The sequence below is a fragment of the Tetrao urogallus genome (genome assembly GCF_951394365.1).
Source record: "Tetrao urogallus genome assembly, chromosome: 6".
NCBI classification, from domain to species: Eukaryota; Metazoa; Chordata; class Aves; order Galliformes; family Phasianidae; genus Tetrao; species Tetrao urogallus.
Window position 1 is genome coordinate 1,859,200 of NC_136819.1, and position 72,089 is coordinate 1,931,288.

General features: G+C 39.3%; 2 protein-coding genes across 2 annotated transcripts; one reads left to right on the forward strand and one right to left on the reverse strand.

The window, feature by feature from the left end:
- Positions 1-16,112: 16,112 nt before the first annotated feature.
- On the forward strand, positions 16,113-45,112 carry DNAJC24 (DnaJ heat shock protein family (Hsp40) member C24; the record flags this gene model as incomplete). Its single annotated transcript, XM_079536956.1, has 4 exons — positions 16,113-16,220; positions 36,799-36,937; positions 43,924-43,992; positions 44,988-45,112. The coding sequence occupies 4 exons, from the start codon at positions 16,113-16,115 to the stop codon at positions 45,110-45,112; spliced, it is 441 nt and encodes a 146-aa protein (XP_079393082.1).
- Positions 45,113-46,620: 1,508 nt separating this feature from the next.
- IMMP1L (inner mitochondrial membrane peptidase subunit 1) lies at positions 46,621-65,253 on the reverse strand (the record flags this gene model as incomplete). The annotated part of the gene is made up of 5 exons (XM_079537097.1): positions 46,621-46,689; positions 51,131-51,241; positions 63,165-63,291; positions 64,389-64,477; positions 65,149-65,253. 5 exons carry the CDS (start codon positions 65,251-65,253, stop codon positions 46,621-46,623), a joined length of 501 nt encoding a protein of 166 aa, XP_079393223.1.
- Positions 65,254-72,089: the final 6,836 nt, after the last annotated feature.

Below are 72,089 nucleotides of genomic sequence, written 5' to 3' on the forward strand. Positions count from 1 at the left end.
ATTATAAAGAACTTGTATATAAAATATACACTCACTAATTGAATTACTGCTCTTTTGATTTTCTTCTTTGCAATTCCTGACATTTTCAAAAACATATTTACCTTCACTCTTACAAGACTATACAAACTGAACACTTCCATTTAGCTTTCGACAATTTTTCTTGTTTGCATTTCTCACTGCAACTAGACCTATAGGTACTCTACACTGATAAATGTTTTGCTTCTAATAATACATTAACTTCTATTAATTAACGGTTCTTTAGCACAAATGCCAGTTGAATTAATCATCTAATATTATAACACGGATGATATCTTCAATCTGATCCCAAACTCTATTTAATTTTATAAAACAGCACCCCAAATTTTTTGCAGAACTCTCAGAAGGGACTTCATGATATTAAAACACAACAAAGATTTATTTGTGTTTAAAATGTAAATGATTCAGAAACAGCTTTTCCCTTATTAAAAACAAAAACAAACAAAAAAAAACCCAACAGGATTAGCAGACTGAAGGGAATGAGGAGAAAAGAATATTGTTAATAACACTTACTGAAAAATGTAAAATTAATACATGATAAAGCATATAAAGCAGATATTCCATGCTGCCAGAATAAATGTTCAAAAAATTATAAACAACAACATTAATAAATCCAATCTTATGTTCTGGATTATTTTTACTAGTGGAATAAGCTTAATTAATTTTGTCTGTTTGATGTCACTGAAACTAAACAGTAAATTCAATAATCTCTTTTAATTTTCACCATTTAACCTCCTGCAGGCTCCCTAATGTCTATTCAGATCTATATTAAATTAAGTACCAATGCTAATGAAGGGCAATAAACGTGGCTGTCAGTAGATTTTTCTTTCATTAAGCACATTATCCTCTTACTGAGCTGTAAATGAGTAAACATTAGTTTTGTTAAACCATGCAAAAAGACAGAATGAAAATAATTTTTAATTGCAACCCTTAAGCCATTTGCTGGGGATTCTTCATGTTGTTTTTGTTTGGGTTGTTTTTTTTTTTTTTTTTTTACCTTTTTTTTTTTTTAAATGGACCTGAAAAAGTCTCTTCAGTTGAAATATAAGCGTCGCCATCATGGGGTATGTCTTTAGGTTCTAGTGCTCACAGCTGCCTGCCAAGAACTCTCATTGTGCAGCCATGTTCAGAACCAGCTTTTTAGTGCACTCCTCCAGCAGCCAAATGGATACAGGAGGTAAGGAATACTGATTACAAACATACTGATTTTATGATCCTTTTTAGTCAGAAAAAAAACCCTGGAAATCAGAAATCCATTCTCAACTAATTTACCAATCTGCACTATGAGTCATTTAGTATTTAAGCGATTATCACTGGAAGCCATAAGATAACAAGATGAGGAAAATACATACCCACAAAAGGGTTTTAAAAGGATTGCCTTTAATGACAAGTAGTATTTTCTATTATTCCTTTCTGTATTTCCATAGCTTTGTTTCACTTACTCTTTATAAGCATTGTTAACAAGTCATATTTTAGGAATAGTGCACAAAGAAAGAAGAATTTCATGTGACTTTAAAGGAAAAAGAGATTTGCATTGGAATTTAAAGCAAAAGCTACAAATGAAGTTAATGCACGTAAGAAAACTTTTATTACATGCTACTGGATTAAAGACAGAGAAACTTTAGCAAAGACCTTCCTTTTGCCATTCATGTAAGCTATGACTTTGATTACATTTGGCTGCTGCTTAATAACTTCAGATACTTCAAATGCCTTCTGGACAAGCCAGAGTTTTGAAACAGAAACAGAAAGCGCTTCTAATTCTGCTGAAAAAAAAATCCAGTTTAGGATTTAAAAAAAAGAATCTAAGATTGTTGCCTTTTTAAATAATATACAATTATTAAGAATGTTTATAATTGTGCAAAAAGGCAATCTGGATTTATAGTCATTAAAATTCTTCAGAGAGTAAGAATTTAGTTCTCAGCACGAGTTACAAAATAGAAACTACAGATAAGTCAGGTTGTGTTAAACAAAATAGCTTCAGTCTACCCCAAAGTGAGTTTACTCTGAACTTCCTAGAATACCCGAAATACAGTTCTATCAGCCCACCATGAAGTTCTTCTATGAAATATTAATATTTCTTAAAACCTATCAGCACAAATAAAAATTGAAAAATTTTAGTTGATTTAATTACAAAATGCTCTCAGTGGACATTGTAGATTATTGGTTCTAGTTTAAAAAGTAAGCACCAACAATAGAATCTCTTAGGCAAAATTTCAATCAAATTGACAGCAATTATGCCTGTACTGCGACTGCAAAGAGGAGCTAATTGTTAATTGTTTCTGTTTCCCTGATAGCACAATGTGTGTATTGCAGCTAACAGAATAAAGTTAAATAACTAACAGTTAGTTAAAAAACAAACAAACAAACAGTATTTTTGAACGCTTATGTCAAAGATAACTTCTGTATAATACTACAGCAAGGCTATTTTCAGAAGAAAAATAAAGTGGGGGGGGGGGGGGGAGGGGTTGGGTGGAGATTTGTAATGAAATCTCATACTTCAGAACAAACATTTGTGACATACGGTCTCCGTCCTAGTCTGCAACAAGAGGTTCCCATGCAAAACTCAGTGTTGGTTTGAGGCCTAAGATTTTAATCTCTCTCCCATGAAAATCCTTGGCAATATTCCCATTCATTTCAGGTTGTGCTGAACTGATGCTTCTCTTAAAACATAGTACGTGGGCAATCTTAACAATTTTATAATTGCCACATTTCCTAAATGCCAAAATGACCACATAAAAATCCAAGCCTTTTTGTCTTCTTTAAGCATTCCTAAAGTACCTCATGCCATCAAATTAGAGCAGCTACTTCTGTACTGAGTGCTCAATCATATTAATAGAAAATCCAGAACCCACTCCCTTTTAAAAAGTAAATACAAATTATCCCTTTGAGTTTTAGAGCTTAAGACTTTCATACACGTGGGGACAAAGATATGAAAATATGTCTCATGATACAAAATGAGCAGTGACATATAACTCGGTGCCTGTCAGCAGTGTAAGAAAACACTTCAAGACAAATGTAAGGCCATTTGTTCTCTATCCGAGGTCACGTCAGCACACAGTTGAAGGGCTAACTGTCATCTCCTGCATTTGCCTACAATTTTCCAACTCAAAATAGAGCACACTAACAAGAAAAAGCTTTTCACTTTAATCATCTTCATGGTACATTCCAAAATTCAACTGTTTTCTTGGCATTTTCCAGACAGGATCCACTCATTCTTGGATTCATTATGGACAATCACGTTCACCTTTAAAGAAAATCAACCTGATGAATATTAACCACCTATTACTATGCACGCTAAAAATTTTCAAGGCTAACTGAAATGCCTGTTTTATTATAATTTTATTCTTCTTTGGAAATATTTGATTAAAGTCAATACATTTTTTTAAAAGATGTATTCTGAGAACCAGTTAGGTCAAGAAACCTTAGTAAAAGTTATCGAGGTCTGTTTAAGAATATCAACTGAATCATCATTACAAGGTGACCGAACTGCATCAAACATTAGATTAAAAGCAACAGAGAAAAGCTTTGATTACCTTAGTCGACCTGTGGGAACACTTTGAGGTCTGTTTCTCTTGGATGATACTATAAGACAGAAATTGCCTGTACAGCTTCATTTGTAGCTGTCTGTATATACGACAGACCATCACAGCTCTGAACTGATTTTGTTTGATGTGTGAAGTGCTGACCTTCTTGATACAGTTGCTCACTGCAGACACGTTTTGGGCAAATATAAGTTATCTAGAGCTTTGGTTCCCTTTAGTCTTTTCAAGAGCTGTTTTTGCATAGGAACAAAGACAGTTCCTAAAAGAGGAATGTGATAAATACAGTCAAAACTCTACGCTCTATTTTTTCATTAGTTTGCATTATTAATGACTGATTATAAGGAGTTCCAAAAACTTAATCACTGAAAAGCACACAACAACTTAATTGAAGTTGGAGAATACCTTATAAAAACGTGTTAGGAGTTTCACCCTGATTCTTGCTTCTGCAAATCCAAATCAATTCACTTGCTTCAGAATTCAGCTGAATTATTAATATCTTTGCATGAGCCAGAACCATAACACAAATTGTATACTGCGTTGTAAGACAGGATAATGGTGAAGTCCAGTAGGTATTTCAGCAATGCTACACTGCACTAGCACTGCCTTACAAGCCTTCTTTCATATAAAATGAATATAAAATCCCATCATAGAAATACGTAATTTTTAAGGAGCATTTAAAATAATGAGAAAAAGAGCCCTCAAACTTTAAATTTGAGGCAATTATCAACGGCAAAAAAAAAATTACTATAGACTGCTGCAGTTCAAAGACCTGGATGGAATATTGACCCATATGAAGATCATACAATCTCACTTTATCCTATCTTTAGAAGAGCCGAAACACCGCTAGCGTAACTGTGCCAACAGCAGTATCAAAGATAAAGACAGAAAGGAATAGGATGAGATCAAGACCTCCATCTCCTTTCGTATTCAAGTAATTCTTAACTGTCAGAATATTCTCTTTTTAAGACATATAAAAGATGTCAAAGCAGCATGAACTTCCAAATTTGTCTGCATGCATTGCACAGAAATCCTTATACTAAATAAAATACTGTGATCACTGGAATACCAAACATTTGAGTTCAATCAAAAGAATCATTTTAGTATTATAACTGAACATATTATGCTATGTTTCAAATTCTGACTAGTGACAGCAGGAGGGACTTTTTTCTTTTTTTTTGTAAAATCCATTTTTCTTAAAAGACTGTTTTGTTACACATTTAAACAGAAAAAAAGAAAAACAAACAAACAAAAAACAACTACAAAACCAAAGGAAAATTTGTTTGTACAATGAAATCTATTAGTTGCCTTTTTCTCATTCAGTAGATAAGTTCCTTCTTTTTAACCTTAACTATTAGACCAACTACACTGACAGAATTTTAACATTACAGCTGGCATGAACTACAGATTATGTTATTTATATGTGCCAAGTAAACCTTTACATAACTGGTCTAGTGCAGCCAAGGGCTATGACTTTAACACTACGTAAAGCTCCTGTTACTAAATGAGAGTAAATGCAAAGAAAATATCTACAGGATTACTGTAGATGTTAATATGCTGTTCTTCTTATAGCTCTTCAGTCCTCGTTCAGCTTTTTCTTAACAATTACTACCATCATTACTATTATTTAAACACACAGAGTATGTAAATCTCAATGCACCCAAGAATAACTCCAACACCCTAACTGAGGTGATTTCAAAAAGAAAACAGAAGCATGCAATTATCAAGAGTAATTTTATTCTTGTAGAGCTGAACTGTTTTACACCTTGAGAAAACCCAAATTTAGACATAACACTGGTGCCCAGCCTTCTGAAGATTAAACATAATAAAGTGAAGGACTTAATATGCGGAAATCTCATAAAAAACTTGTCATGAAATGGTGCTTAATAGCCAGGAAAAATGGCTTGGTGCTCCTTAATTAAGCAAAATTTCTATCCAGCTGAAGTGAATTTAAACTAACACGTGGGACCTTATTTTTATGGCTCAAGAAAAAATGCCCAGAGATACAAGGAGAAAAGGTTAACAGAAATTTAAGCAGGTATTAAATGAAAAAGCAACAAATAACTAACTAAACAAAAAAAAAAAGCTAAAAAAAGCTAAAAACCTGAAGAGCTTTAACAACTTTTTGTCGCTTTTACAAGCAATTAAACTGCTGTTTATTCATGGACAAATCCGTGAATACATTTATGGACAAATCCGTGAATACATTTTGTGATGACTACAACAGAAAATTTTACTGCCTACCTGTTTTGTGTTTTTTTTTTTTTTTTTTTAAGTTCTATAAGAGATCAAAATTTTTATTTTTGGAATTTTACAATTATTCATTATTGCCAAACTAAAGCACATTTTGTCTTATTTGTTCTTTAAATAGAAAACAACGGTGTACTAAAGAAAAGTCCATGTAGTTTTCCTTAGAAATTGATTGGCTCATGGCTAACATTTTTTTCCATAACTGCAAAATATACTTGAACAGATATTGGTTCAGCATCAGCTACACAAGTCAAAGTTATCACACAGTTTTGGATGCGAATTCAACAGCAGGATGACAGTTGCCAAGGATTTGTACTTGCTGCCGCTTAGTACTGGTGTTGCCTGTCAAATTCTCTCCTATACAGAAGCCACGGAATTTTTTATGGATAGCAATTACTTACAACATACAATGAAGTACATCAGACATAACAACCATCCTTTAGACGTTCATTATCTGGTTGCCTCTTTGTTATATCTATCCGTAATCTAACTTATTTATACTGCATACTTAACAAGCACATATTTTTTTCTTTATAATTTTCCAGTAGTTGTTCAAAATATTTATTTTAATATTCTATTTAAATTTACATATTTAAGTTTATGTTATTCTTTTTACTTCTATAATTGCACATTCTGTGCGATTTCTCAAGAAAAGCATTCATTGCTTTTCCCATAAGCATTTTATTTATGTATCAAAGATCCGAAAAATGAAAATAAAAGCAATATCAGTTAATTATAATGGAGGGGTTAAGGAAATCTTGCATTTATTCATTAATTGTTTGCACTCTTAAAGCAGTTCTCTCCAGACACATTTCAAACTTATTTGCACTTGCATTATTGTTGCATTACATGCATGCATGCTCCAGAAAACCATATTAATATAGCTTTAAACTGACAGACGAGAATGGGCCGTTCCACGTACCACATTCCTGAACCACAGTCTGGTGCACGCCTGTATATGAATCGCCATGAAAGCTGAAAATTCTAAACATGATTTTATCATACCTGCTGTGTACATCGCTTACACGATGCAAAGTAATGTCTGATAGCTTTATAAATCTAATGTATGTACGAAAAATGTTTCATAATCATTCACCCAGTGATAGCATTGTGTACGAAGGCAGCTCGGAAACTAATGCCTCCTATTGTATTACACTGGCCTAACAAGATGCTGGTGATATGACGATAGAATTCAAATCTTCCACCAATATTCTGTTATGTGTTGCTGCCATGCAAACACGGCAGTAGAGGGGCAGCCCAACAAAACAGTGTCTGACATGGAAGTGCATTACAAAGCAAAGGTGTGCCACTGAATTCCTCCATGCAGAAAAAAATGGAACCCATTGACATTCATCATCAATTGCTGAACATGTAGGGAGACCAAAAAGTACATGAGAACACAGTGAGGTGGTGGATGGTGCATTTCTGCAGCGATGACAGTGATACGAAAGATAAGCCATGTTCCAAACAGACTGACACAGCTGTCATATCACAAAATGATGTGCATCTCGATCAGTTCATCCCCACGAACTGGCCAATGTTGTGAATATGCTGAAAAATAGTGTTTTGTAGTTGAGAATTTGCTCTATCAAAGAGCATTATTGTGCTCTTCGTATCTGTTGTTGTTTCCATGAAAATAAATAGGAGATATTACTTCCTGGGTAACCTATAAACATAGTCCGTATCACTTTGGGAAGGACTTTTGTCAAAAAATAATGCTGCAAACCTTACATCTGGCTAACTAGCATCAAGTAAATTGTTCTCAACTCATAAAAGTGCTGGAAATACAAAGTGATGATCATTTTCCTTTTATTAGGAAAGCCAAACCTTCTCCTTCTCTTGCAATGCCATTTCTAACTATAGTTTATTAGAAAACTACTATTTTTTCCTCAAAAAGTACATCCTGAGTAATAACAGAATAAGTACACGCTGTGTATGAAACTCATATCCTACTAAATTGTTGGGAACCTTGCCAAAGGCTTGAGTGAAAATTTTATCCCACATCACTGAATTGCTGAGTACAAAGAAACTGCTGCTTCTCTCTCTTTCACCTCCCCCACCAAAATCCTGTCATTCCAGACCATGAAAACCATGAAAGATTTTTCTCCAGTACTCCCATGAGAAGAAAGAAAACTACATTGCCGAGTTAGGCAACCAGGCCTAATGTAGCAAAAAAAGCTGAAATAATGCTTTTTGGATAATACAAGAATCTGGCAGCATTCTACATCTAAACCAGACAGTATCCAATATTCTTAGTGTCTGTCGCATCCCAAACACCAGAGAAATGGGACATTTTCATACCTGGAGCAGCAAAACATACTCTAAGTCTGAGGAATTAAGTTTGCATGCCAAGGAAAATGAATCAGTGTGAAAAATGAGAGCGTACATTTCCTTGACCAAAGTAAGAGTTCCCAAGGAAATTGATAATTGAGTTGTTGTAGCAGTTTTACTAGCTAGGTGACCATAAGGGAGATTAAAAGCTGTAAAAGATGAAAAGTTAGGCATCACTTATACTTGCAGACCTTCAAGTGGCTACCATCTGCTAATACACTTTCCTAGGAAGCGGAGAAAAAAGGGTAGCAGCACCTCGAGAATCTTAAATGACTGCATGGTGCCTAATCGCATCCCCCTTCCAGGGCTTTGCCTGGGCTTGGGGCCAGCTTCATGCCTGGCGCAGCTGAACTGCTCCTCCTTTCTCAGTGACCCTGGGGAGCCGCCAGACAGCTCTGCAGGGTGTCCCCAGCCCAGGCCGACATCTCTTCCTGCAGGAGCTGCACTTCAGCTGAAGCTTTTACATTCAGCTTGGCCTGAGTCGCAGCCCCACCTGCACAGCAGCCGTGCCTGGCAGCGGGCCCCAGCCCACAGGATGTCTTCTGGTCAGGCCTGGAAATGATTGGCTGGCTGCACTGAACCCTGTCACCAGACCCAAGGCTCATCCTGATTGGCGACCCATGTTGCTGCTCTTCCTCATCCCTGTCTTCTCACCCCAAGCCTGCTGATGAACAAAGCAGGGCGCTCACTGACCCAGCTGCTTGACTTGGCTGGGCCTGCTATCATGCTTGTCCCCAGCTCTCCTCCCGCAGCCAACTTTGCTGTGCCCTGACCATGGCCTTCACACAACAGGATTTCTTCCCTCCAGCAAAGATGTGCACTGTCTTGAACTTTGTAAACATGCTTTCATTTTTATTGGTACAAAAACAGTTAACCCCCCTGACTGGAGTCAGTTAATTAGCACTGTGACTTGACGTTACAGTTTGCCATGGGACTGAAGAGGAAGAACTGTTATCTAAATAGCTGAAGAAACTTGAGAAGATGAAATTATTTAAAATATTCCAGTATCTCTAAGTCATCTGCAGATGGATCCAGAATGGAAGATTCACAAACACTGAAAAAACAAAAATCTTAAGGGAAGAGATAAACTAAAAATCTGTAGGATTTCGAGAAATTTCCCCCTTATTTGACCGAAACTGAGAGTATGTTATACTGAAAATGTATAAAAACACTTTAAAGATGAAGGCACGAAGAAAACATTTAGACTGAGAATGATGCTACTAAAATATTTACTTAATTATATTTTTTTACAAATTACCACATGGTAGCAAATTAAACATCTTACTTTGACAAATGACACGAGTGAAAAGTTGCAAGGGCTTTACTCACACATCTTTTGCCAATATAAGTTGTGCATCCATGTGGCGCATGCCAGATGGGGTTTTTCCTGAGCACTTACTAGATTTTTGTCGTTTGCTGTTTCCTGTTTAAAAGTACAATAGATCGTGATCTTCATTTCCTTCTTATTCTTAGAAATGCCTTCCACATGGACTTGCTCAACAATCTCTGCAGGCAGTGAGATACAGCCTATTCCCTCGGTCCTCTCTGTTGCGTTTGGCTTTTTGTTTGTTTGTTTTTAAGACAGATGTAACAATTACCTCTTTTAAATAGCAGGGGATCTCCCCTAACCACCACGCAGAGCATTGGCCAGCTCCCTCAGCTTCCTCTGATGTATTCCACCCAGTCCCTCAATACGTGTGTTTCCCATGTCTATCTCCAAAAAGGCAGGCCAAAAACCATACTCGAAAAGGCTTCTTTAAACTATTCTTAGTGACTGAATGATAATCTATGCAATTCTGCTGAAATTAATCTAAGGATGTATGTAGAAAGGTAGTTGCCAATGCACCGATCTTTCCAAAGGAATTATTTAATGCCTATAACTAACTTAGCATAGTATATCCTGATTGGATTTATCTCAAACAATCTAGCTACGACCAAGCTGACCTTTCTATCACAAACCCATTCAAAGCACAGTTGATGAAATTATCCTTTTGACTAGCACTAGATAACAATCTTTACTCTCTTCAAGATTCTTCCTTATCACAAGGAAAGGTGAAGGGACAAAAAAGGATTCCACTCTGTGTCAGAAGCAAAAAATATATATTCCCATCTGTCCAACACCAGAGCAGGGAATAAAGCCAAGAAAAGGCTCTAGATTGATACTACAGTTTCATAAGAGAGGAGGAAGGGGAGAAATGTACCATGATCCTTTGCCAGGAAGAAGACTTTTGGTTGATAAGATACCCTCGTGTCACTAACAATCAAGCATAATTTGCTCTAAACAACAACTAGATTTGGTTTCTAATTTTTTAGTAATAAATTCTAGCCTCACATATGTAAATATGTAAAAATGGTATTACGCCAATGATTTTCCCAACAATGCTACACTCAGCAGCAATCAAATGATGCTTGATATTTTCTCTCCAATTCCCTCCACATCGGATACCATCCTCAAATAACTTCATACAGCTTTAAATAATATTTCCATTTGTAGAAATCCGATGCATGATAGTATTTTTGTACTAGCCCCAAATTATAATAGTTAGGCAAATGATAAGCTGGGATTGCTTTTACTGATCTGCTGTTCCCTTGTTTCCATTCACTGAAAACAGCTACAAAACCTCTTAGACAAACTGAACCCTTTGACTAGTTATGCAACATGGATTGCTATTCTGTTGCCCTCCCACTTTCAGTGGCAACTATAGAACAGCACAACTGGACCTTCAGACTACATCTTCCAGTTGAAACGGAAAAGACAGCATACATCCTAGCTTAAGCCAAGACTAAAACCTCAATGTAATACAGAAATATATAAGGAGATGGCATTTGAAGTACAGCAACTATGTTCTTCACTGCACCACTAAAAGCGATTCTATAACTTGTCACCATACCTGGAATGCAGTTGAGTCTTAAAAAGAAAACAAAACACCTACATAAGGGAAAAATGTTTATCGGAAGTATCATTAACTATGAAGCGGACCTCTAAGGAAAGTAATCAGAAAGCCCATGAGCACTCTGGCCTTCAACAACTAAGTGGAAACATTTCCAATTATCAGGAAAAAGCCAATTAAAATAAAACAATCTAAAATATCAATATTTGATCTGAGAATTATATTTCCCAGAAACTATTGTTATTATTAAACTGTTGACCTGACATGCTTGCAGGCGTTATAGATGCCACAGTTGTTGCTCCACTGCCTTTAGATGTACGGCAATTTGCACTAGCTAGTAACCAACATGACATTAGACAAGCTTGCTATTGGTAAGGGTCTTGAAACTTTTGCTTTAACTATAACCAGAAACAAGATCAAGATATATCAACAAAAGAAGCCTTATTCAGTCTGTCCATTACAGGAATTTAAAGAGACTGGGGTCCCTAGACAAAAAACAGCACAAACAGGTGGCAAATTCAAATGAACATTACCAAGTGAGTGATAAAAGATGAAAATAGCAGGTTCTTCTCGGTTCAGCCAAGCATCCCATCTTAAAACCATTTGAAACCTCAAACATTAAGTAAATATTTATAGCAAAGGTTACGCAGGCACAGACATAAGTTCAGAGTAAATGTGGCGGGTTTGAAGACTGATAATTTGTCAGAGGATGCAGGAGCAAATACTGTGCTGACCTACATCAGCAAAGTATCCTTGTCTTTCCCTCAGTTCATCTGACTGATTTAGGTTGATTGATACCACACTTGAAAGACAAAAAGTAAAATCTAGGTTATAAAATCTTTCAAGTTACCAATTTTGTCTGAATTTTCATCCGCTGAGTTACTTCACTCGCAGCACACTAGACAAGGTAATAATTTATGATAATTATATGAAAATACACAATTAATATTCATCACCTCTCATTTCTCATCACTTTAGATGATCAGTAATGCAGAGGAGAAATGCTGTCAGATTTCTAATTGCTTTGTAATGGGCCTGAAATAGGGAAATCGTTCAAGACAAACAATCTGTCACTTGTCTGTTACCTTAACTATCTATCACTTAAAAAACCCTCATTAAATACATTGCTAATGAACGACAAAAGACTGTACTCAGTGTGCCCAGATGTACCTTTTTAAACAATATTGTAAATTGCTTAAATAATTCCCAAGACGTTTTCAATCATTTTTGAGGAAATTTAATGGAAAACATATATTTTCAATGCACGTTACATCTCATTTGTTCACATCATTATGACATTTAGTCTATCATATCCCCATCTCCCAGGAGACAAAACTTTGTTTTTCTCTCTACTGCAGACAAATCTGACCCAATCAAGGCAAATTCAAGCATAACTTACTGTTCAACTCCCTGCAACCTTTCTCATAACAAATTAACAAAAATACATTCATGCGCTGGGTTTTTTTTTTTTTTATGTCTACTTTACAAAGATTTTTCTTAATCACTGGATTAAAAAAGAAGTCTAACACTGTCCAAAGTTGGACAAATTATCTCTCACAGACAAAACAATTCTTCCCAAGAGACAGAATTCAGAATCCTCACTTAGCCCTTTCTTTAGAGTCAGCTATCTACTACAGTTCTGACAGAAAAATTCACTTGAGGAAAAAAATTAAAATCTTCTGGATGTATTCAGTGGATCAAAATGAAAAAAGCAGGTCATGGGTGAGACCCCACCAGGAAATACTGTAATATTAACTGCCACATTAACTAATAACCCCTACTAATTGCAACATAAAAAAATACTTAAAATATCTACCTGTGCAAGACTTAAACATGCTCAATTTAGCATATTTATGAAATAAAACAAAGATAATTAGTGCTTGTTTGTGTAGGTATGTTTACAACACTGCTGTAAAGGGCAAAAGGCACATATGAACTGGAAGCCAGGCGCATTGAAATTTAGGATTAAGAACAATTTTTAACAGAGGATGATTAGCTGTTGCAACAGACTTTTGCAAGTGAGGAAATGTAATCTCTTAATATCAATAATCAGGCAGAATACACTGGACTCGGAACAGCCCTGCAATAAATAGAGAACAGTAAGGGACTGAGTGCTTTCTTTGGTGTTATTCACATGAATCCTATTTCTTCTTGGTGATAAAATAAAGAGGAAAGCAGAGAAAAATATGCTTTAAGAAAAAAAACACCAACATGAACAAAATGAGTACAGAGTAGAGCTAACAAATTTTTTCCAGAATAGTGCTTAGTATGAAGAACATCAGAACAGTGTGTACTGAAGATAACACACACTTAGCATATTGCACACTTAGTTTTGTTTTGCCAGCAGAAGGGAGGAAAGCAGCAAAGCCTATGGCTGGGTTTAGCTCCATAGCAACTTAGAGGCCAGGAGTTACCAAAAGGAACCAGTCAGAATTTTGCCCTGCTCTTCCTCTCTCACACCCCATTTTGATTCCAGCAGATCTTGAAGTAACTTGATTTTGATCTCTCTAGTAATGGAAGATGATCAGATTGGAGACTGATCAGCAGCTGCAAAAGGCACTGAGACCAGAGAGATTAACAGTACCTCAAAACTTAACATTGTAGTTTCAGAAACAGGGAGAGAGTAAAACTTGGAGAAACCAAGACACAATGATTGTAGAATCATAGAATCACAAGGTTGGAAACAATCTGCAAGATCATCTAGCCCAGCCATCCTCCCATCACCACTGCTACCACAAGCACTAAACCAGATCTCGCAGCTCCTCATCCAGACCTCTTGAGCACTGCCAGGGACAGCGACTCCACCACCTCCCTGTGCAGCCATTCCAGTGCCTGACCACTCTGAGAGAAAAAGTTCTTCCTTATGTCCAACCTAAATCTCCTCTGGTACAACTTGCAGCCATTGCCTCGGGTCCTATTTGTTGCTTGGGAGGCCAAACTTCATAAAGTTACAGAGTGCAACGAGGTCTCCCCTGAGCCTCCTCTTCTCCAGACTAAACAATCCCTCAGCCACTCGTCATAAGACTTGTGCCCCAGACCCCTTACCAGTTATTACTGTAATATTTCACTGTACTTTCACTGTACTATCAGGCAAGGCTAAATAATGCTGCAGTGGTTTCTTTTCTTAGTTTGTACATTTGAAAGTTCATGAACAGCAAATTTTTACATTAAAACAGAAAAGAAAGACTGCTTTCCCTCCAAAGTTTTTCCACTAGCCTCAGTAACCATCCCTTAACATCTATAATTAATTGCATGTCAAACAACTAACTACAGCCAACCACAGTGTCAGATAAAAACGCTTCTAATTTCTCAAATAACTCCGAGTTTAAACTACATTGCCATCTGGATACCAGCATCAATCCCAAAATGAATTCACATGGTAAAATTGTGACAAAATTAAGTGATATTTCTCTCATCCACCCAGAAAACCTCTCGCTGTCCTGCAGCCCAGGTTGGAGCCCTGTCTCCACACACTGCTAAGGGACGCAGGGAAGGAGCAACCTCTGCAGAGCTCCCATTCATCCGCCGCTTTGCTCACACCTCCCATAGGCCGGGGAAGGTGGCAGAAACTGTGCGTTTAAAGGATTGGTGAAGCGTGAATTGAGTTTGTACGGACAATTATCGGTAAAAAAAGATTACGAAGAGTAAGACCAGAGCACCGACCTAAGCTTATAGCCAAGGGAGCGTCTTTCCGTGCTTACAGCCCTATTCGTTTCCACGAGCAGGAGGTGCTCAACCCTCCCCTTCGGGACGGCGCGTGCTGAGCCCTCAGAGCAGAGCACCGGGGGGGGGGGAGGCGGGCGCCTCAGCGAACCTCCGCCCTCGCGGCAGCAGGGCGCGAAGGGCAGAGCGGGGGGACCCGAGGCGGACAGCCAGGCCCGCAGGCGGAGCGGCGATCGGACGGCCGTTCCCGAGACGGGGCCGGGCGCTGGGGGGCGGCCGGAGCCGCTACTTAGGGAGCACGCCGCCGCCTCAGCAGCGCCATCGTCGCCATGGAGACAGCGTCGGGCCCGGCCGGCACGCCGCTTCCTGCCGGTGCCTCGCCACTGGGGCCCGGGCGGAAACACGCGAGGCCCAGCCGGCGCTGCCCATCGCAACGCCGAAGCGGCGAGCGGAGGTTAGGTTTCTCACCGGACGACTGATGCCGGGGTTCGGCAGGCTGCGCGGTGAGGCCGGCGACGCGGGGCAGGTGGGTGCGCGCTGCGCTGCTCCTCGCCGTGCTGTGAGGGGCGGTCGGTCTCGCGCCGGCGGTCGCGGTGGGCTCTCGCGCCGCTGCTGCGCTGCAGAATGGCGGGAAGGGGCGGAATGGCGGGAAGGGGCTCAGCCTGCGGCGTTACGGCCGGGGAGCCTCGTTGTTTCGGCAGTTAAATAAACAAACGAACGAGAGCCTCTTCTTCCTATATTCAGATAGCAAGTTCTTTCCCTGCTGAGGCACAGCGTCACTTCCCCAGATCAGGTCCCCCTGATCAATCGGCTGCGCGCGTTGCTCGAAACATAGATAGCTGCAAAACAGCAGCTGAGACGCGGGGTCTTCTCTGAGTCTGTGTGCAACTGCAGCCACAGAGCACGCACAGAGCGAGGGCAGGGAGCAGCGCCTAAGTGCTCTGAGTGAGCAATAAGCTAAAGTGTGCGTTATCTTCATGCGAATAACGCCACCGGAAGCACTCAGTCCCTTACTGTTCTCTATTTATTGCAGGGCTGTTCCGAGTCCAGTGTATTCTGCCTGATTATCGATATTAAGAGATTACATTTCCTCACTTGCAAAAGTCTGTTGCAACAGCTAATCATCTTCTGTTAAAAATTGTTCTTAATCCTAAATTTCAATGCGCCTGGCTTCTAATTCCTGCTACCAGTTCATATATACCTTTTGCCCTTTACAGCAGTGTTGTAAACATACCTACACAAACAAGCACTAATTATCCTTTTTGTCCCTATGGCCTGCAGGCTGTGTTACCGGCTGCCTGTAGTTCCTCCCTCCTCTCTCTTCTTAACTTCCCTTTTCAAATCGTACTTAGAATGATTGCCTTTTCTTACACAGCACTGAGCAAATCGAGGCCAGCCAGAGATGGCCGTGGAGCAGACAAGAGGAAAGGACTGGTACCAAATCCTGGGCGCGCAGCCATCAGACAGCCCAGCAGAACTGAAGCAGAAATACCAAAGGCTGGCTTTGTTAGTAAGTATCATTCTGCTACTTGTGCAGAATTAGGTTTTAGAAACAAAGTAAAAACTGCTGCTTTGATGCAGAAATTGAGTGTGTCCTCACTGATGACACCAAGCTGGGGATTGTCTCAATCTCCCTGAGGGTAGAAGGCCCTATAGATTCACCTGAATGGGATGAGGCCAGGGGGATGAAGTTCCACAAGTCCAAAGGTCAGGTCCTGCACTTTGGTTACAACAAGCTCATGCTGTGCTACAAGCTTGGGGCATCCTGGCTCACATCAGAAATAGCGCTGTCAACCAGAGCAGGGAAGTGATTCTCCCTATGTGCTCAGCGCTGGTGAGGCTGCATCTCAGTTACTGTGTTTGGTGTTGGTCCTCTCACTACAAAAAAAGATGTGGAAACCCTGGAACCCAGAGACGGGCAGCAGGGATGTGAAGGGCCTGGAGCACAAGTCTTAGGAACAGCTGAGGGAACAGGAACTGTTCAGTGTGGAGGAGGCTTAGGGGGAACTTACAGCTCTACAACTCCCTGAAAGGTTGTTGTGATGAGGTGGAGGTCAGCCTCTTGTCCTCAGAAACAGCGACAGGACAAGAGGGAATGGCCTCAAGTTGTACTAAGGGAGGTTCAGGTTGGGTATAAGAAAAGAGTTCTTCCTGATAGGCTGCAGTAGTAGAATGTATAGGATGAAAATTTGTGAATATCAATTTGGGTTTCATTTGACGGCTTCTTGTGCGCTTTTTTAGAGTCATATTTTTAGTCATGGCTTAAGACATGAACTTAGTGTTCGTGTTTCCCATTCTCATGGTTTTCATATGTAGCAGACTCAGAGCTCTATGAGATTACTTCAAGTTAACTTGGTTCCTCTGTTTTAACCTCCCACATAATTCAGGCTTTTTAATGAAGAGATTGTTTAGCCCACCTTTAAGAGCACAATAAGGCACATATATTTGATACTGTTTGATTCAAATGGCCAAATTGATAGACTTGCAGAAGTCCCAGGATTTTTTAAGTTTAATTACATTAATTTTTAAATTAAATTTCTAAACATAACAAAAAAATGGCAACCCAGAGAAGAGAGAAGGTGAGCAGACCTCAGTTTTTATATTCTTTTAGGTAGGTGATTCTGTAAACTAGACTATTAGTATTGGCAGGGCTACAGAGAGTATATGCACATCTAGTCTTGCTATATTTCTAGGTGAAAAATTAGTGCAGAGGCTTTTCTTTAGAATCTGTGCATTTGTGGTCTAAATGGTCAGTGCTCTCTGAAAAGAGAGTGGGAAATGTTAGCAAACATTAAGGTTATTTTCTTCCTTTTTTATGCTGTTTAGCTCTAGAGGTTTCCCCCCCCCCCCCCCCCCCCCATTATCAGTGATGGATCTGTTTTTCTGACTAAAAAGCCATACTGATGTTGTTTTGTAGGCGTTTCCTCCAAGGCAGATCTGCTGCTTGTCAGTTGTTAGTCAGTGTTGTCACTATTAGTCTTTCTCTTCTAGTAGAGCTGCTTACAGACCTTTCCTGTTCTTCTATATCTTTCATATATTCTTATGTTTTATATTTCTTACATTCTATGTTTTTTCTTGTTTTCCCATATGTACTTATTGACGCAGCATCTAGCACATTCTACTGTCTGTAAAGGCATGGTGGTAATAAATTACTTTTACACATCCTGTAAGCCACTGGCTACAGGAGGGACAGGAAAGTACAACACATAGCACATGGCTCCTGTGTGAAAGTCACTGCATTGACCCAGAGTGTTTCATGATTTAAAGTGTTAGAAGTTCATGAAAGAAAAGTCTGTGGTGGCATGTTAGCATGAAAATGCAGTCTCAGATCCAGAAACCAACAAGCTGTGGACTTCTGAATAAGGGTGGAACGTACATATAGGAGCTGTTACTGTATTTTTGTCCTATCCTGGTGCTATTCCCTAGGCATCTAGAGTTCGTTAGTAATGTAGCACTAGTTGGACTTCTGTAATGCTATAATGGGATGGAAAGTACTGCAATAATGGCAGAATGGCAAAGTCTTTGACTGCAACAAATGAGAATGAACCTGAATGCAGTAGCCATACATAACAAAATGCAAGGAAAGAGCTACTTACCTTTGGAAGGCCTCCAGTAGGTAGTGATCTCCTGCAAGAGATACCCTCACCTCCATTGGCAACCCTAAATGAGGTCTGGGAAGGGGTGAATCCTGGCTCCAGCCCTTTCAGTCACTCAGGTACATTGCATGCACCTGAGATCCCCTGGGTTGAGCCCGCCTTCGCACCAGGTGCTCAATTACTGCTTCAAGCTGTGACTTAGCTTTTTCACTGCAGCCTCTCATCTTACCTGCTGCGTCCTGTTCACGTGAAGTAATTCCCTTGCTCCCCAAAGAAGGCTTGTACTTAAGAGATCTTAGTGGTTGTACACCTCTAAGTCACAGAATGTTAATTTATGGTTTTCTGAAGCTGCTACTGTACGTAGTAGGAGCATTGCTGGAGACAGAGGATGAGTCTATGTGCAGGTGTTCCAGGTGTTTTTAGATATGGTGGTGGTAGAGAATTAGCAGAGCAACTCCACCTTAGAAAGCTAGGATGAATGGTGAGCACTGCCATGTACTGCCTGTTTAAAGATCTCTTGACAAATGCGTGTGGTCAGCGCCAGCTATCTTAAAATCAGAAAGTCTATACAGCAACTAACATCTCGTATGCAAATTGCAATTAATATGACTTCTCTTGTGGAGAATATTCTGATCACAGATGTGTCAAGCATAATAAATGTTGGAATTTATTTTTAAACATAATTCTGCTGTTAAAATAAAAATGGCAAATGCCTACGATTTCTTCAGATGATCTTCAGTGTTTCATGTTGAATGTTTGTTTTTTGCCATCTGCTGTTTTGTCTGTTTGTCAACACACTGTATACTTAGCATCCCGAATGAACAGGCGGATGTAAACTTCCAAAGCTGCAAAGAATTGGAGATCTTGCCATATGTCATCTAAAAGATAACTATATTTGCAGTGATACCTCAGGACTGACTTTAACAATGCAAAGTAGTAGGCAAGTAAAAAATGTTGAATTACAGGTTGCAAGAACTATTTTGAAAGGGAAATTCTCTTTAAAGTGATTAATTTGTAAAATATAACTTGTTTTTACCAATTCCAAAGGGTTGATGATGGAAATGGTTAATGAATCATAAAAAATGAAACCATGCAAATGCACCCTTCTTGAGTGAGCACATTTACTTACCATTCTGCCATCTTTTCGTTTGCCGTACTAACTTGTTTCATTTGGCCAAGTCCCCATGAATATTTAAGCAAATTATTTCACTGCAAACTCCGGATGATGTCTATTCTGTCTATAAGGAGAGTATTAATTGGATGCACAAAACAACACAGGTTTGACCTAAACATAGTGATTTTGTTGTTGTTATTACATTATTTCTTCTTACCGTCTAAACATTTAAGAAGAAGTTCATATTTACACAATATCCTTGCAACCATGAAACTTAAAATGTAAAATTTTTGCATGCTCATTTGCCTGGCACCTGCACCATCTTAATGCTTCTTAGTCTTTAATTAATAGCAGCTAGGAATGGCAGACTTTTGAGCATAAGACACGCATGCCACTGGCAATTTGATCATCAGGCTTTTTTAAGGAATGGAACTTAAATGTATGCTGGCTTGTACTTCATTGTCTTCTCTAGCACAAAGCTTCAGCCAGTGACTTTGAAAAAATATCCAATTAGAAATGTGTATTTTGTAACCAGCACAGCTCAGTGCCATGAGTCCGTAATTGGCTGCCTTACATTCATTTCAAGAGGCTTTTTGAAGCATCAAAGATTTCGTGTTCTGGAATGAATCAAAACAGATTTTGAGAATTATTATGTTTAAAGATAAAAATCTTCATCTTTTATCTTCAGAATATACTGACGTTTTTGAGATGCTATATGTGTATGACATTCTTATCTGTAATTATATATATTGTAGTTTTAACAAGAAAAAATCATAAAAGGGTAAATGTTTTCAGGAGAGACAACGTCCCTTTTCTGAGCATGTACAAAACTAGCAGAAGATAAAATCAGAGTGACAAAGAAGGAGAGATTACAGAATCTTGCTGGTTGGCCCAGCGTTTTGTGGTCAAAGAATGGGTTGCCAGATTGTTTGCAAGTTTTTCTGTAGCTGCTCTGCATCTGAAAGCTGATTTTACAGAGAATAAAGTCACCAAACATAGAAGCTTTGTCTCGCTGAGAATCAGGTGTCTGTTCCTGTTGATGCTGATGATATTATAGGATACCTTTCAACTGGAAAAAAAATTATTGTGCAGGAAAATTATATGCTGCTGTTACAATGTATGCCCTAATCTTAAAGAAAATCCATGTAATTTGAGCAGGGAGCATGGAGGAAGCTCTTATTTTTAATATGGAAAGAAAATAAAATGTGCCACTTAACACACAGTGTTACAAGGATTATCTGTTTATCAGAAGGGGTGGTGTGTGTATATAAATACAAAGAAAGCGTTCAGATGATCACTTCATCTGTTTGAAGGAGTAGAAAATTTTAAAACAAAGAGCATTAAGCATAGGTGAGAACGACTGTCAGCAGCAATAAAAAGAAAGGACATCAATAGAAATCTAATTTAATGAAGCAAAATAATTTCAAGAATTGAGCTTGTGTAGAGGAAAGACAGCTATCTCTGGAGAGGAAAGATCTGTGGTGTCCTATCAGATCTACAGACACAGCTGAATTTTGCAATCACAAGAAAGGCAGAGGATGTCATATATTTGAAGTCAAAAAGCTGCTTGCATTCTTACTGTCTTAAAGTCCGTTACAAACTAAATTCAGTGGGAGGATGCACCTCCTGAGGAACTTTTCAGGCTGAGTTTAAGTTGAGAATTTGAATCTTACAAACTTCAAAATGTTTTCATTTTCATCAGCAGTCTCGTAACAATAATTTTCACAGTGAAAATTATGCAGCAAATGCAGCAATACCTACTGTGTTTTTCTTAACAGCCTGGAGGAAGACATTTTGTTAGTGTGCCTTGCTGTAGACTGACTGAAGTTAGTACTTAGATATCATAAAGTTTGTTGCAAAGGAATGCCTATTTGGCTCTCCTTTATTTTCAGCTGTTCTTCACATCTGATTTACTGTTTATAACCCTAATAAAATACAGGTGGGTATTTTCTCAAGCTGGAACTTGAAGAATTGGTTATTAACTTATACAAGTATTTAACAGAGCCTCATTAGCAAATGCCTAGTTGAAACAGCTTGATTGGGTGGCTCCTGTTCATGCCAATATTCCTGCTGCTCTTTCCAATCTGACAGCATTTGTTTAATTCATCCTTGTGGGTTTTTGTGTGTTTTTTTCTTCTTTTTTACACTAGAGGTCATAGCAGTATTCAGTATTAAGTCTGAAGAACAGGTATTTTCACCCTGTCAGTGATCACATTGCAGAAATAGAAACTTATTAGTCTGAATGGTGTCCTGGATTCATTGCATGTATCACAATAGCACTTAAAAACCAAGCATTGTGGAGATGCATGGTACCACTGCATGTGGAGATGCAGACAGCCATGTCCAAGCAGAAGCTCTTGCTTGCTTAGTTGGTGTGGTGGGAGAGGTGATGTTGGCTGCAGCTGGTCCTCGGGCATCACCTGCTCACATTATGGTACTGACCAGGAAAACTGTTAGCCCTCGTTTGGTTGGGCAGCTGGCTAATCAAATGAAATGCAGTGATTAACAACTGACGGATCAGCACGTAAATGGAAGGTGCACACTGGCCACATCTCTTACAGGGAAAGGCTGAGAAAGCTGTCCTGACTTTGCAGCAGTGAGAGGTTCATAGATGCAGGTGAAGAGAGAAGGGAACTGGATGTAATGAAGTACCACAGCAGGAACGGGGGGATGTGAAATATTGGTAGGTAGTGCTTGAAGTACTCATTTGTCAGAGTGAGTGTCCAGCATGCTGCAGCTTACATGAAGCAGTGCCTCACTTTTTATTACTTTACTGTCATTTATGAACACAGTTGTCCTTCCGTACTGCAGGCGCTCACTGCTGGCTCATGTCCCGCTTCTCGTCCACCAGGACCCCAAGTCCTTCTCCACGGGGCTGCTCTTATTTCATAAGTTATTGATCATAGCAATAAATTAAAAAATAGAATCCAAATATGTAATGTAACTATTATGGAAATGTGTAAAAGCAATGCATTAGTTCTTTCTTTTAGCTTTAAGCAGCGGTCAGAGACTGGAACGGGCTTCCTAGCGGTGTGGTTGGTGCCCCTGCCTGTCAGTGTTCAAGGGGCATTCAGATAATGCCCTCAGTAACATGCTGTAACTTTTGGTGAGCCTGGAAGTGGTCAGACAGCTGGACTGCGTGGTGTTTGAAAGGCTCTTCCAAGTGAACTATTCTAAGTGTGCTCTGAATGTGTTAACTGCCCCATCCTTCCTGTTTTGTCTCAGTTGACCACAGCTACATTCTTGCCTCCCATTCAGCCCAAATGGTTAGCAGATATGAGCTCACTTGAACTGATTTGCTGCAGAAGTGAATTCTCTACCTAAAAGGGCTGTCCTTAGGACACATTTTATGTTATTATAGTAGAAAAGTCCAAGTCCAGCTTTTTTTCTATAGTCTTGTCAGTCTTTTGGATATTTTACTCCAATCTTTTACTTTTCTGTATGTTAAAGTACCATTTCAAAGCTGAAAAATCAATAGTCAGATATTTTAAAAGCCTACCCTTTATTATTTATGCCAGTAAATTATTATTAAAAACAAAATTCAGACCTAAAAATGTCCATTCTTAAAGAAGCTAAAGATGAACAAGTCAGAGCAGGATCTTAGCCAATTTTTTTCTTTTGTTGACATTAAGTGGAAGATTCTCTAGGTAGGTGTTTTGAGGAGAGGCTGATCAAGAGCTCTTCTTTTCAGAGGCAGCCATCTTCTTGCCAACAATCCACTAATAATTCCTACTAATACAGAAAAGCAAGGCAAAATACGGGTATGGTACTATTCTCTCAGTCTATCTATTGCTTCACTAACAGATATTATTGAAGCTCAAGTGAAGCAAACCTTGGATTATTCCTTTACAGCTGCTGATCTATTCTGGATAGTGATTTTACTTTTCATCTACATCTCTGACTATTCTTTCATAAAATGTGGATATTCTGTCAAGACTAAGGCTATATAGAGTGTTTATTAAATAGAAATGGTAAAAAGATCAATCAGAAATTCTGATGAGTGATTTCCTTGAGTCATTTGGAAAATGTCATCTTGGTGGTTATGAGGATACACTGCAAAAACTGTTTCCTTACTACACATGAAGAAATTTGCCAACCTTTACCATCATCAACGTATAAGTTAAATTAACAGCAAACTATTAATCAGTCCGGATACAATGACTTGAAGAAAGCACTTGGTGAGAGTAAATCCAATCCAAGCTAGATTTTGTGTAGCTATTTGGATTGTTTGGAATTGTTTGATCACCACGGCCATAACATTTTCAAATTACTGGAAGTAGAATCTTTATGCTGCAGTGATATTTGTGCAATAATGGAGCGTTTGTGCCTTCAGCTATAAGCACAGCATGCTTAATGGCCTCTGACTTTAAGTACTGAGACTTATCATGAAGTTGTAGACTTTTTTGGTGTTGACTAAAATATGAAATCATTGTGTTTGTATCACTTGGATGCTGTTTATTAATGGTATCTCTGAGGCTGAGCTGCCTCCTACAAAAGTAGGATGTATCTTCACGGATTTTTCATACAGATATTTTCTAATGCTGTTAATGTTTAGCTTTTCATGTCTATTTTAAAAGTTGTAATTTGATTGGAGCCTAACCTGTCATTTTGAGATCCTGGATAGCTTCAAATAGAATTCAAGTAGTGATAGGGAAAGCTGAAATAAATATTGAAACAAAAACTTTAGAAGTGTTATGCAATTATGTCCACTAATATATAAGCTAGTCGTTTGCTCGTCAAGCTTCAATTTCCACTGTGACTTCTGAAACTGAACTGCTGGAGAGACTTAAATTATTTTGGAGTCAGGTGATAAGCATAATATTTAAATCTGACCTCTTCCACTGTCTGTCTGTTGAGGCATTCCAAGTGAATTTGAAAGGTAGTGGTACACCTTGATTTGGACTACTGGTTTACGGATGGTCGGCAGAACGAATTCACAAGCTGCTTTGTGCTCAGCAGTCGCAAGCAGTTGCCAGGTATCAAAGCTGTTGGCTTTCTAGGCTGTGGAAAAGTCTTCATCTTGCAAGTCACTGTGTCAGCTGAAGACCCTACCTGTCTGTCTCTGCCCTTCTGCCAGATGCTTCTTAGCCACGAAACAGCATCCCGTGGGCTTTCCTTCACCCACTACCAGTCCCTGTCGCCGGGAGAATTCATGCCCATTTTTTTTCAGTGTTTTAAGCAGCTCTAGTTTGTACAATACAAGATTTTCCCTTTGCTTCGTATGAAAAACACATTTGCCCATACTAGCTTTCTGACCTTTCGTATAACTGCCACAACTGTTTGATTAGGGCCACGTTACAACAACTGTGACTTAATGTGACATCCAATACTGTAAATTGTGAGCAAAAAGGGTCAGAACTTCATAAATAACCTTTAAAATTCCTTTTGTATTTTCACTTTTATACTCTCTAAGTTTTAAAATGGTTTGTTTCTTCCCCTCCCTTACTATGTTTTGCTTGTTTTATTGCCTTACTTCCTCCTGTGTTGCAGTATAGTTCCCAGAAGTGTTTTAAGTGGCGTGTGAGGCTCTTGGGTGGCTCTTCATAGCAAAGTGAGGAGCCGTGGAAGCAGAAAAAAGGGAAGAAGGAACTGTTTTGAAAGTCCTGCTTTCTGGTAGCTACAGCTTCTCTTTTCTTTCCTCTTTTTTTTTATACTTTCATTGGGAAAGTTAATCTTTGATTCTGTTTATACACTAACAGTCGTGGGCTCTTTTCCTCAATAAAAACTGGTAGTTTTACATATTGTTTCTAATGTCAACTTTGTTCTAGAGCTGAAAAATGAGGAATGTGAGTAGTTGATAGGCAAGTGATGTGAGGTAATTCATGCTGTTTTGTTGGACTCTTCTCGGGCCAATGGGGTTCTATTTTTTCCAAGCTGAAGAAATAGCAGGGGTGAAAGGACTGAGAGTCCTAAAGGTCGAAACAGAAGTAACAGCAGTATTGTGATCCTGCAGAACAATAAAAGCAGTTGCATTAGAAAAGGATTTCAGTTCTACAGGATACAATCCTTACGTTTCAGTAATTGATGATGAGCAGCTCCATAGTGTGAGACTAGCTCTGCAGTCACGGGACTTTGCAAGCAGCATTGAACTGAAAGTGACTGTTTCCATGGAAGTTGAAATTTACGTCTATAAAATATAGTGAAAATCACATTGCCAATTCTGCTACTGTTGCAGCTAAATGCAAAAGCCAAGCATGCAAAAGACAGGGATTTTGGCTGCAAACACTAAATGCAGAGGAGAAAAAACACATTTTCACGTCTTTCTGATGTCTCTCAGCTCAGGTTCCTGGCCAACTTGACAAGATTAAGATTTTTAAGTATATAATATTACCATGCAGCACCTTGGTCAGAAATTGTGGTTGTCAACCTGTGGAATTCAAATGTGAAAGCTGTAATGGTGAATTTCTTGGGTAATCAGAGAGAGAATAGATGAAGTTTCGTGTATGCTTAGGAAAAGCATAAATTACATTACATTAAGCAGAAAATGTGGATTAGCCTTAAAAAAAAAAAAAAAAAAAAAGGCAAATTAATGAGATTAGGACAATGTAATTTATTCTGAGATTTTATTTTATGTTGTAATGGTACTGTTGAAGACTCCAGTAATTTTGAAGAATTGACAGCAGTGAATTGACTGTATAAACCTCTGAGTTTTTACTACGCTGTATTGGTGAATGTCAGTTCTGTGGTCTGCATAACTGTTAGGCACTGCTGCGTACGTTTAATAATAGCTTTTAAAATCTGTTCATTTTTAAAATAAACTATGTTGGGATATTTGTGGGTGTTTTCTTTTGAAGTAGTCACTGAGTGGTGAGTAATTGAATCTTACAGAAAGCTCTCTTTTTCCTTCCTTGTATCCGACTGATGACTATTTTCTAGAAATGCCTTGAGTCACAGCAAATATCTCCTTGCAGCAACAGCTACAGCAGCAATGATGTCTGAAATATTTCTCTTCCGATGGTTCTTATTTGACCTTCATGAACTTTGAGGTCTGCTGTGCTGGATGCTGCATGCAGAAGTGGTTATCGGTGTTCAGAAAGTGCTGTAAAGATGGATTATGATTGCAAAACATACAAGCAGTTGAATATTACGTAGGGAGCTCAGATGGGTGGTTGCCTCACAGTTTGGGATTATGGCAGACTGTAGGAGGAAAAAAGGAGAAGAATGGATACAGTTTTCACCTTCTGGTTTATCACTGACCAATACTAGAAAAATACAATAGAACAGGTAAGGCATAAGGAGAAACCAGGAGGAAAATCCCAAAGAGAAAGAATCATCCTGGAGTGGAGGCTGGAAGCAGCAGAGCAAATCAATAACCAGATCAGGTAGGAAAAGGCTGAAGTTGTGAAAAAGCTAAAAGTTTGTTTGTTTTGGGTGGAAGAAAAAGGAAGAGGAGATGGATTGAATTAATGAATCCAGAAAATAAATTCCTTGCTCTTTTGTCAAGCTGCCTTTGGACAGACATCCTTTGGGGGAATTTTAATCCACTTCTGTATGAACAGATTGAATGTCACAAGGAACGCTTCACTTTGTTCCCCCTCTTTACAAGTGGGACAAACAGGCTCCGCCCATGTTCCCTGCTAACTTCTGCCAATTGAGTGAACATGTTGAAAAGATTGACTGTGGGCTACGAAAGCAAGTTTAAGACCTGGAATCATTCTTTTCATGGAAGTGAACAAGTTTCACGTTTCACAGAGAGTGTTTTGTTGCAAGATCGCTCCAATAAGAAAAGTACTTTCAGTGTAATTTTGTTTTGTGCTGTTGTAGCGCGAGACCACACCTCTCTTTTTTCTTTTCCTTTCCAAATACGTGCTGGTGGAAGCTTTTCGAGGCTGAATTGTGCTACTGTCTTCTCAGTTACCAACAGCTTACGTGGATGTAAACAAGTGTGGACTCTGATCAGGTGAATGCCCTCGTACCTCTTTATGTGGGTATACTAATTAAATGCATGCACTGCATCCCTGGTATTTTTACAGATTAAGCACCTCATGTTCGGCCCACTTAACATTCATCTTGCACATTAGTCTTTGTATGCAAGACAGGATATGATCACGTCAGTTCGATTTAGAAAGCCCATAGGGGAGGCACTGTGAAGGAGATGCTTATGAACCATTGTAAACTTTGTTTTCTCTCGTCTCCATTTTTCACAACGCCAGTGCGGCGCAGAGACAATGCAGTGTTCGCGATGCAACCTTCTGCTAAGCATTAGGTGGCAGTAGTGTGTTGTATTTGGCAACTGCTTTGTCGTTCGTTTTTTCTCTCCTGCAGTTTTTATTGCAGTCTAATCAGTGGAGAATACGTGCGTATTATTTCTTGCAGTTTTTTATAAAATACCATTGGATATTCGGACTTTATGGGGCTGTAAGGGCAGCCGTTTGGGCTCTGAGATACATAGGTGAGATCAGCTTGCTCTAGTTTCTGCATAGTATTCCTTCCTTTTTTCCGAATAGACACTATTAACTGCAAATGATCTGATTAGGTCTATGCCATTACTGGCCATGCGTATTTATTTCTGCAATCTTTTCATCACTTGTAGCCACTTCTAAAGTTAATATAACCTGTTAGATGAAGTATGTTATTTTATACTTGTGTTTTTCATTTATTTTTCTAAGAGGTTGAAGAAAATGTCGGTAGGACCATAAATAACTTTTCATCATAGTGTTTTTATTGTCACTCCAGATCCTGCAGAAATGCAGTTACCTCGTGACCTCTTAGAGGTGTTTTTTTTCCCCTCTCCTTATCCTTCTTTCTCACAAGTAAAGAAGCTCAAGGAGTTTGGAAGGGGTGCTGCATTGTATTAATTTGGCAGGATGATCAATTAATAGAAGAAGAGCAGGAAAGTGTTGACAGAACATGCTATCTAATTAGTACCTGATGAACCATATAGGCCACAGAGCACAGCGCTTCAGGATGACTGCTTTATGAGACCTTTATTTGCAAAATAAACCTGTAGAAAACCTAAAGGAATGTTTGAGCGCAGCTCCAGTGAGGGAAATTTTCTGATTTTCTGTTTTTGTGATGAAAGCCTTCACTTTTCACTGGTATCTTGGGGAAGGCTGAGAATGCTTGACGCATCATAGCCATTCAAAGCATCAAGCCTTTGTTTTGTATAAGGCTTCTTAAAAATCGTGGAACCTTTCATTTGTTTAGGTCTCTTTATTTTATTTAAGAGGCGAATTGCAAATTATGGGACTAGATGAAATGAATATTTAAAATAAAAGTACAGAGTTTTCCTTTCTGCTTTTTGGAGCAGTGCCTGATGGCTCACGTGATGCAGTGAAATTACTTTAAGAGCAGGTAGCACCACAAGGCTTTAAGGTTCTGCTCTGTTTTTCTAGTATGTGTTTGAAATTGGTTTTCAGTTGAAAATTAAGTGGTTTTGTCTTGAAAGGCTCCAAGTGCCTTTCCAGTACTGCCAGACTTACTTGGCTACTGGGAGTAACTTTTTCCCTTTTTGTTTATAAATATTATTGATAATTAATTCATATTGTTCATTCAGAAATTCTCTCTCCTCCTGTGATAGCAGGAAAGTTTAATATTTACATGTTTAAATCATCTTTTCAAAATTAATCCATTTTTCCCTCCAGCTTAAGTTTCTCTGTTCTACTAAAATAAGCCAATGTCTGTTTTAGAATAATTTTTCGAATAGACCTCTTAGATCTTTGTGAAATATGGAAGTGTTCTTTAACCGTGACCCAGTTTAATAGTTTCAGATGGTGAAGTTGCAGAATGGCTTCTTTCTGTGACTTTCCAGGGAGTGCCACAGGGCAAGGGCCGAGTGTATGTTACATTTTTCTGATAGCTCAAACATATAGTGTAGGTAATGCTGAATACATATGTTAATTCTATTATGTGCTGATCTGTGGGATTCAGTGTGGCAATGTATGTAAAAGTAACAAAAGAGTGAACTTTAAAAGCATTAGGTAGTTCCTGGCATGTTTCAGTTGCATTATACGATTCCTTCTTTTGTGCTGTGTCCAGCTTTATCTTTTGGTGCTCTGTAAATTGCTCTGGAGCTTTAAAAATCGACAGTATAATTTAATCAAAAATATTCTGATGAGCCTTATGATGCCACAGTATAGAACTGGAAATTTGCAGCTCTGCTGGGGAGCAGGGTGAAGAAGAAGACGCACTTTCTTGAGGTCTGGGGCTTTGAGCAGCCACACTTCAAACTTCCTGACAGACATTTTAAGAAAGGTTCCCGTTGTCAAAAACCTGAAGTCAGTGTGACCTTGCCACAGAAGCAAGATTTTTCCACTAGCTATCACATTAATCTCTTATGTTCACGCTTCATGGTAAGAGACTTTCAGATGGGCCCTTCTGAACGAAGCATTAGCAGCAACAAAACTCTTCTAGTTTCCAAATCAAATTCTAGAAAGAGAGATGCTGCACCGAGCTGAATTGTCCACACTTGATTCCAAAGCTGTGGGAATCATAGCAAGAGTGAACTCTGACTTTTTGTGAAAAGAGGAAATGACAGGTTGAATACCCATCTACAGCCTGCTGTATTGTTTAGATTCCAGACGTGATTTAGAAGAGCTGTTGATTTCTTACGTGTTTATAGATGTGGCTTAAGCACAGTGGCCACGTGGCCAGATTAAGGAATCTTGGTTTAAGAACTGTAAATTCTTTCTAAGAAGTCTGTCCACATAGCCTGTAAATAGTTGGGGAAGTGGATGCAGGTGTATGACACAGTCCAGCTCTTCCTCAAAAGTTAAAACCTCTTGATTCCTGTGAGCATTTGGTCAGACCTACACAGATTTGGTTGTTGGTTTAAATCTAGCCAAGGCTGGTGGTGTCTTAATTGCTACCACAGAGCAGCCATTTGGCCTGTGTGAGATGAATGTTGTCAGAGTACCTTCTGCAAGGCGGACATTCATCCACTGGGAACGTATCAAGAAAGTTTTCATTAATTGGTCCCTTTGTTGGCATTTGTGGCACAGCAGCCAAAATCTGACTATGAACAGACACTCTGTGTTGGGGGTGAGATTTATTGGCAAGTCTCAGTACAAGAACTGGTATTTACTACATACGTTGTAAGCGGGAGCAAAAGGCTTTCCTCTTCAGAACAATCTGCCATTAAATTTACTCTGTTTTTTTCTTCAGATACAGAAATGTAGCAAGAACTTACAGACTACAGTGGGAAATTTAGCATATTAACAGATTTGTCCTGTGTAATGTTGACTGTCTTGCAGTTTTCTTTTAGCAAGATGCGAAGTGTTATGATGAGCTCTGTAGTCTACAGACAAATTTACATGGACCTACGAATACTTGTGTCAGATGGGAACACTGATAGTTTGTGTCCTGACCTCGTTAGCTTAACTTGTAGATAATAACAGTCACAGTTAATAATGCATAGAGCGTATGAGAAATGTTTTTAAACTTAGTTGGCAATTTTGATGTGTTCATGTTATCTCGTGCACGTTGCTCTTTTGTTGAAATTCTTGAGCTGTGTTGTATTGCAGGAGGCATACATACTAGTAATTATTTCTGTATGTTGGCTTTTAGTGCAACGCTCCTGATTGTTGCTGAACTTGGAATAGAACAAGACAGTTCATATTAGGTTTTCTATCTGTTCATACATATTGCCTTTAAAATTTTAGGGTTTGTCCTGTGGAATAAAGAAAAAAAAGTCTGGTATTAACTAAACAAATGGCCATATTGACACTGAGAGAGAGTTTGGACTCTGAAATTTGCATATACTGGCTAATATACAGATTGACCATCCTTCCCCCTCCCCCCTCCCCCTTTGCCCACTCCCCCCCTCCAAATATTGACGATGAGATTTTAAAAAGGTTTGGTAATCTTTACAATTCCAGTTAGTAGTCAGAATCTCATTCTGTTGGATTCCACTCTGTGAATCTGGAATTTGAATATAAGGGCATTTTTTTTATCTGAACAGTGTAAAATCCAACTGCTGTGTCCACTTATTTAACTCTCCCATCATTGGAATGGACGTTGATGGTGTGCACTGCTGTTATCTCATCGTTCCCAGTGCTAATCCACAGTCACTTTCACTCTTGCATAGTTAATCCAGCCAGCTCTTTATGGCATTTCTCAACTATTACCTCTTCTGTTTGCAATTTTAATTCAATCCTGTCATTCACAAAAAATGGTAGCTACGCCAGATACCAAGCAGTGCTTTATCTGCAGCGTTTGGGTTGAGCTCCTCCTGACCGTGACCACATTTCTTTGACACTGCTTATTTTTTAATACAAATGCAGTTCTTTTTCCAAGTTCCAGGAAATACTGTCATTGCACTGTAAGTCAGGAACACTTTCTGTTACATTTATGGTAAGAAAAAAAGAAAAGAGAGAATACCCACCACAACAAAACCAAACAATTCATGCTTTCTAGACCTCTTATTGCTGAGTGCATTATGTTGAACAATACTGTCAGACTGTAAATTTGTCATGGCTACTGCTGTATGTCTAAGACGGGGAAGGATGCTGAGAGATACTCCATCATTGACCCATATTTAGTCACTAGATGTAGTTCCTGCAAAATCGTGTGGGTATTTGAATTCATGTAAGTAATCTCTTTAAAATCTTTTGACTTGATTCACTTAAGAACTTCAGTCAAATCTCTAGCCTTGTATCTGCAATTATACATACACATCCCTACTGAAATGAAGCACAAATGTAAGACATACCAATTAAATTTAGCCAAGTTAGAGCTCTTAGTTATCTATAAAACACATAGTAACAAATTAAAGCACTTTTGCACAGTTAAAATAAAAATCTAGCTGTAGTAATAGCAGTAGGAGAAGATAAAGCCTCCTGTTTCGATGTATGGAACTGGGGATGTGGTGCATCTTTGGATTTTAAAATAAATATCCTTTTTGGACAAAGTAATCATTGTAGTGCAGTAAGTAACAAATGACAAGAAATAGTAATCTTTAACCTTTTCTGAACATCACCCTTGTAATTTGTCACATAGAAGAGTACTTATGAATGAAAGTTTGACTATATAATGCAGAATAGTTATCATATATTCCATAGTTCAGCAAGAGACTGCAGTCTAGCATAAAACCATGGCTGTATGCTTCACCCCTCCAATAAATTGTCGTGTTAAGCTGATTCTCCCTGGGCACTGTAAATTTCTTTTGAAGAGTGAGTTCATTAGCACCAATAAGGAATGTACATTAAATTGATTTAACTAAAAATTTTCTGCTTGCTAATTTGAATTTGATTAAAATCAATCAATCCCCTTACCTTTATTGCATGAAGTTAAGTAAATTGTACAAGAGCTAGGAGGACAGGGACCTTTGTGTGTCACCTGTGTTGCCTGATTTGTGCAACCAAAACTCAGCCAACTATCTTAGTTTCCCATCCTGTGCAATGAGTTCTAAAGCTCTGTTCACATGGTTGCCCAGATACAGTGACCAGGTGGTCTTCATTAATTTCCACGCGGATCAGCGATTGATTTTTCAATTCTTAAAGTGCAAAATGGACCAAACTTCACAGAGTATAAAGTGGGCAGAAATAAAGACTGTAGCAGTTGACTGTGCTATATCTAGCATGTTTTGGGCCCTTTCTGTAAGTGATGTGGGTGAAAACCCCAAAAATTGGGAATTGTTTAACTCGTTTATGATTACTGTAATGCTAAAGCAAATGGTGCAACTACTGTTCTGAAGACACTGGCTATTAATGTAAGGCAATGCCCTTATCAGCTGCAAGAATCAATAAGAAGTTAGTAGACTACTAGCTTAGAAGCCCACATCAGTACATGACTGACGGAGTAATTTCTGGAAACACTCTGCAAATTATTTTGTAGACATCCTTATTTGTTTTTATAAAGTTCTATTACGTAGTAACATGTTGGTAAAAGTTATTGCTGGGTTCAGAAAGAAAACCGTCCCAAAGCAAACACATGGATGATCAGCAAAAAGCTATCTTTATGGAAACACTGTTCCTTCAAAATCATTGTGCATATGTAGCTAGAAAGATAAATACAGCCTAAGTGCAGTAACACAGCTGAAAATAGTGCTCAAGTGGCAAGTATGAATGACAGGAAGATAATTTGCACAGATTTTGAGAAGAGATCTTGTAGGAGATGCTGGTAGGCACTAACATTTTGAGTAAGAGCTTACAACTGGCCATACATAAGGAGACACGAGCAATAGTTCCGTTCCTGTAGGAGGAGGCAAGTCAAGTAGAAAACAGGCTTGTCTGTTTTCATCATACGGCTCGTAACGTGTTCACAGCTGAGATTAACCTAGAAATAAAGCTGAATGGGAGGAGGAGATCAGAGACATAGATCAGATTTAACCTTCCTCAGAACAAAACTCCTGGCTGGTGTTGAGGCAGCTTTTCTGAAGGGTAAACTGGAGAGGTAAAAGAATTGGAAGCGTGAATATGGCATCTAAGAATGGAAGACAATGCCACAAAAGAGTTTGATTAAAGTCTGAAGCACTGACAAGAGTACTGTGCACAAAGGGCAGATACTGGTGGGTTGGTTGAAAGTTTGTCAGCGTGGCTGGTGTCTGATCTGCCTGATGAGGGTCTAAAATGGCTGGAAAAGAGAACAGCTCATTTGTTACCTTACAGGTGATATAGGACTGCATGGGTAGCTGAATCATGAATGGATTTTTGCTTCAAAGGAAAGTATTCTTGTATTTTGATCCGCAAGCTGGACAGTAGGATAAGGGAGTCAATGAGAACAGGTCCGAAACAAGTGCAAATGAAACAGGAAATTAAAGGTTCAAAGTGAAAGAGCAGAAGTTTGAGGATTCTTCTTAGTGTAGAGGGAAAGGCTAAGTTTATCAGATGGTAGCAGAGCAATAGCTCCAAGACAAGCAGGAGAAAATACTTTCAGAAAGCCTGAAGATTTAATCAGTAAATGCCCTGCTATGTAGTTATTAGTTCTATAGGAAAGAAAAGCTGAAGGATGAACCTGAAGAGTAATGAATCTTAACACTTCATTTAAGAAATGAACACAAAAGCCTTTCTGCATTCATTATTATTTTTCCAGAGCATTTTTATGACACTTCCAAAAACATTTTTCAGTCCGTCAGTTGTAGTGTAGCAAAGGAAAAGTGTAACCAGTTTTGTGGGCTGCTTTTCTCAGGTGTCCTTGGCAGGAGAGAAGCTGATGATCTTAGTGCTGTTTTGGGCAATCGGTCGCCTGTAAGAAACTGAGAGAGAAGGTGTGGCCTATCCAAACATACAGTAATAAGAGCAGTGGTTTTGTGATGCTGCTATTCAACTGGAGCTAATGAGATTTCAGTAGCACAAAGTCTGGTACAGCACTCCTTGAGTAGGCCTATTTACTTCAAATGTTCTTTTGCATGTAAACTTGCAGGGGAGTGTTCACTGCATCATTCAAGGGCAATAAAATATGTAGCAGTCATACGACTTTTTTTTTTTTTAATATGTACTGTAATTATCCCTAAAATATTTGGGGTGAATCAATTTTAAATAATAACATCTGAATTTTTAGAATAATTCATTAATATTTTTTAGGTAAAATTTTGCTTTGAGGAATAACTGCGGAATACCTACCTAAAAATATGTTCATATTTTGAAAATATCATGGCCCTGGGCAGCCTGGGCTGCTATGAAATGTGGAGGTTGGTGGCCCTGTGTGTGGCAGGGGGTTGGAGATTCGTGATCCTTGAGGTCCCTTCCAACCCTGGCCGTTCTGTGATTCTGTAAAAGCAAATCATGTAAGCCTTTAATGTGAACTGTTTTGCTTCATATTCTTATTAAGCACTGGTTATAAAACAAGACCTTCCACATGTGGTATGCAATCAATTGTCAATTAAAATACAATTGGAAAAGCCGTGGTTCCAGAAAAATGGATTTGAAAAATGATGCTTTGAAATAGCTTTAGCAATACAATGTGATGTATGATAGCAGAAGCCTGGGTTTAGTGCCTACCAAGTAAAGGTGTGATTACTCATTTTCTAATTGGCTATTTAGAATATTAAATACAATTACCTCCTTTTTGTTTGTTGGTTTTTGTTTTTCCGTGCCTTAGAATTCTGTCATCTTCAGCTGGGGAAGCAGAGTGGGGATATCTGTAAATAAACTCTCAGATCACAACTGCTTCAGTCGTATTTTCAGCAAGCTGCAAGGCAGTGTTTAGTCCCAAACACGGAGGTAACTTCAAGTGTGCTTTCCATGCCAAAAGCACCCATTTGTGTGCACATTTTGTGCTCTCAGGTGTATATGGAGAAAGGTACGCGGAAAAGAGTTGAAGATGAGCATTTTGCTCTTAGGTTGAATTGAGGATTGACACAGATAACACCCATCAGTGCAAATGACAGTTACCACCTGTTAGTGCCCAAATGGACTCCTTTCAAATTTTGGGTCCTGTAAAGCACAGGCTATGTTAGTCTTCTTGTCCTTCCGTATTGAATTGTAAAGTAAACCAGTGGAATTCAGTTAATCAGAAATCTACTGAAACGCTTGTATAAGAGATTTTCCAAGTCTGAAAACATTCGTTGTACAAGTCAGGGCCCAAACTGATGTCAGTATAAGGGGCAGAAGTTAAAGCTCCGGAATGAGGGATATTTTGATAACTAGGCATACAGGAAGGTGGTGATTTGAGGATTACTTCCCAGAAGACATTTGAACAAAAAGAAGACAGAATGCTCTGCTCAGAACCAGTAGCTGCAAATGGTTTAAAAAAGTGATACCATTTCACTTATTATTGCCAATAGGATGTAGGCTTTCTTGCAGTTATGTCCTTGAATAACCATTTCTTTAAAAAATGACATACTTTCTGTAGCCAGTGATCCATGACTTTAAATATTTGGAAGGGCTGTTGATTCACTGAACTGCAAGAAATTAAAGATGCTGAGGCATATTTTCAAAAGAAGAACTACATGCTTTATAAATTACTATGAATTTGATCATGTATATTCTTTTTACTGTTTGAAATAATGGTCAAAAAGCCTACTGACATGCAACACATTATTCAGTTTACCTGCAGTAGAGTTAAGTAAATGTTGGTGGCATTGCTGAAATCGGCTACGTGTAATTTTACAAAGATGTCAGCACCTGCAACATCTCCCCTTGTTCCTGTGTTAGAGTCCTCTGCACCTATTTCTGTTTGTCGTGGCCGTTCTCTCTCTAGGTAAAGTGTCCATAAGACCAATGATTCCATCAGCAAATTTGCCAGTCAGTGCACATGGTGACATTTGTGCCACTGGTGATTTGGTTGCCATTTCACTGGTCTAATTAAATAGGCAGTTTTCTCTTGTGCCCACAATCATCGTCTCCCTTCCTTTGGCACCTTAGCTCATAGCTTCTCCTTTTTTTTCCCTGTCCTTTTAGTTGAATATCAAATGCATTATTGATCGTTCCTCTTCCACCCCTTCTCTCTTCCGCTCCCCTCAACTTTTTTTAATCTATTTTTTTTTTCTTGATTGGCAGTATCACCCAGACAAACAGAAGGCAGATGTGCCAGCAGGAGAAGTGGAGGAGCGTGTGCAGAGGTTCATCGAAATTGATCAAGCGTGGAAAATTCTAGGGAATGAAGAGACAAAAAAAGAGTATGACCTGCAGCAGCGTGGTAGGTTCCTGCCAAGGAGTGCTGTGGTGGCAGCAGCTCTTTAAATAAGCAGGGTCTGGGAGTAGTAGTGAGATGGTATTTTAAAATGCTGTTTGTTGCTGAACCAAATGTTTCTTTCACTCTTGTCCTACTTTCAAACGTGGATCCATTATTTATAGCTTTTGCTACACATACATTAGATAGTGAAAACACCAAATTGCCTCCAACGAAACATTAGGTGGCGTTATTCCTAATAATCTGAATATGGGATTTATACTAATTATGGACCTTATCCCTTTTTAACTTATTAAGGCAGCTTCATTAAGTGTTCCTCGTTTATTTATTTTTAATTGGAGTCCCGTTCTACGTTAGATTGCAGTATTTTAGATGCAGGCATTATTTAGTTTATATCTGCTGTTCGGTGTGCATGGTATGCAAGCACTTCTGAGTCGTTATGGCATGTTCTTTCTGGCTCTTTGTTTAAGGTAGCTCTCATAATTCGTCTGCATTCTAAATTAGTCTAAAGCAAGTTTACAAACAATATTCCAATATAGCACATTAACTAGGCAGCTCTAGCATGCATTTCTTTTCATACCTCTCAGAAAATAGCTTCTTAAAACAGTGACAGGCTGTTGTGAGAAAGAAAGGGGGGAAATGTAGGTCAGGTCTGTCACACATGGGCTACCATTACATGAAGTGATAGGCTGTCTTTCTGCTCTGGCCTCGGGATAGGAGTCCCTCAGCCTTCCATTAGAACCTTCAATAAATGTATATCCACCCTACATGTTAATGGGGGGAGTCAATAATAGTGTACTGCCTGTGGGGAAAACACTCAGTCGCACTCTGCAGTAACACACTCTGGTCCGGCATTGACGTGTAGCCACCATCACTTCTGAATGTGTCTGATAAAAGCCCACTGTCTCTGCAGCTTGTTATTGAATTCTCTTCCATTGTACATTGGCACACCATCAGACCTTTCTCTCTTGTGCTGATTTTTAACTCCCCTGCCGCTGCGGATAGCAGAACTTTGAGAAACAAAGGCTTAGTCATTCCGGTAGATGTGCATCACTGCAGGATAAAAAGAGTGATATAGAATTGTATATGCCCAGTATGAATTCTCCAGTTAAATAATCTTGTATTTCAGGCTTTGTGTGGGTTTTGAAAAGAGGGTGGGAGGGGCTAAAAAAGGAAAAAAGGAAATAGATATTCAAGAAGGAAGGAAAAAATTGATCCTGTGCTAATTTCTTATGTAAACAGTATTAGGGTCCATCCTAAATAACTTATCTCAGTCTTATTTTTCAAATGTCTGCTGTGGTGCCAGAACAGGAATTTCTGTTCTCATTGTACTGCAATTGAAGTATCAACTGTGTCCTCCATTTTCACTAATTATACGTGCACAGAAAAAAGATGAAATTTTGAAGATTAAGTTGCAAGTTTTTCTTATACACAGCCAACTTTACCTAAATTAAATTTTACCTAAATACAGCGAATTTCAAATTTTCTTGGATCAGGTAAGGCTATTAACTAAGGGGAAACACATGAAGATTTAACAAAGTGTTGCCATGGGATTTAAGGACATTTCTGCACATCACTTCTGACAAAATTTTATTTTACAGTATTTTGGACGTCCTCTGTATTTACAGAGATTCCTCTGCATCTAGATGAGTTACTCCAAAAGCCACCTCGATGTTTTGTTGTTGTTTTTAAAAGAGCAAATAAAGAAAACAATTTCTTTACGTGAGTATTTGGTAATGGTGAGGAAATGGGATGGGCATATTCCAGTACAGAGCATCCTATTCCAAAAGGACACAGCGTTTCAAACTCAGGCAAACACACAACATGCATGTGCAGTGTTGATGCATCCTTTGTAGCATGTTCCCTAGCAGCAAAATGACAATGAAATAAAATCCAGTTCTTTGAATGCCTGTCAAGATGCTTCTGAAGTCATGATTCCAGACAAATTTGTCGACGCTGCTGTAAGGGCTCACAGAAACAAAGGCACTGAGACAGCAGCTAAGGGGAACAGTGATGAGAAAGATAATACAGCAAGTTAGTAAGACTGCAAAGCCGAGGAAGCAGAATGTGAAGATGGCAGCGTGCGTGTGTGTGTATGGCTGCCACAGGAAGAATCCCCTGCACTGCAGTCTTTTCCCCATAGCAGATATTGCTGATTTGTATGTGCTTTACTGTGTTAGATTAAATCATCATTAATTACTGAGCTTAGGTATTCAGTGGCCTGAGAATTCTTAGAAGCTTGAAGACTATGGAGTCTATGGCTTTTTTTCTGGTTGTGGGGGTTTTTCTGTCTTTTTTTGTTTGTTTATTTGTTTTTAAGTCTTTGAAAATAACAACTAAAGATGCTTTTATATCTTAATACTGCTTTTTTCTGAAAGTATCATAGAGATCTTTGGGGCTCTGGGGGCTGCATCACAGTGTACCTATTAACAATGGACTTCTTTCCTCAACAGATTTTCTCCTTAGAAGCTTTCCATTATTTGTTTTCTATTTAGAAAAGAGGAACACACATTTAAAATCAAACAGCAAAAGTCACCAAAAAGCTTTTTGGTGAATTTAGGTTGCAAACAACTTGTTCTGCAGTTTTCATAGTAAAGTCATTTGAGCCTCGAAAGTACATTTCAAAGTGTTTACGTCACAGTTTGAAAGCACAAAAATCTCAGAGGCTCACTGAGATGGGAAAGGACCTTCGTGGGCCATCTGGACCCATCTCACAGCTGGCACAGATCAGTTGCTCAGACCTTCTCCACTCCTTTTTTGATTTCTCTAAGGATAGAGATGCCACAGCTTTTTGGACAGCCTGTTCCAGTATTTGTAACCAAGTTAAATGGAAGGGCTCCTTGCATCCCGTGTCACTTGCTTAGCATCCTTCCAAGAAGTCTTCTCACTAAGCACTTACAGACAGCATACAGAGATGCAAAACCTGTTCTTGGCTTCTGTTTGCACGCTCTGTCTCAACCCTTCACCATATCTGTAGGCAACTGGGGTTATCCCTGGATGTCAGTGCTTTGTACTGGGGAGCCTCAAACTGGACACAAGGCATCAGATGTCATCTCAAAAGCATCAAGAGAGAACAGTAATAAGAATGACTCCCTAAAGATGCTGGGTGCACTTGGCAGCGCCCTGCTAACTTGTTCTGAGCCTGTTGCCCACTAGAATCCCAAGGTCATCTGGAAAACTGCTTAGTGGCCACTTGTCTCACAGAGAACTGTTGCATTTGGATATTCCAACCCAAAAGCAGGACTTTATCTTTGGTGTTCCTGTCAGTCCTTTTCTGTATTCAAGGTCCCTTTGAAGAGGGGGGGAGGGTTAGTTGGTTCTTGTTACAAAAATTCCTTCTTAAAAAGCACTTATACCAAAACTAAGCTTTTTGCATGGCCATTAATTGGAGCCTTTAGTGTGCCAGCTCATACTCTACGTGACAGAACTATTTGTCCATCTCTAGCCATGGATTTTATGGCTGTGTGGAACACAAGCCCTCTACTGCAGCTCCTTGGACTACAAGTGAAGCACTATTCTCTTTTTTTTTAATAAAATAAAATAAAAGGTCTTTTGTTTGGAAAAAGTTTAAATTTAAATGTTACAATTTGATATTAAAGCATGCTTATTTTATGTAAGAGCCTCAAACTTTAGCAATTATTCGAAAAATAAATAGACTATAAGGGGAAAAAATAAAATTCTGTAAATATCCAGGCTTTGGGTACTGTCATGACAACATTGATTGACAATACAGATCTTGAACTTTGGTAATTGTGTTTACCTTGTTTTTTAAAGAAAAAAAGTCAATGCTAAGAATATAACAAAGTTAGAGAAGTTGATCTGGTATTATGACCATCTTTACTATTACCATAAATTGTTAAAGGGGTTAGATTTCCATTTACTGCTTGCAGCCTCTTTCCTACAACTCAGCCTTAAATAGACCAAGAAATATTTATTGTATCCTCAAGTAAAACTTAAATACCTTTCCTCTTTTACAATTTCTGAATGACCCAGCAAGGGCTCTAGTAAAGCTTTACTGAAGCAAGCCGCTAATAGTTATTTAATGTTGTTCTGTAGCCTGAAAGAATCTCAGTAGATTTTTCCTTTTAATCTCTTTGAATTGCAGGCTCATAAACCTCTCTGATGAGCCTGCCAGTGTTTTCTTAGATCCTGCAGTTGAGACAATGGAGCTGCGGAATCCTTTCACCTCTTGTTGTCAGACAAATCCAATAGATGGCAAAGCCAGGCAGGCTGTACTACTTGTGAATTAAAATTTGTTTTTCAAGTTAGGAAAGATAATTCAAGTCTTCACAGTTACCCAGGAATGTTTCTGATAAGTTGCATGTGAGTAAAGCTGCCAGCTGTAAGTCAGTGCTGGTAAGGATACCATTCTTAAGTCACCTTCTCTCACTGATTTTCTGCAGAGAATCATAAGAGATGTGGCTGTGAGATACGTAACAACAATCATGTAGCTGAAACAAGGAGGAACACAAGAAGTCAGAACACTTTGTGAAACCACTAGGTTGGACGTGTGGTTCTGAGTTCCCCAACTCATACTGAGCTGTGCTTGCACGTTACAATAATTAGCCAAGGCTATTTGTGCAGTCCTGAGGTATTTTACGTTCAATAGTACCTTGAATAGGAGAATAAGGAAAATAAAACAGCTTTGTTCAACCCTGGAGAATGAGTTTCTCCAGTTCTGATGCAGACAAGCAAATGATTGCAGCATATAAAACTGGCAGAGCAATCCCTGGGTTATGTGTTAAGTTTGGGGACTGAAGCCCGTTGAGAGTACTAATTGCAAATGAACATCCTTCTGAAATATCAGCAAGTCTACTCAGGTTTGGGCATCGCACTAGGAATAACAACTTCAGCTCAGACAGGAAGTTATCCAGGCAATGAATTGTACCTGCTGATGTTTAAAATACACCACTGTGTTTTGAAGAGTATGGTAGCAGCAGGCAGGTGATGGTGCTCCATGGTAAAGAAATGCTGCATTGTTTGCTTAGATAAAGATCAGAGGTGTGTGATTTTTCTGCAACGTTTAGGAATAAATGGGAACAATAAAACAAGTAGTGTTCAAATTGCAGTTCTCTTCAGTTCCGATCACAGCACCTGGGAAGTTCTTGAATTACAATTACTGCCCCAAATTAAACGTACTTTCATTAGAAACCAAGTTTTGTGTAGTATTTCTCTAAAGTTACAAAATTTTACTATCCAAATCATATTGTTTGAATTCTGTCTCTCCTGCATTCTTAAGTACCTTAACTCTGGCTTCTTGGTATCATTTCTGTTAGCATAGTGAACAAAATATGACGCCATCTCCCTTGGATGATTTTTTTTTTTTAATGCTAAATGATGACTGAACAAAATCCAGAAACAGTCTGGAATCAGGAAATGGGCCCAGGAAATTCACCAGAATACAGACCTGTGATCCCTACTTTGTGTCTTTGCTGCTCAGCTCTTTTTCTTTTCATAGTGACATTTTCCAAGGAAAGAGAGTTTTCTTATCTGCTGTAATAAATATTACATTAAATAAATAAATCTGCTGTAATAAATAATGCTGTATCCAAGGAAATGCACGTCAGGCTTCTCAAATCACAGCTAAAGGAAGTAGTTAGGAAGTTTCCTTCTTACTTCTCTTCAGCCCACAGTAAAGAGCAATTACACAGTAGAAGCTGGGAAACCATTTGGAATACCTCTCATCTGGTAGTTAGGTAGGGCCATCTCCTGGGAATTAAAGTAAGTTATAATCTGGGCCTCCACTTTTTTCCAGCCAGAGTCAATAAGTAGATCTAGGGTAAGGAACTCTTTCTCTGTAATTTTACTTGTGTAGAAAGCAGTTGATGACGCTGCTTTATCAGAAACTTGTGTTATTAAATGAGAAAACCCACTTAAAAACTCACTGAGCAAAGAGAAGGAATTTTCTTAACAGCCTGATTTAAACATGAAATATACACTGAGCTACTGAGTCTTGCCAAATCTAAGATATTTCTGTCAATATGCTGAAGGTCAGTTTCAGGCATTCCTGGTTCTTTACAATAAGAAACAACAGCACTTGTGGAGTTGGAATTTCCTTGTGTCAAGCAGCATTTGGGAGGTTTTGTGTAGTAAGTTATGTTTATTTTTAATAACACCTTTTATGGCTTCGCTTGTAGCTGAACAAAATCTGACACTGTCAAATTGGTGTGAACTCAGGACATTAAATGTACATCTGCTGATAGATTTGTATCTATACTGAACAGTTAGTGGTGACAGCTTGCATTTTACTGCACCCTTCTTCCTTTCATGCTGCACCCAATGTTGGGTGAATCTAGGGGATCAAACGGCAGTAATCTCACGTGGGCAGACCAGAACTGATGTTCTTTCTGTATTAAGAATCTGTGTATTGGAGAAGAGCACCTGAAACTGTTTTTCATTTATCTTTTGCTAGGAATCTCATTTTGCAGGCATCACAGCATTCTTCTAACACTTTTGTGCTTACTGGGATGTTTTTCTTTGGCTTCTCACAAAAGGAGAGCAGGTTATGCAGAGAAATAGTGAAAACCTGACTAGCTGTGGTCCTGGGGTAACCTACTCCAGCTGACCCTGCTTGTGCAGGGGGGTAAGATGGGTCCTTTCCAATCTCAACCACTTTGTGACTCTGTGGAAAGTGTAAAGGTAAACACACCCATGGTAGAGCTTGTTGAAGATTGTTTATAGCCAGGCTTTTTAAAGGCAGCCCTATCAAATAAAAGTTTGGCCCTAATTTCATGTAATTGTTTGGGATATGCATGAAAACTGTTTCCAGCAGCGTTTTGGTAATACGTCTTCACCATATGAAGGTCCTTCAGAAATTCCCTGGTTTATGCAGGAAAATGGAAATTTAACAACAACTTTTTTAACTGATTACTAGGTCTGACTCTCCGGTAGGGACCAGATTTACTGCTAGGAATAAAAGTGTTAATTGACCAGGAAGAATTAACAACTTGTATGTTGTCTGAGCTGAGCATTTGTCACTATTTTCTTTATAGAAGATAATCTGACCAAAGAATGGCCGTTACATGCACAGATTTATCTTCAGGATATGTCCTGGATTGAAGGTATGAAAGCTTTCTTGTTCTTAGTGCCTTTCACTGTCACATAAAACATTTTCCATCTTCTTCTGCATCTTCTACCTTTCCTCTCTCTCTTTTTTTTTTTTTAAATATTTTCCTCAGATTTAGTTATTCTGTTCTGTGATTGCTTGCTATTCTTCCATTTCTCTGCTAGTTCCTGTCAATCCTGCCTTCCAAGAGTCGGCTGAAGCCCTTTTCCAGCACTGTTGAGTTGAATTGGCACTTGACTTTGTGATACTTACTTTGCATTCTCTCACTTTCCTCCCCATCCCTGCCTCCAGCTCCCCTTTTGCTTGGACACAGATCATTTTTCACCTAGCTCTCTCTTTGGAATACAATTGATTTTACTTTTCTGGATTCTCCCACAATTTCTCAAGCATCTTACTGCACTTTTTACGATAATGGAATGCATTTTCTAAATACACATTTTTCCACCTAACGGTGTGTTACTTTTCTCCTTTATATTAGTCTAGCTTTTATAATTTATTTGCTTTCTAGAGTAGTAGCTGATTTTAATTTATTATTTTTTTAGAGTTGGGGATGGGGGAAAGCTTAACTACTTTTCCTTCCTTTTGTTTATTTCCTGAGTTAGCAGTCTGTTTTGGAACCTTGACCTGTCACTTGTGTGACAAACACTCCTTAGTTTGTTCTCAATTGCAGTCTAAAGATGTTGGTGCTTTGTCAGAATCAAGTTCTCCTTTGGAGCATTCAGTGATGCAGCCCTTACAACGTATCTCTGTTTCACTGATAAGCACCTTTTTATATTTGTTCTTTTAAAGAGACTACACAGACTCTGGCTGTATTGCATTTAGTGTCTCTCAGTCACAGAAACAAGAATACAGTGTAAGTAGTGCATTCACAGTCCAGCAGTGAGGGGTCATGCACAATTTGTCCAGAGCAGCTCTGTAAAATAATAATCCAGAATAAATTCCCGATTCATCTTGAGCACTGAAGGGATTTTTGTTTCCTTTCCTTGGCAGATGAGCAGTGTTACACCCTTCCATGCCGATGCGGTGGGAGTTACTCCGTCTCCAAGAGCGAAAGCAAAGACGTATCTTTGGTCTGTTGTGACACATGTTCCCTTGTTATTGAGATCCTGCAGTGAGTGCTGCACACAAGCACACCCAGTGAGGAACTTTCAAAACATTGGACGTGCAGGACAGCGTCTCACAGGACAAACGGGACAACAGGGATGCTCCGAGAACAAGCTCAGTCTGTCTCAAGACAGGAAGCGTGCCCATTTACTGACCTATCTTTAAAGACATTCTATTTGTTCTGTTTTCTCTTCAACCAAATTGCTATTTATAAAAAACTTCCAGAACCCAACACTGAGTTCTGTACACCTGGACTATATCTAAACAACCCTTCTTTCCCAGCAAACAACAGAGTGGCTTCTTTCAGTCTCTGTCTTTTATCGACTGCAGCTCGGGCCTTCCCTCTTAAGTAAGTTAAATCCTGTTAAAGTCTCAGATGACAAAATTTAATCAGGAGGCATATGTGTGAGAATGCTTTGAAGATAATGAAGAATCAGGGGTATTAATGGGAAATGGAAATTGTAACAATCAGAAGGATCAACATGATGGAATGGTTGATACAAGAGGTGTAACAACAAAGGGAGTAACACAATAGAAAGGTGTTATAAGGGAAGGGAAAAACTGCTCACTTGTCTCCAAAGATCTAGGCTCAGAGGGATAAACTCCACGAAGGAGGAATCTCCAGAAAGAGAACCTTCCTCAGTGGCAGTCAGCCCTTAAATGAGGTGTAAGAGAGGTGCAGCCAGGCTCCACTGCTTCCAGTCACACAGCTGAATTGCCTTCACCTGTGCTCCCAGGACTGACCGGGTCCTTTCCTCAGGCTCTCCATCAGTGGTTCAGGCCGTGACTCAACAGTTCCCATACAGGAATATTTTCTATTTCAATGCTAAACATTTAAATTAGCTTCTGTTAAATCCTCGAAAAGGACTTGAACCCTAGAAAGAGGTGACAGAGCTCTGCAGACGTGGCTGGGTGTTTCTCCTGGTACAAAGAGCACGTACAGTGCTCGTTCACCAACACTGCACCTACATCAGCCTTTCAACTTAGAGCCAGGAGTGTACTGTTCTACTGACTCCATCCATCATCTGAACAAATGCAGGCTTCATTCCTTATACGACTCCTACTGGGCATGCATGCTGGGTCAACGTGGAGCGAGCTCAAGGAAAATCCTACAAAACACATACGAGTAAATGGGTATCAGATCCACAGCTTTTCTGTTTAAGCCCTAGCACGCCACAGTACTTGCTGATGTAGGTATAGCCTGTGTGTGGCTCTGGCTGTGTGACGCATCGCCTTCTTCATTGCTTGTTCACAGTCAGAGTTACCTTTGCCTTCTAGTAAAATTCAAAACTTTTTTTCATAAATCCAGCACTTACTGTAAGCAGCCAGAGGAAACAAAAGAAGAGGCATATCACCGTTGATGATGACAGCAGTTTAAAGAAAGCACTTTAAAGTTGATATAATCGCAGAAAGAAGAGACATCCTTGTCAAGCAACACTTGTGTTTATTCTAAACAAAAATAATTCCATTAGTTTCAGTAGAAAATATTTTGCAAGCTGGCAACAGTCATTTAATTCTTTCAGTCATCAAGAAATCTATGGCCGTTGGGGCTTGCACGTAGAAATCCAAAGTCATTCAGAGGCCATATCTGTAAAATAACGAGATTTTTATCACAACTCAAAGTTCGGTACTTTCATTTGTAATTGTTGGAAGTTTTCATAACCTGAATCATTTTTATAACACAAGGATTGAAACCTCCCACCTGTGTGAGGAATATTTACTGTATACCAGGAGAAATCCTAATTCTGTAGTGGCTGGAGACAACATTATTTAACAGACAGCATACCTTCCTACGGAGAGCTCCCAAAGCACAATATTTTTTTTTTAGCCTTGGAAAGAAATACATTCCTAGAAAATATTTTCTAATTTCAACTGTTAACTTAAAAGACATGATATATATATCTGATTCATCTAGGAGAGGAAAATAGCATGACCGTTACCTCTCAGTGAAAGTGTTTCTGTGAGGTACACATTGGTACTTTTAAGATGAGCATCTGAAGTACACTGAAGCTTGAACAAAGAATTCCATGGGCTTACAGGTAAGCTCATACCATGCAAAAAGGTACAGAGGGGAGGGGTGCCTGCTGCCAGGAAGTGCCCTCAACCAAGGGGCCCCTCTGAGAATGTGACAGTGGAAAGAGCACAAATCAGAATCATGTACAAGCACAAGTGTCAGAGCGATGCTCACAAGAAGGAACTCAGATGTTCACAGATGTTTATACTACTCAATGCTCCCAGGAGAACTTTCTTACACATAGTCACTAATTACATGTAGGCTGGCTGGTCCTGGATGCAAAAAAGATAATGTGAAATCAAGAATAGTCTTTTACAGTGTCTCCTCTGACTGCCTCTCTTTTCACTCCATGTTCTTTCAAAGATAGCACTGGGAGATCAGCAGAAAGAAGGCAAAGAGGCAGTGCTGAAGAATGAACGTTCTGTTGTGGCTCTAATCCTATAAAAATCTCACAGCCCCTGCTCAAATAAAGCAACCTAAACACAGAAAGATGATGTGCTATCTTGTTCCCAAAACATCTGTTAGTATGATGTTTATCTTGTTCATCTTTCCTTCAGATTTGATCTTAAGGAAGGTATGCAGTCAGGAAGAGTAAATTCCTATTCAACTGAATTTATGGAATATCCACAGCACAGAAGGAGCCTCACTGCATTCTGCATGAAGTATTTTTTTCTGCTTGCAAGGGGAAGCACAGTGCCAAGGTTCAGTATCTCAGTCTCTGTGACTTGTCCTCAGTATTACTGCTATATTACAGAAGAGGCGAAGGCAGGTAAGAATGAGAGACTGAGAAGGAAGGAACAGCATCAACTTACTACTACATTTAGACAGTGCACTGCTGGAAGCTTGGATGAACTTGCATCCATCAGGCCCCTTCTAGCACTGGTTAAGTTGCAACAACTCAATTAGATTGTACCTAGGCCCTGAGAAAATACAAGGATGAGTTATTGCCTGGATATTGAGTTCTCTGGATCTGAAAATGGCTTAAAGCTCTGTTGAACAAGTATCTTTGAACACACACGTCTTTTTCTAGCACATGCAGCTAGGGAAGATCATGAGGAGCATCTGCTGACAGACAGAAATACACGTCTCTACATGCACACTGACCAGTGAGCTAATTTAAGTTCTGCAGAAGTACAGAGCGTTATGAAAGAGTAACAGAAGGCTATCTGTGAGTTTGGCGAGCAGTAAAGCTAAACAGTGCAAAGTTTTGCAGAAAGACCTACGCTGGCTGCAGGCTGGCTGTCATGTCCTTGCTTGGCCTCAGAGCAGACAAGAGCAAAAGGAGGTAGCAATATTCCATATTACAAGTGCAAACGCATCCGAGTAAAGGCCCAGAGGAGAGAAGCCATGCACTACTATACAAATACAATTTCAGACAACTTAAATCACACCTTCTGCAACTTGACTTGCTTTCAGTGACAGCAATCAGAAGCGTTTTAAATATTGTTTGATGATACAGTTACAAATTCATCACAGTAATAGTGGTAGAGTTAGAAAGAAAATAATGGTTTGTCTAGTTTGCATGCAGGAGAGAAATCTGAAACACTGCTTCCAGCTGGAAAGAAGGTGGAACAAGATTCCGTGTGAAACAAAGACATGCCATTGCGTGTAATAATTTCCAACAGGAGTTGACTCTGACTTGTTGGTTCAAACTGGCTAGTCCAATTAGTGGCTATTTCCTTTTGCCCCCTTTGGTTTGGCCAACATAAATCTGATCTGATGGATGGGGCATAAATGGGGATAACTAGCTCTTTTGAAGATACTCAGCAAGTCTAGCTCTGACACGAAGCGTATGTCCAGGGAATGCACAGGCTGCCCTGTGTAGGATAGACAGAACTCATGCTTTTCCAAAGAAGGGAGTCCTCCCCTCGGTGGGGTTTTACTGCAAATGCATCTATTTATCTTTCAGTGGCCTTTTTATGCAATGAGCTTAACTATTAAAACTGCAGTTGATATGCTGGAAGGAATGAAACAAGACAAATGTATTCAAGTATCATTTACTTCCCTCTGAGTTAAAAGCTGGTGCACCAACACTGGGAACCATAGGTCTAAACTTCACAGATAAAGGTTAATTCTTTCCACTGTAAGATAAACCAAGTTAAGCTTCTGTTCTCAAGACAGTAAGAGATTTTCATGATGCCAAACATTTATCATACCATATTTTCTTGGCTACAACCATGCGGAACAGCTATATTCTTTTTTACTGTGCTTTTACTGGCCTTTTACTGTAATGATCAATGGCAACGTACAATAGCTAGATGTAGTCTGATGTGAATCACCATAAACAACTCAAACTATAAACAGACTTCTGAAGAATAAACTCGTTCTTGCTTAAATCTCATTAAAATGTTAATAATCACTAGCCTATTCGCACCATGTAATAACTGTTATAAAAATGTTTAAAAAGAAGAAAAGATTATTTTAATAAAGAATCAACTGATTGCATACTCTTTTTAAACAGATAATATTCTGAGTTCTACAGCACTTTGGTACGTAATGTCCGTAGTGTAAGTTCCATTCATTTTACAAGGTCATTGACTGCTTCCTCAACTTAGAATTCAGTCATGTCACCTCATTTAAAGCCTCTCAGACATCTTGCTTGGTGGCACTGAAGCTGAACACAAATCTATTGCTGTGGAGGGATAACGTGAAAAATTACGGCTGTCCACACAACATAGGTTACTGATATAGCCATTATTTACTAATAGTCTCCTTAAAGCAGTTAACACCACTTTTTGTAAAGTAGCACATCGGTTGGAGATTATTTATTTATTTGATGACAAATGCCAGATTCCCGTTAGGAGGTCGGTCAGTATATTAGCATCATCTGCATTCTGACAGTTAATAATCCAAGCTAAGACTTTATTCAGAAGAGTAGCCTTATTTAGAACCAGTTTTTGCACTGGGGTAGTGACGAGGCAAACAGTGCAGAGAAGGAAGAAGGAACCCTTAACAGAGACTGGGGAAGAGCTCAAAGCAAATGCTATCTATAAAGAACACAGGTCAGACCAAACATAATGGTGGTCGTGAGCAGTTATGAGACCACATTCAGGAACTGCAACATTTTTTTGTTCATTATTTGAAAGGTCCCAAGTTGCCTTCATAAAGACTGTAAATATTTCTAATTTAACAAAGTTCTGTGTATGTAACCTGCTCCCCACACATAATACGACACAAATTAAACATCTGTGTTTGTTGTGCAATACATGGAGAATAGTTTTCAAAATAATTGTTCTGAATGATACCATTTCAAGTCTAGCTCTTGAAAAGCTAGCCCGTAAGTCCATACAGTACGCTCTCCCTCTCCTGTTAGAATTGTTATGGTGAGGAGATTGTTTTAGTTCCTTCTTCTTGGTAAATGGTTAAATTAATAATGCAGACAACATGAAAAGGTAGCTTAGTGCGAAATAAAGCCTTAGACTTGCTGAAACAGACGAAGGAGACGAAGGAGAAGAATATACAATATTCAAGAGTTTTTGGTTTTTTAGTATAGAAGTGGAGGATGATTGCAGTAGCACAGATTTGACTTCACTGTTAAAGCTTTTCCACAGAGTTAGCAAGGCCAGTCCACAAGTCTAAGCTATGTATGCAGGTCCTAGGACCTCCACCTTTGGTTTTTCCATGACGGAAGTACATTTCTCAAGCTACAACAACACAAAAGTAGGAAGCAGCCCTTCACCGTTTTGCAAAAGCAAAAATCACATTAAGGATGGAGTATACTTTTCATGCAGCAGTGTGTGTATATTTGTATACAGTTTGGTTTTGCTTGCAGAATAATTGTCAGTTCTTAAAGGCAGTGACTGCTCAAAGCAGGATTCTCAAAAACCAAATCCTTGCTCAAGAATTCCCACTGAACCTCAAAACATTGTTATGTTACCCCCCTACAGCAAGTGTCCAGTGTGTTTGAGCTCTCCTTCAGGTCTGCTTTGGTCAGACACTTAAGGCAGCAAGTTTAGTGCCCAAGAAACATGCATTACACATATATTAATGCAAATATTTTAGGTACTATAAATACCTTAAAACAAATGCGTCCTCTTATCAGTCCATAAGGAACAGGTCCATAGCACCTGGAATCTGTAGAGTTCCTCAGATTATCACCTTCTAACCAAACGTGTCCTTTAGGCACCTATGATTAAGCAGGATTGAATTGAATTGTAAAGAGAAAAAGGAACAGAAAGGTATTGCATACGGTTTGCCTTACGTAGCCTAATTTCTGCTTTCTATATTTCATGACTGTATAATAAACTACTTTTTATTTTATCTAATAAGACACAGTGCCAGATTTGGAGGGATGAGAGGGAGTGCTCTGAAGTATCTGTTCTATCATGTTCTCAAAAAACAATGGTTTGCAACAAAAAATCCAAAATGAAGATGTAAGAGGTTAGACCAATGTGACAGGGTCATTAATTTAATAGACTTCAAAAGAGGTCATTAGGATGTTGACTGAAAATCTGCCCTCCTGTCGCAGTAACAGCATGAACAGGGCAGCCACACACTCATCAACATCCTGGGGCCAGCACCAAGGCTAGACCTGTTAGTAGATTCATGATGAACTAACTGGTAATTGATTGTGACATCAATTACGAATAATCTCATCATTTTATCGGAGTAGGCTTGTCAAAGTTCTAATTAAGATCACAGTTCATTCTATGCGCAGGCAGAATCCACAACACATTATATTGCAATAATGATGATCACAAAACAGCAAATCCCTTTTTATAATTTGAAAATTAATGATGGTGACCTTATACTATATGACAAAGACCTTTCATTGCCTATATATATTATGCCTTAACTGCATTACAGACCGTAGAAGAACGGCATTCAGTGACTGACCCGATGACAAAATGAGAAACAGCAACATAGCTGTGTTCGTTAGCTAGGTAAGAGTACAAAGCTTCCATAAGTGAAAAAGTCACCATGATTTGTCTTAAACTCAGATTTCTGCTCAGAAAATATGCCCCTACTTTGACTTTTGTAGGAAACGCTTTAGGTATAGATAACCTCTTACAAGTTACCAAATAAAACATTTAGTAATTGGTTTTCTAATCTTTCCAAAATTCTACAGCAGCCTGAAAAATTAAAAGTAGCAACACATTCCCCATCTAGACAGTATTTGACATGGATTTTAAAGGTAATGGGCATTTTTCCAAAACCAAATACGTACATGGAATGTTACTATGCCCAGAATTCAGAGCAAAATACAGAGAAACGAGAATCACAGACCTCAAGAAAAACAGTCTGAGTACTGTCAACATTAATATTTTAGAAACAAGACCCACAGTCTCTTAAATACAGTCATCTACGTATGCAGAATTTTAGGATAACAGACTGTAAAGACTGAAATACCACTCCAGTAAAGCTTGGATGTAAACCATTAAGACTAAAACCAAGTCCCTTTCATAAGCATTTGAGGAAAACAGGATGAACTGTAACCAGTGGTACTTATAGGTATCTGGCCAGGGAATACTGGCAATCTTATCTTTCAGTAGGCCTTTTTTGGCTCTTTGCTTAGCCATGTTCCTGCCTGCCTAGGAGCTGAGGGTGGCAACCTATCCAGCTGTCCTTTTGTTGAGCTGTGGCAAATGTTTAACATACTGACTGAGAACCAGTAGTTTGGTTTGTTTCCAACAGTGGCATAAAAAGATGCTGATCAAGAAAAGCATATGCGAGTCTGTCCATCTCTCCATATTTCTCTAGTGTCTGGGATACGTGCGTCAGGCGTGTCAGAGCGTAAATCCCTGCCTACTCACACTAGAATCTGTATGCGGAGCTGCTGACCAGGAATGCTTAAGCCTTTTTGAAACCTGCTGCTGCTGTCTTCTTCCACAGTCACCTGTGTAAAGGACTGCCTTGTTCTGCTGGAGCTGGAAAAGTATGGTTGATTTGTCCATTGTTAGCAGACGCAGAGGAGTCCGGCTACGTTAGCAGGACAAAAGGGTCAGTTTGCAGTAAGTTGGGAGATGGCTTCCATTTGGGTCTTCTTCCTTCTACCTAGTCAGGTAAGTAGGTCCAAAGCACCTTGGTACTTCTCAGCCGAGTGCACCCACCTCTCTTTTTATGCAGCAGTTGCAAATCGAGCTTGCAGTAATGATGAATTAAAACCTGCAGCCCGCATGGCATCTTCAAGTTCTCTGTGGTACTGTTTTCCTCATGTCAGAGCTAACAGAAGTGATTGATGTCTCCATCACAAAACAACACTTTGGTCCATCATTACCTGCCCTTCACAGAAAGTATACCAGTACGTAGAAACAGTGCTGCTACCAAGCCAGCCTTGAGGCTGAAAACAGATTCACCTTCATCATAAAAAATTTGTACAGACAGATCTTTTTACAAAACACACAATATAATCCAATTAAAGAGCAATGAGTTTGAACCACAACATCAGAGAGGAGTAAAATGTGAACGTAATTTAAATCTTAAAAAACATTTTAACTGTTGCATTGTAAAGGAATTCTTAGTTCAAACATAAACTTACTGAGGATGTGTAGTAGCAATGCAGAGCTAGCATCATCAGTCATATTAATTTAAAGGCTAACCTAGGAAAAAGGCAAAGGAAGCTACACAAGTGATTATTTAAAAAAATTACCACTAAGTCATTTTTTAAAGAAGAATCTGTCCAGATACAAATGACCTGCAAAGCACACGCAGCTACGTAGGCCAACAATTTCTGACAGGTCTCTGAGAATGTGCTGCCATTCCTATTTCCCTCAAGATTTGTGAGATGAAGTCAGTGCAGAATGTCCAGCAGCAATAGTTAGGGTAGCTGGATGTCCATCTGCTTATGAGCAGTGCACCCACCTGGAGCACTCACTGTGCCCACACCTTACACAAGGCTCTGCTTTTCAGGTGCAATGCAAACATCTCATGCCCAGCAACTTCCAGAATTACAGACCACCAAACTACTGTCATTTTGAGAGACTGTCTATCTCAGCAATTGCACAAGAAGAGAATCATGAATTACCACAAAAGGAAACTTTTTTAATGAAATAAGGCAGCAAACTCTCATTAACATTTCACATTTCTAAGAGCACATCACTTCTTGTAAAATGCTACCGTTTCATACACAGGAGCCTACAGCTCCTGTTCTACTTAATGGCCTGCTTCTAGACCTTCCCATCTTCCATGCACCCAAAGTCCAAAAAAGCTTTAAAAAAAAAAAATTAAAGAAAAAAAGCACAAAAACTTTTGCCATCTTTGGTATACCACTTACTACTTCTAACATGACTAATAATTACTAATTAATTACCTAAATAAGATGTTCATAGTTTTCATTTCAGATAGAACGTCTGCAATGAAGAATGTACCTAAATCCTGAATTTCACCTTTTCTGGTAACTTTCGTAGTTTCCCATTGAAGTATGACAGGGCCATACACCTCTAAATCTGTACTGTCACATGTAGGATTAATCTAGAGATACTGCAGTACAATAGCTTTGTACGATGCCTGTCCATCACCCAGGCACCTCACTACAACCTGGAATTAAGATGAGGAGTACAGGAATCATACAGATTACTTGAAAATGTTAAACCAAACACAGGTGACATGATACACATGTAAGCAACGGAAAAGAGAATTGGCTGCAACACTTGCACTTTTGGTTTTATACACTGACGGGCTGCTACTCCTTTTTTTGACAGTGGGAAAGCCGCTCACTTGACAATTCACAACACTGTTGCATTTTGGTGTTTACAGGTGATGGACTGTAAGAAATACCAGTTACCATCGCTACGCAGCAGCACATTGTGAATACAGTAATGTTTTCAGAAGTATTGCCAAGAACGCCAAAAGCATTCAGCCCAGCTGGATGGTATTTTAGACATCACACACGGGCCAGCTCTAAGAAGCCCAGGTCCCACAAGCCTGACAACTGAATTTTCACAGAACTGGTGGCTTGCATGACAAAGCAGCAATCCCACAGCAGCACAGGTCCATCCAAACCACGCTCCCTCTGATCTCCCGCAGCCTGCCTTTGCCTCGGTAGCCCCAGTGCCTCTGGTTTTGTGCAGATTATCTGAGGATTTATTTTCAAGGAACAACAGCTCCAAGGGAGAACCGGTTATCTGAGGTGCAGCTTATATGCATGAGAATACGGACGCTGATTAGACACATGCCTCTTCCTCTTCTCCCTCCCAGGGCTGTGAGGGCCCTACTACAGGAGCAGATAGAGCAGAAGGGCAAAATAATCATTCAGAGGAGCCCAGCTTTTATTGGTGGCTTATAGTGTTTCAGTTCGGATAAATCTCACTCACTGCAGAACCAGGGGATGAAACAGACACGGTGTTTACTGCAACACCAGAAAACCAAGACACTGCAAGTAAGAGAGGAAATCATAAAATCTGTCCCCCCTCCTCACCCTTCCCTCCCCCCCAAAAAAAATAAAAATCACCATCTAAATGAAATTCCTGCTACTGTGTTTTCTTCTTTTTTGGTCTGGGGGTCGTGAGGGAGTATTTTGGGGGATCCCAAAGATGGATAAACAGATTTGTAATGAACAAGTGAAGAATTATAAACATGAATCTCTCACAGTCTCTCATTTTGGAATTCCGAGCAGTGTGTGTGCCAAAGAACACCAGTACGTACAGTCAGCTGGGAGCAGATGAAGCTTGAACTCTTATAAGTTCACAGGTATTCACATCACCTCCAGCAATATCAGAGTTTTAAACCTCAGAAGAACTAAATCATTCCCATCTTTTCTTTTCAGTTCAGAGGCTTCCTTCTTGAGCTGTGATAAGAACTAATCTCAGTGCCGGACAAAAGAATAAAGTCTGTAAGTTCTCATCTGTCCCTACTAAGGTCTATTTAAGTGCCTCCTACTTTGGTAGAAGCAACAAATGTAATTGCTTCATGGCCTGCGGGTGTTCATTTAACAAAAGAAGCTTTTGTGAATAAACCACAGGTGTTACCTTTCTTGATTAAAGTGAAATATGATGAAAGAATCTACAATATCAAGTGACAAATTTACTAAATACTGATTAAATTGCCTTATTTAAGTAAATTGCATCTATTTGGGATAAAAGATGCAGCACAGAAATGCAAGAGTCGAGTTTTCTCACTTGATACTTAGAATCTCACATAACTTTCCTTAATCCTTTATTTATTAACACGTAGCTAAGAGTGAATAATACTTAGCAGATGCTGTTTTTTAATGATCCAAATACACCATTTCTTCAAGCTTATCAAAAACGCACTTTAAGATACAGTCACCACGTCCATAAAAGCCAGTGACATTAATTAGCACAGCATTTTCAAACTCAGTGTTAAGCTTCTACATGTCTCTTTAACTTTCTCATGCTGACAAAAGCTACAAAATGGCAGCAACTTCAGTGGAAGTCTGAAAGTGCAGGTGATCTTAAATCAGCATCTCTCAACTAAGCATAATAAGAAGGTGAATGACTTACAATTTAACACTTCTTAAATGAATTCGCCCTTAGTGATTTCCTTTTACTTACTGAGTGCTTTAAGCTGCTTATGCATAAGACATACTGTGTACTTAGCTCGGGTTGTTTATATAGTATATAAAAAAGAATTCATTACGACCTTGTCCAGATGACAATGAAACACGAATATGGTTCTCTACAGATATTAAATTCACTGTGATGAAATACAGACTCATTCTGAACATTAAAAACTGTTCCTTTTAACATAAAAACATTAAAGAGGTATGATATGGAGACTCATCTACTTTTAGGTTTTGAAATAGATTATAACCAATATTAAAATCACTTAACCTTCAATGGTGGCAATGTCAACATATACTACAGGGAAACTTTATATGAAGAAGCCAAGGTATGCTAACTCAGATTTTAATTTAAAGCATTTTTCTCTATCCTGCAGACATGCGGAGTGTTCCTTAATAAACAACTTTGAGAAGCTGTTGCAGTAATTTGGCAAAGCATTGGTTATTTGAATAGGTTTGGCTTTTTGTTTCCATTGTTGCTCTTCTAAATTTCATGTAATACACAGGTAGCTCCTGGGCTCTTATTTTGGGACTGTCCAACACTGCACTACGTACTCTATGGGGAAGGTCATAAACATTTTCAGATCAGAAATGCCTGTGCCAGTTAAATGAAGACAAAATACGTCCTCTATCAGTTTCACTTTTTGGCTCTAGCAAATATCTTGCTTGTGGTAAATAACTGTTTGAACACTTGCATGTACTGTTTGCTTTACCTCTGATGTACTCTCATTTCATATTCAGATGCGGGGCTTATTGTTAATTATGCTGATCCAAATCAGCATAAAAGCTATTTCAGAAAAGCTATTTCAAGGATTCATTAGTCCAGACCACTATTACCTCTCCTGACAATATCTTGGGGAAAAAAAAAAAGATCACAAATATGGTAAAGATAATTTTTTTACTTTTGCATAGACTGTTCTCACCAGCAACCATTAAGAAGGATGGAAATCAGTTACCTTAAAGTACAGCTTCAAGAAAAAAAACCTCCTGGTTCAAAGCCCAACCAGAACTTATGGTTGCAACACAGACCACGCTGCCATTGCTGGTAAATGCTTCCCTGTAATGCAGCGATCTAGTTAAGAAGCCTGAAGCCTGGTAGCAACAAAGACCTATAAATGCTCTAAGCAGGGCTAAGGGATCTTACAGGCACCTTCTCCTTGTTCCATGAGGCATGATCTGAATTTTGGCTGGTCTGCCTAAGGCCTCTGCGTGATCTCCATCATTTAAGGGAGTCAGAAAAGCCTCAGCTCAGACACAAACACAATGTAGGCAGACTAAAGCTTGCACTCCAAATCTTCAGTGAGCCCCTGATTAGTAGCTCTCATCATCCTGCACAGCTTCCTAGAAGTTATTACTGGATTTAGATGAGAGGAATAATGCAATCAGAGAATCGTGTGGGTCCAACACGAACTAACCAGTACAGCAAAGACTGTGTTCCACAGAGGAAAAGCACACAGTGCTGCAAATTCAGAAATCGGTGATCCTGAAACAACGTGCCCTCAAATCAAACAGATCTTATTATGGTTTCCCCTAGGAATGGACTGGCTGAACAGAAGAACCGGGCTGTGTCGGGGCCTGGGCAATACTCCTGCCCTGGTGTGGCCACCTGCATTCAGAGCAGCTGACCTGGTGCAGGGCTGTGGAGAAGAAAGAGACGTTTGAGACGTCAGGGAGCTTGGTGGCGACTCGCTGAGCCCTTGCTGCTGCTCCCTTCCTGAGCTACACTGCTGTGTCAGATCAGAAGGGCCACTCGTACGCTCCTGAGGTATCAAAAACAAAACGGCGGGAGTAAATAGACTGATCTGCTTAAGCAGAAGAAAGCCTGGAAATACTGTTGAAAGGATTAATAGTATTCTTTCTTTTCTCTGGGGAATTTTCATTTCGGCAAGTCAGTTTTTTGATTAAAATGACTACTCAGATGATTCAAGATAGCTCTAGTCATGGTGGGATATGGAGGGATCTGCAAACTCAACAAAGCCACAAACTAAGTGAATGTGCAAAATCAGTTCTAGTTTCCCACCAGACAGATAGCACAATGGCTGCTTCATTTACAGCATCTCTTCTGTTATACTTATTTATTATTTATATTTTAAAGAGAATGGAACTGAGCTCTCTGAAATACCAACCTGCCCCTTCAGTTGCCCAGCCACTTTCTGCAGCACAGCACAGAGATTAACATACTGTGTCGTTTTTGTTAACAGGACGCTATTCTCAGAACCCATACAGTATCCTTCCAGCATTTGACAAGGACTGTGTAAGAGCTAATAGCACTGCATAAGACCACTTCTCTGGTCTGCAAACACAGTAAGATGCATTATCTTCAGAATTATGTTAGCTCTAGAGTTAACCACAGGATGAGGAGATGCCATCTCCGCAATGAACCTTATTTTAGCACAAGGTAAACACACTTCCCCCACATCAGCTAGTCTCACAGCATTAGTGCTGTGTTGAGATTGATTACTAGCAGAGTGTTGCTGAGATATGGATTTGTATCTCAGCTTTTTATCACCATGACTTGCAAAAGGCGGTTCCTTATTTACAGACCCTAGCTGTATTAAGTGACATTATTAGGTACTACTTCTGTTTAAGTGACACGAAAGCTTACCATATTGCTGGTTTACGACATACAGGCTGCTTTAATCTGATGACTTGCCCCTCACTTTTTCAATCTGTAAATAGGAGCCGCAGCACAAGAACATATGGTACTAAAGAAATTAAAGCTAAAGTAAATGGCATTAAAATAAATTCAAATAATAAAATGAGATACTCAATCTGAATTATAAACCTTGGCCTGCGTTAGACTTTTAAAAACAGGAAATAGAAAACACAAATATGAAAATTAGCCTTTCGAAACAATTTTAGGACCATTTCAGAGTTTTGCTGTGATTTAATAATTTCTAACCCTTGTTATTTACATTTTATGATTAAATGAATAAGTCTGCAAAAACACTTTTAAATAATTGAAATCAGGTTTGAATACCACATTAATTAAATTAGTTGTTTACTCTTTCAGTTCCGACCATATCTCTTCTGATACAGCAAAAACACGTTATGCATTCTTAAAAGTCTACTGCATTAAATATACTTGATATGTATGAACACCAGCAATATGCACAAAATCTCAAAAGAACCCAGAAAAATTGCCAGCCTACACATTCCACACCAAATCCTAATAAGAGGGGCAAGGAAAAGAAAAATTCCTCTTTCCTACATTTTAAAGTGTTTAAGAGCATATGGAAAAAAAAGAACCTAACTCTTCTCCTCATCCAAATAGCATCACTTCTCCCATTATTATTCTGCTCTAAGCTCTAACCTGTAACATACAAAGGAAGCATCACGTGCCATACAGGGCCCAAAGCAGCACTCTTAGTTTACTTCTATTTTAATTTAAGCACACCATTATTTTGTACTAATGGGTTCAATGCTTGGGAATAGTTCCATCACTTTGCAGTCCAACAGTGAGTCCATCAGAGCCAGGTTTTCGGTGCATCCTTACACTTAGTGCAGACCCACAATATTTTTTCCCATATGACATTTCTTTGGCTAGCCATGGCAGTAGAAATCTTTTTATACCATCAGAAGGATGTTCACATCACTGTTCTACTGTACCATGTTCTACTGCATTTCTAGTCTACTGAGTTTCTTCTTTTCAGAACAACTTACACAACTGAAATAGGACATTTTACTTTTCTTTCTTTCTATAGTTTGGAATGGTTTTGAAGTTTTGTTTGCTGCTGTTTATTTCTGTGGGTTTTACTTGGTGGGCTTTGTTGTGGCTTTATTTTTATGTTTGGTTTGTTTGCTGTTTTTAAATTACAGGTATCTATTTGAGTTCTTTCTCAAGGCAGGATTTCGTCTGTGTAACTGCTTGACAGAGAGCATACACAGTTCTCCATTCACCTGTCACAGAAGCCATCCTGAGAAGTGTACTCATGGATGAAACGTGGGTGGAAGCAGGATCTGACTGTACCAGGAAGCCTGGGAATCAACTACTGTAGCATTTCTAAGCATGAAAATTTCCTGCTGATAGGATCATACGTGAGCATAAGGACTCTCCTTAGTGCTGAGACAAGCAGCTGCTCTGTGCTTTCACTTGTTACACTGCCATTCATCTGGCATCTCCAGTAACCAGCTAACTCCTCATACCCAGCTACTGGGTGCCAAACACCAGCACAGGACAAAGCTGAGGTAAGAACTGCCTAATTCAGTAATACTTCACGCATCTCATACTTTGTGTTTACTTTGCTGCCATAAGCTTGCAAGCATGACAACATCCATTCACTATCACTCCCCAAAACAAGAGACAAGTCAGTCGAGAAAGGCTGGGCAGTTCACCATAATAAAACCAAACAATCCTCTGACCTTAAACATTTTTGAGTCAGCACATTCAAGCATCACTCAGAGATTTCTCATTAAAAGAAGCAATTAGTAGCCCGCTACAAACAACAGAACTCATGACAGTTTCTGGTCTCTCAAAGTGTGCCCGCATCTCTGCCACAGCCGGACACCGCAGGCGGCGCTGCCGGCCATTCGGGAGCCCAGCCAAAACCTTTCCTCGGAGCTCCCGCAATCTCCTTCTCCAGACCCAACGCAGATTAACTCTCCTCAAAGAGGGAGCAGCAAAACAAACAGCAAGGTCTCTCTACGACTGCTGCTGCTATTTGCTTTGAAGAATTTGGTGCTTGAATTCGAAGCGCGCCGCGTTGCTGCTCCGCTGAAATAGGGATTTGGTTCGACCATTACCTCAGCGTGGATACGTACTGCTTCTCCTCCCTCAGCAAGAACAGAACTGCCAAGTGAATAATCCAGTGCAATTTATGAACATAAAGTGCAGATATCGCTGTTGAAAATACTCTCTTGCATAAAGTAAGTGCCTCCTGAACAGATGGGAAGATTCACCTGTCTGGCAACCATTAAGGATATGAGGAAAACAGATCTGCATTAACAAACTTACGTACTTCCATCTGGATCCTCTCTCCCCTAGTTACAAGTTATGATGCCACAACTCAGAAAGCGCAATCACTTCTTTCCTGGACCTGTACACGTTGACTTTGTGAAAAACATTCACAGGAAAACAGGAAATGGATGTGTTCCTCATCTGCTCATTCTCCCAACACTTTATATGAAAACCGTGACAAGAAAAGTTATACCTGTGGCAGAAATTCCTCCACTGGATGTTCATTTCATTACCACAGGGTTTCCAGAAAGGCTCGCATCCTGTTAAGTACAAGCCTTTCCTGCATTCCTTTTCAGGACTAAGACAAGAGGGGAACAAAATGTTCACAGAAGTTCACCTCGCCTCTGTCAGCATACATGGAATGCAGGCTTCCATTCAGGTCTTTCCTTTCTGGGAAATTCTCCTGAATTACTACTGCAGAGGAACCAGAAAATGTCTTCAACTCAGTAAGAAAGGGGGTGGGGCTTTTTAATTTCTTTTCGTTGCTCAACATTAAAGCAGTTGGATTTATGGGGAAAAAAAACAACAAAATCAACAGTCCTCCCCTTCAAAATGTAATGGAGAATGAGTCACTGACACTGGTACTGTTGCTTACCAGGACAGGTTAGAGTCAGGCGCCTGAAAAGTACTGCCTCAACACTGGAATGAAAGAAATATCAAATTGAGCCCTTTGGAGCACGGTATCAATCCTATCTTTGTTTTCTGGTCCCATGCCTTGACTAAACCCAGACACTGAATCTATACACAGTGTTGACATTGATTTTGGTATATGCAGCCTCCACTTCAACTAAAAACTACCTGAAATGCCCAATACACACACAGCAACAGTGCCTGAAGGGATGCTGGTGAAGCTGGCACTCTTGGGTAGCTAAACTCATAAAGGATTCAGCCATCACAAACCATAGCTGGCTGCAAGAAGCTGTGCAAAACCCAGTATTTCCACCACCAGGTACTGAGCAGAGGAAACAGCCAAGTGTGCTTTAGGGAAAAAGCTACATTTTTCTCTGTGATTATGATTTCTGATGATTCTACTAATGATAGCCTAACAAGTTGCTGAAAATCTTTACTCTCAGATCTTTCCAAACTTCTTTTAAGTCTATTTGCATAAGGGCAAGTCAGCATTAAGAATTTTTGCTTCTGTTCTATTTCATCTTGTTTACCTGAATTTTTTTGGCTAGTTAGTTAAAGCAGTACTTCTCTAACTGTACTCAGAAGTTAAATTCTGTTACACTGAAACATATAGATACATTAATTTTGAAAGCAAAATCCTCAAAGGTATTGCAAAGACAAAATTTCACTTCCTATCATTAAAAATGTAGAAACACTTTTGCCTTAAAGCCAATCCCAAGTCTGTCATCTGTGCTGTACTACACTCAGAGATTTCTAAAGTACTCCTTGTGGAAGAGGACCTAAACAAAGGTCATATGGCCTGCCTATACTTCCTACCGAGGCAAAAGACACTGAGAAGGGCAGCTTGCCATAAACAAGGTTTACATTTTACTGAATGCACAGAATAATTCATTGACATCATACTGTATGATTTATGATAATAAGATACTGCAAATCCTTCACAGACTACAAGGCTTGCTTATGTCATCGTTAATTTACAAATCAAGAAACTCTCATACTTACAAAGCTGTGAGTCTTAAGGAAATCTGAAGGGTTGCTTGTGCAGACTTTATCCCCTTCCAAGCCAATTACTCTTTTACAGATATTTGATTTGGGGTCAGTTGGGCTTTTCACAATTACAATATCTCCTCTGGGAGGGAAAAAACAGAAACAGACAAACACAAACAAATGAGAACACTAAGTATAGAATGTCTGGTTGAAGACGTGTATCAATGCACATACTCCAAAAATACTCCCATACACTGAAAGACAGTTCTTTCTGCTCAAAACTCTAGTCACATCTTGGTGTTCTCAGTGACACACGTTACACTGAGGTGTAATGCAAGCACATTTGGAGGCTTTGCTATTTGTTTACAAAACATTTAGGCCTGCATTTTAATTGAAAATGCTCTGATGAAATGAATGCCTATTCACTTGAGCCTGTTGTTACTTACATATGGAAGAGATTCCAAATTTCTATACGTCATTTACAAATGTTTCAGCAGAACTCCAGATGTCTGACTTTGCAGGATCTTTTGCCCCAGTTATACACATGACATTGTACAGAGAAATGGTCCACAACGAAAGGGGCAAGGGCCTGTGCTCTACGACATAATGACATTTGATAAACTGCACTTAGGCTGTTAGAAAAGTTACTGAATGGTCTATCTGGGCACAGCAAAACCCACAGCTTGATTTAAAAGTAAGTCCAAATTACTTAGGAGGAGAAGTTATATTCAAACAAAAAAAGCGTTAGGGAAAATAAAGGGAGGGAAGAGGGAATTTCTGTTTTCTTGGACAAAGATGGAGAAGTGAAATGGACTTGAGTGGTAAGGCACTGGAACGGGAGGTGGGTGGCACTGCCCACGGAGGTGGTTGAGTCACCATCCCTGGAGGTGTTCAAGACACGTAGATGTGGTACTGAGGAACAGGGTTTAGTGGGCATCATTGGTAGGAGGTGGAGGAGGTGGACAGCTGGGCAAGATGATCTTGGAGACTTTTTTCAACTGCAATGATTCTATTCTGTGATTCTATGACTGCATCCTAAATGAGTTCTGACAAGTAAGTTTGGGAAGACGGATAGTGTTTGCCCATTGCTTTGTCTTTCATCAGACACGAGAGGAGATGTACGAAAAAATACAATCCAGATGCTGAAGAATGTATGAAAAATAAAGGATGGATAGAAAGTGGTTAATGAGAAGCTCTGGCAAACTAACTGTAAAATGCAGTCTCAACAAAGGAGCATACTTCCGAATGGAATAAAAGTGTCGGCTAAGGTTCTCCGAAAAGACAATATCAGAATTTTGAATTGTTGGCTCCATTGAAGGTCCAGAACACTGAAAATTAAAAATAAATGAGAAAAAATTACTATTTGTCAACTGCCGTTAACTAAAATACATGTGTCTTCAATTATTTGCTAATAAATTACAAAAGGTGTAATATAAGGAACAATTAAACCCTCAGGTGGGACATTTAATATTTAAGCAGGAAGGACAGCCTCCAGATTCCCTGTTACAGCTCTTTTAGCTCAGAACCGGTCCTGCACTGTGCTGGGTGCAATGGCTTCCTGGGTACACATCTCAGCACCTTTTCTACAGATTGGAAGCAGCACCACCCCTTTGTTTTCAGCCTCTGTGAAGAGAAGCATCACGAGAGCTGCAGTAGGAGCCCTCAGCCAAACCCATTATCTCCAGCAGCAATATCTGGGGAAGGGAGGAGTAGCATAAAATGTCCGGAAATCTGCAGAGTTGGGATTTTGCTACTCTGGCCTTTCTGAAAGAATGTACTCTCTGCAAAATGCTTACTCATATTGCTTCCCATTTGCTTCAGCGATGCCTGAAGGACTAACTTGTCCAAAAAGCTGAGCTTTTTGATTTTATTTTTACTGAACACACTTAGAAAAAAAAAATTTAAAAATGAAGAAAACCGAAATAACAGCATTCTGAAATATAACAGGTTTAGTATTACAGTTGTTCTATCTTTTAAAGTCATAAAAATGGAAAGTTACCACAACAATTCCTCCAAGGTACTCAAAGGCACAGTGTGCTACGCAGCCATACTGCACAGCATACCCGAGAAATCGAAAGGTTTTTCTTAGGGCATTGCGAAACATGGCACGGCGCTACGTGGCTCAGCTGGCTCTGGTCTACAGTAAAACAGAAGAACATCGTTCATTTGACAGCAAGCAGTGTAGCATTCATAAAGCCATCTTTTGCATCTAACAACGAATGCACAGTGCTCTTAGAAGAACAGCAACTAAAACCAATCAGGCCCATGAGAAGAGATGAAACGCTATCGGGTTTTTATTGACCAATGCAGGCACTCCCATGTGTACAACCGACTGCCCCTCCCAGCAAGTCAGCGAGATGCAGTTGAGTGGGAGCTGAAAGAAACAAAGGAACCACGAGCAAAACAAAAAACACATAGCAAGGCCACAGAAATTAATGGGGAGGGAATGTTGACAACGGTTTGCTGACTCAGCTACACAAATGGACTTCTACCCAAATTTGCAGCCACTTGTCAACTATGGGAACATCCTCCCCTCCGCAGGACTGTGGAGCTGAACGGATGCTGGGGAGCTGCAATCCCCACATTGTGGGATTAATCACGTGAAGACAGCACAACTTACACCACTACTTTCCTTCAACCACCAGCAAATTGGAGAAATATCTGAGTGCTAGAGTGAACTGAAACCCAACGGAGTGGGGCTCTACCTATGACTGCAGCTGCCATGGCAGGAAACCAAGAGGATAGCAAAGAAGTGAAGACATCTCCAGCACTGCCCTCCCCACTTTCCAACTAGTGGACTCTCAAAGACTCAGTGCAGTGTGCATTTGGTATGAAATAAAAGTCCTAATCCAAGAGACAAGGATTTCACTATCCTGGCATACAGGTGTGGCACAAGGGACTTTCTGAAACGCCTGGGTTTATCAGATGGCTATGGCAGTAGAGACAAATTCTTAGCTCCTAATAAGCCTCAGCTTCTACCACTCCTCAGGAAAGTGACGTGCAATTTCAAATTAGGGCACACATACAATACAGATTATACAGTTTGAAACTAACAAGATTACTTCAGACAAAACAAAACAAAAAACACAACCAAAACCCAGTAGGTTCCAAGCAATCATTAAACAACAGCTATTCTAGAAAACTATCAATATGGCATTGTTTGAAAACTAAATGCTAAATGCCTGAATTGCTTTCCACATCACACAATTCATTTCACTACCAAGTCCTGTCGGCAGGCACCTCCACCATACAATATGGCCATAAAGGACAATAAAACAAATGATTTAAGTCACAGCCCCCTTCAAAACTTCCCGGATGTGCCATATGAGCATCCTTATCACAGAATTATTGCCATAAAACCTGCTGTAATTACCTCCAGGTACTAACTACTACTTACACAGTAGGTAGCTAAAAACCTTACGCTGAAACATTATTTTTCTAATGAAAATAGGTTATTATTTTTTTTAAATGGATGACAAAAAGTTACACACATTTATCACACAATACAATTTGCTTGTTTTTTTTTTTTACAATAACTATAGAGCTTTTCCCCTGCAGCAAATAAAAAGCAAAATCTAATTACTGTTCTCTTCTGTTCCCTTCTCCTTACATGGTCTAGGCTTCCGTCATTGTGGTTTTTTGTTTGTTTGTTTATAAAATTAATCACAGCTAGCAGGGTAGAAATCACTTGGAGCCTCATGAATGACATCCAAGAGATGGGAAAGGATTAGTTCGCAGTTGCTGCCAGTTATAGCGCCAGGTGGCTTTTTCTGCAGCGAAGGTGTTACCGATAATCCCATTACATTGGTACTAAATCTTGCAGACATCAAAATTATCACCAAGGTTCCTTTTCATCCCATCCTTTCCAAATGACTGGAAGTCGCTTCACCTGAAAGAAGTCAAATCCACATGCAGCTGCTGTTTTAGCAGCCAGCGGACTCCCTGAGAATGCCAATCGTGATCCAATTTCGCTGTGCTGGTGGCCCCCTATTCCCTGTCCAATAATACATCTGTTAAAAAATCCTACAGCTACAAATCAAGTTTAATCCTACCAGGGACCTCATGTTGGTCTTGTCTTCCAAAAAGGCAGCAGGTTTTACCATCTATCTCTGCTAGCGTCTAGGGAATACTCTTTAAATCCCAGCCCTACTTAGAAGAATAAGCTAAGGATCACAAAACATGACCTCAAAAACCCTGATATGACTATATTCTGACCCAGAGGCATTCATTCTAGGTGAAGATTAGAACTTTGCATAATAAGATTACACAGCAAGTGAATGATATCAAGGGACTATCCATATGCAGCCGCCTGGTTTTCTATAGACAGCCTGTGCTCTGCAATATGCAGTGCAGACGAGGCAGAGCTTGGTCTTTCTAGCTGAAATAAAATAGATTCACATAAATTAGTTGGCCATTTCCAGATTCCTAAATCCCCTATTACATCTTTTATTGACAGCTCCTGTGAGGATAGCACAAATGTTATTCTCTTTGTATTCTTTGCTTTGGTAACAATCACGCTCCGAGTGAAATGCGGGTAGATTCTCTAGAAATTAACGTCTTGTTTGCTGCGATCCTGGATTACAATTAACTGTGTACATAATAAAATTAGGAAGTCGATGAGCAGATTGGTCATTTCCAGATAACTGGTGGCATAGGTTAGCATCTAGTGCCAAAACTTTCAGTACAAGAAAGCCAAAGTCATAGCCAATGAAAATGTGGCTAAATAAATTATTGGGCTTGTTATCAAGTGGATTTTTTTCACTGTAAGAAAAAACTTCCAGTCACCTTTGATTTATGCAATAGTAAGTTCTGAATTTTTACAGAACACTTAGTGATAGTTGATCGATCTTCCCTCAGCTAACAGAAACTCTGTGACTGCATTCTATCCTCCTAACCAGACACCTTTCTTCATAAAACACAACCCCAGAACTCACACTGTGTTTTTCCCCAAATGATACTCCGAGATCACTATTTATTTTTTTAAAAAGTCCACAAAACCCGAAGCAGAAAGAGCAGAGAGAACGCACGCTGGCGAGGCCATTTAAAGGCTTACACTGGAGCTGACATTTAATACAGCTATCTTTAAAACTTCGGCATGAAATTAATCCAAAATGTGCTAGGAACATGAAAGGTGTTCATTGGAAAGATTCTTCCTGTATCAGATATGCAGTGTAATAAATATAAAATAGTTTAACCTGTTGGAGGTTTTCAAACATCTAAAGCAGAACGAGACACCATTTTAAATAACCTTTCCATGCAGGGGGCAAGCAGAACCCGACTTGTATTTTCAGCTGTTGTTTTGCTGGAGAAGTTGCTCTGGATTCAGTCTGGCAAATCTGAAAATCCTTGTGTAACATTCTGGAGGAGGAGATTCTCCTTCCACATCACCTCCACTAGGCACTGAATCTTTGTCTCCAACAAACACTCCTTCATCTACTGATCTCAAGCTGATAAATAACGTGGTCTGTAAGCATAAGTTCACATAATGCAATCCTCTCGTGCTCAACAACTACAGACTACCTACGTGAGAATGAGCAATTTTTCACAACAGACTGCAGGCAGTTCTCACTGATTCTCTTTGCCTTGGGGAGGAACCTCAGCAACCCTGCACAAAATGCTGCGTCAGTGGTCAGATATGTTCCAGGACTTCTGTTTTTCTCTGCAACTCTCTGTGCCCATCTTTGCTGAAGAGCAAAATCCAAACAGAACAAGAGTGTGGCCATACCTGGCAAATCTGAGCCTCTGAGGAATGCTGAAATACTCACTTAACTTTCTCCTGTAACGACATCAGCGTTAGGACACAGGTGCCAAAGCTCTGACAGACAGCCCAGTCCCTTTGCTGGTGAATGAGAAAAATACACCATGTCCATGTCCTGAGAGTCAAACAACTCTGTTCTGTGCCACATTCATTTACCTCCAATTTCAAAAAAGTTTACCTTCTTGAAATATCAACAGACATAAAGACATCAAATGCATGCTAATTAACTACAACAAAGCGTTCCGAGTCCCGTATTCGCACCAGGTACTCGAGATCCATGACCCTACAGAAACCAAAGCTCTCCATGGCTCACGTGCTGCGTGCACTTCCCAGTGCTGACAGCTTCCACAAGGATGCAGGCATCTCTATCCGAAGCAGTGAGTGGAAGAGCAGGAAATTATTTCCCTATGCACTAAGAAATTCAGAGGATGTTTACTTAAAATATCTATCATTACAAGCAGCAGCAACAAAAAGCCCTTCATGTAAAACAAAGCCATCTATTTACATACACCATCGACAAAAGCATTTAGGAAGAGATACAAGTGTCTTCCTCTTAGCCCCACTGTTGGTTCCAGATTAGAATGTTATCACTGAAGAGTACTCCGTGGTGGTTTATTAGCACAGAAATCACGCAGTATGAGATCTTAACACAAATACTGAATCAGAGAAGGTATTGTTAAACAGTTGAGAAATGCAAAAGCAAAAAAAAAAGACCAATTTTAGCATAAAACTGTAATAAATAATCTTAGTGTATTTCTTCATCAGTACTTCCCAGTTACAAGCAACACCTTCTAGTGAAGTATGCGAACTGTGCATAAGAAAGCTACAAAAAACAGGAGAAAGAAAACACATATTCAAAAAAAAAAAAAAAGTAGTATTTACATTTTCAAGTTACCTGAAGAGAAGAAAACCAAATCGAGTGCTTGTCACTGATATAATCCTGCAAGTTACTTGATGGTTTTCCCAGACTGCCTTTTAATTAAGAAATTCTAAATACACACACATGTATGGCATCAATCTTCATAAACTTACTCTTCATAATGCAGACTATATTGCATGGGAGTTTGTGCAGTGGAAAAAAAAGACATTAATCAGCACTTTTTATTATATTTATTACTATATTATTATTATTATTATGTTTATTTATATAAATTTTTTGCTGTAAAAGTTTATGTCGTTTCTGAGCCATTTTATTTATAAAACATGAGTTCTGTAAGTTCTCCTGCACTTACAGATACAAATATTTAAAAAGTTCCAAACATCAATAGATGAGTGCAATGATATTCAGTCTAAGTTAATCCCCAGACATCCAAATCCATGAATAAAAATTCATCAGTTTTAAATACACTGAGCCTATTAAGCAAGAACAAAAGCATATGCACAAAAGAGCTTTTAATATATTTCAAAGCCCACAAGAGCCGTGGTCTCATTAAAATTATAAATTACACAAACATGGAATGAAGATTCAAACTGCAGTGCAGCTAAGCAGATTACAGAAAACCCCGCGTTCCATATGATAACACACCATGGCCCTCCCAGATGGGGGCTTGGAACAAAAAGGCCATCACTGCAGCTAGGGAAAACCTCCTTGTGATCTCTGGTTTCTGTTCAGCAGATGACAGCCAAATAATATGTTGATTATTCTGTTTGTGCTGCTAAGCTTGTAAGACGGAATAAAAGCGATATGATCTACTGTGAACTCAATGCTAATGTGTTGCTCCACTCATAAATAATATACTGGATTTATTCTGGAACTATCTTTTTATCTGAGTTCTGGGTTTAAAATGCATGAACTAAAATAAAAAGCCAGCATAAACTACTATTTAATTCGAAGGTTTAAAGTAAAGGCACAGCTGACACAACGATAAGGAAATCAAATGAGCAGAGGCTCCTTCCTCAAACGCAGTGGATGGTTCTAAGCCAAGGTACCGAGCGTCCGCACGACGCTGAGCATGCTCCAGGCCCACCAACTGCACTGCCACAGGCAGCAGAGAGATTACCAAAAAAGGCCCATATGGCTCATTTTGCCACAGGTACCTAGGAGAAATCCGCATTTCAAATGGGGACGCGAATATTTGCAAAATGGGAAGCAGCACAGAGATGGTCAAGCATCTCCTCCCCTGAAGTCTTCTTAAAAACCATTTCTAAGTTTCTACGAATCAAACAGATTTTATTCCATCTAAGCTTACTCATGAGGGTTGTTCCAAAAGCACACAGTTTGGCTTACCCTTCATAACACTGCGTTTCCAAAAGGAAAGCCAGTGTCTGCTCCCACAGCTCCTTTCACAGTGCTGCCTGTATGCTAAGATGACTGCAAATCTTCCAGCAGTTGTGCATTTTAGATCTTTTATACCAGAAATGCTAAAAATTCAGTAGGAAAAAAAAAGCAAGAGCATAAATATATCAAGGCCAAAAGCTGCTTCACATTTCTTGGATGAAAGCAAGCACAGCTGATGAAGAGAGATGGTGGAAACATGCAGCTCAAGAAGTGTGCGACGGCTCTGGCAGAAACATAAAAATGTAAAGGATAAAAATGTAAAGGATGCTCGGTTACAGCCCTTCCTTTGACATGGGACACAGAGACAGCTCTAATTCTCAGGGAGAATGAAAAGATGGGAACTGAGAGATCCTATAGACAAGTGCTGTAAGGTTTAACACTAAAAGCTCAGGTGTTGTTTCCTCCCAAACAGAGAGCCCGTTGCAATGAAACAACAGAAACACATTTTTAACACAAAAACACAGATCTTTGAAATGATTAGAGAAGCATACTTCTACACTAGCAACCACAGTCTTTAATCCTTCCCATTTACAACACAGCACTATGTATTATTTCATATCTTCATTCCAACAGTTATTCTATGGTTGCAGGAATGCTGCAGCAGTTACAGTACTGTTAGCTGTCCAGCCATATCTGACCCAAGGCAGCGCATTGCTGAGTTAGACATGAGCAGATGACCTTTGTGATTTGCAAATGCTGAACAGAAGTATCTTGTGTAGCTGTCTCTGCTCCTGAGATGGGATTCTGGCAAAAGCTGCAGCTTTGGCATGGAACCGGCAGCCTCCTAACGGGAGGTAGATGCGGTAGAATCTATTGAGATAAAGAATAATGGAAGCTCACTAAAGAAAGGCTTGGCTACAAAAAAGCCAGATGTCCAATGTTTTCCACTTTCTTCATCACATTA